The following is a 71,510-nucleotide window of genomic DNA, read 5'->3' as shown; positions in this document are numbered from 1 at the left end:
CTGCAGAACAAACACACCATTTATCATCAAGAACTCAATCCAATGAACCAATGATCAACCAATGATCTGAAATCAGACCTTCAGAAAGCAGACGTCACTGGCTTTCATCATCTCCTCCATGTCTTTGATTGTGTGTGAAAGAGCTGAGATGTGTCTGTTCATCTCCTCCAGCTTCTCCTTCATCATCTGCTTCTTCTGCTCCTCTTCCTCCCTCAGAGCAGTGATTGTAGCTTCTTCTTCATCTCTGAGAAACTGATGAAGCTTCTCAAACTGCTTTTTAATCTGATGCTCTGTGTGCTCAGCTTGAGACTGAAATCAGATCACATTCACTTCAACGGTTAGGGCTAAGTTTCTTGTAACACGGTATGTGTGTGTGAATATATATATTGTGTATCAATAAAGAAATGTAATTATGTCAGTATAAATTTGTGAATATGTCAAAAGAATCAGCTCTCACCTTGATGTGTTGAATTGTATTCTCAAACTCGCCTCTATTGATTTCATTGTGTTGAAGTTTCTCTTGTAAGGACTTCAGTGCTGTATTGAGCTCCTCCTAGAATTTAAAGTGGAAATCTATAATATCTTTCTGTGATATGATCATGTAGATGAATACATAAGTGTAAATCCGTCTTACCTTACATGATGAAACCACTTCACCGATGGGTCTGAATGTGTGATAGGCGTGTGTGTGTGAATCTTTGCACACGACACACACAGGCTGTTTGTCCTCCAGACAGAAGAATTTGAATTTCGTTCTGTGTAAACTGCAGATCTCCTCTGATCCCAATGAACGCCTCTCATTTCTCTCCTTCAGGAATGACTTGCTTAAGTTTTTTAACGCCAGATTAATCGGAGGATCATCTCTTGAAGGATCTTCTCTTGCAGACGGGACACTCCTGAGTTTCCTTGGTTCTCCAGAACTGTTGAAGACACTCTTTACAGACACTGTGACTGCATGATAAAATAACTGGGTCCTTGAAGATTTCATGACACATGGAACAAGATAAATCGTCTTCAGATAGTGAAGCCATTTCTCTGAGCTCCAGCAATCTAAACTTTACTTTCTGAATCAAGGTCTCAAAAATGAATCGCCATGAGAATCACAAATATATGCCATCTTTTCAGAACCAAACATAAAAATCCTCCTTGAAAGCTTTTCCTCTTCGTTCTTCATTGACCACTGATTTTTTTTACTGCTTTTTTCAAGAGAAAGTCAGTAAAACAGAAAGGAGAAATAACCTCTTCCTAACGTCTTCCTGGTAAGTGTTGTAAGAGTGTGGTTTCTCATCATGTGTGTGTGTTTCTGCAGTCTTTACCTCACCCTGTCTGCAGTTCCTTTCAGTTTCAAGTCAGTGTAAAGCAATATTAAATATGTAAGTTTGTCACACCACAGAAAAATGTGTTATTAACCACCCTGCCAAACTTGATAAAAAAGGCAAGTTATTAAAATCTTGAAAAAATAAAGGTTTTTTGCACTCTCGAGTCTGTTTCATGGGAAACTCTTGGGAGTCTACACTCATTGGTGGACATGTACTGCTGATGATGGCACCAGTTGTCGGCGCTCAGAAGGATGGGAGGATGAAGGCCAGGGTGGGAGATAGTCAGTTCGGCCCCATTCACCAGTAACGCCAGATTTTCGGTCAATCACAGTTGTCTCCAATGAATGCGCACTGTGTTAAAAGCTTCGAGTAATGAACCGTTTTTTGGCACAATTTGATGAAAGCCTCAAATGCTTCAGAAAGCCTCGGTTTCAGTTTGGTGTAAGAAGTTCTTGTAGGTAACTGGGGGCTTTGCCATGATGTGTACATGTTATAGCATATAGGACAATTATGTAGTCAGTTATCATATAGCCATTGTGTAATTGATATTTTCCATTTATTTTTCCAGCAAGTAATATTGTTTTCTTGGCGATAGCTAGAGACCTGAGTGAAGGTATTGAATATTTAAAGGATGGGTTAATTTGAGAGGTGTCACCTAAAAGGCACAATAAAGGAAGTGTTGAAGTGATTCTGAAAAATTTGAAAAATTCAGAAGTGCATGAAGGTAAGAGTCTTGTGTGTTTAGGATGCAGTTAGTACATCTGTCCAAAGTTTCTAAGCCCTTTTTGAACATCTTTCGTTGTGAAATGTGTGTACAATCTGTGAAATCTATGTACAATTTGATACTGGATTAATTGAATATTTGTGTTAGTACTAAAGATAAAGCTATTTTTACAAACTGTTTTCCAGAATTCCTCATCTGTGTTAATATTAATGTCTTTCTCCCATTGTTTAACTGGTGCTGCTGTATTGGTATCTATTGAAGATATTCTATATGAGCATCTTTACTGAATTACTGATTGTATTGATATGTTTAATAATTGCGGAAAGTTGTGCAATATCTTTGATTCCAGTTGTGATTTTAATAGAGTTCCTGATTTGTAGTTAGTAATAATGGTGTTCTTTTCCTAAATTAAATTTCTGCATTCATTCTGTAAAAGAAATTAAGGTCTTACCAGGAAACAAGTGATGTATATGTCAAGTCAAGTCAAATGTATTTATATAGCGCTTTTACAATTGGTAATTGTTTCAAAGCAGCTTTACATATTAGAAGCACAGAAAAAAAAGGGAAGTGGTTAAAAATAAGCTGTACAAACAAGCGTGGTAATATGTAACATATACAAGATGGTGCTACATTAAGCCAATGTCGGCTGACTCCCAGGGGTGGAAAAAACCCCCTAGGAGAAAACCCAGCGTGGGAAAAAAGTCCTAGGAGGGAAAAAACCCCTTGGAAGATATATATAATATATGTAAATGGATATGGAGATCAAAATCTGAATTATACATTTTTATTATAGAGATTAAAAATAGATTATATATATATTTGTAAGCGGATACGGGGATTTAAAAATCTATGCAGCCAGAACTGGATCTGTAGGCCCATTGTCTCCTGGGCTGCTGATATGTGTGATGCCTTTCTCTTTTTATTTGGTATGATAGATAGTGAAATCCGAGTTATTCCATATAGGTGAGTTGATGTGTGGTACAAGCTCGTGATTTATCAATGTGTTCATTTTCCACCAAGTTGTTTTAATCATCAAATTCTTTGATTTTTTTTCTGCGAGTGATGGAAGATCTGCTCGTGCCTTCGAGCAGAGATGGGCACTCAAGTCTATGACTCGACTCGAGTCCCATTTCAATAGACGCGACCTGAAATTACTTCAGACTTGACTTGACTCGACACAAAAGAATATTCTATGAATATTTTAAAAACAACTGAAGTCCTTTGACCATTTCACTACTGATATAATAAAGAATTTTTGTTGTGTTTTGATTTATAGCAGTATTTTATAACATTTATAACAATCTGAACTAATATTTCAAAAGATATCAGCATTTATTGGCACATCTCTGCGCACGCTACACAAGTTGTCAATCAGTACAATTACATTGTTACACCAGTAGGTGGCGGCAAGGATCTGTCTATATCAGGGAGTCATCATTAAACCGTTCATAATATGAATAAAACAATGTGTTTAAATTAATTTAACTTTGAGCACCAATTTACAATGCTCATTGACAACCACTCGTCACCTGGGTAACGCTGAAGCTCATGTTTCAGGTGATATTATAAGTAAAATTATCACGACAGGCCTACCTAACATTAAAAAATGAAAACAACATAACACAAATATAAGTCTTCTTACCAATAATGTGTTTTTTTTAGATTAGAGGCTGAATTCTTGTAAGCCGAAATCACCGCAGATGGCATACAAAGTTTGCACTGCATTAGCACGCTGTCTCCTTTCCTCCTTTGAACGTGAACAACTCCTCCAGGTGCGGCGGCCTTGGGCACTCATCCTCAGGGTATTTCTTCATTATTCAATGTATTCAGAGTCTTGAATCTCCATACCCATGAACGACACCAAGCTACTTCACTGTGTCCGCTGGCCGCGATTGTGATCATCAGCTCTCCAGACTTATTGGCCCGCGATCTGATATTTCTAATGGCTACTTGAAATGCCGGTCAAAGGTTGAATTTTAATTAAAATTAATTTAGGCGTAGGCTACTCAGTAACTCAGTAACAGAATTGTGATTTTAAAAGTTGATTACTCAGCTTAATTTGTACTTAAGTACAAGTAAAATTACACACTTAAAAATATACTCATAAAAGTACAAAAAAATGAAAAAACTACTTAATTACAGTAACGTGAGTAGTTGTAATTCGTTACTTCCACCTCTGGTAATTAAACACAAAAATGTGTCATTTTAACACATAAAGTGTTAAGTGCAATAAAAATGTCCAGAAACTACTAGTTAATGTGTTAATATGAAACATTAAATACCAGGAATGTGTAATTCTAAAACATTAAAGCAAAACAGACAAATTTAAGAATATTAGGCATTTAATCAAAAGTACAATAAACAATTGATTATCAACTTTAAATTTTCATCTACCTACATTCAGAAACCAGAATTGTTTCAAGTTAAAACACTTGAACACTTTAAAGTTGCTAGTTGAGAATTCAACCAGCAAAATGACAGTAAAAAAACATCACCGAAACCAATGTTGTCATGAATATACATTTTCATTCTTGATCACTTCTGCATGCTCAGAACAGTTTTCAGAATAACATTTGAGAATGTAATTTGTGGCATTTCCTATTAACTGACAGTGCATGCTGTAGCTAAATACTTAGAATAATGGGTGAACTGACCATTTGATTCTGTTACCTTTAGGTTGTTCTATACCCCTAAGACTTGTGTTCATCCTTCTGAACAGAAATTAAGAAGTTTTAATGAACTTTCAGTTAGAGGGACAAAAATATCTTAGAGTTAAAAAACTAACTATACCTTATAATTGCATTAGTAATTTAAATACAGTACCTTATGATGTGGTAAGGTAAATTTTGATTATTATATAACAAGTGCATTTGTAATGCACTATAGCTACAGCATACAAAGAAAACTGTTAACACCACATATGGTAGACAATTAACTGAAAGAACAATCATATACCCTTGATAGAAATGGACAGCATGTCTCATAACAAAACTCATATACTTCTGGATATGTTTAAATGGTTAGTTCATCCAAAAATGAAAATTCTGTCATTTATTACTCACCCTCATGCTGTTCCACACTCGAAAACCTTCATTTATCTTTAGAACAGAAATTAAGATATTTTTGAAATATATTTAATAAGATATTTTTTCAGCGAGTCCTGCATAGACAGCAATAACACTCCCTTTTTCAATGCTCAAAAAGCTACTAAAAATATAAAAAACAGTTTATGTGACTACAGTGCTTCAATCTCATTATTATAAAGTGATGAGAATACTTTTTGTGTACCAAAATTAATGACTTTATTCAATAATATCTTGTGATGGGAAATTTCAAAACACCGCTTCATGAAACTTAAGAATCATTAGTTTTGAATCAGTGGTTCAAAACTCTTATGAAGTAACGAAGCCTCGTTTACTGAAATCGTGTGATTTTAGTGCTCCGAACTGCTGATTCGAAACAAATTAGTAAAGCTTCTAAAGCTTCATGAAGCAAGTGTTTTAAAAAAAATCGCCCATCACTAGATATTGTTGAAAGTCGCTATTTTGTCATTTTTAGGTGCACAAAAAGTATTCTCGTCGCTTTATAATATTAAGGTTGTAGCATGTGTACAAGTAGCATATGTACTGGGCAGAATGCTTTTAGCCTGCTGAACTGTGTTTGTAAATCTCACATTGGCTCCGGCCTGGTGGACACTAATGGGTCACGAGACCCGTTTTATGGCTATTTCGATAGATTCCTGAACCTTTCCCCTGCGATTTCAAATGGGACCGCGGCCACCTCGGATCGAATTACTACAAGCTCGGCGCGCAGCATACCAAACAGCAATAAAAGTGAAAAAACACGCACGCCAACACAAGCATCCAAACATACAAACATGCATTGAAGAGTGTATGTGCAAAATATAATTATGCCTAAATGTAACCATCATTGTATTGTCGAATTGCATATAGTTATTCCCACTGTAATAAGCTTAGCTAGGATTGTAGTTGTGCTAGTGTCATTTGTAATGACAAATTTGTCTGTAAACCATAACTTCCTTTTTATGTCTTTCTCACCTGACAGGTTTAGACTTTTTGTAAAGCTCTCATTAAGCCTCATTCAACAATATAGTATGTCACGGAACTGTAAAATGCATTGTTCTATTTTTAATGGTACTGTGAAGAAAGTACAATCCAATCTGATACCTCATAAATTATGCAAATCAAGCCACAAGACAAGACAAAGGAAAGTTTGCCCGCCAACTTTGCACCTATGTCATTGGCTATCCCACCCCAAGGAGGTGTGTCGGCTTGTCTGTCATAAAAGAGGAGCACCAGGATTTTCTTCTGTGTTCTCCCGATTGCCCCTGAATCATATATTACCAGCCAATGATATTACTTTGGTATGTTTTTTAAGAGATAAGAAAAATGTATAAAACTCTGCCCCGGCTAAGGGAGCCCCAGATGCGGAGCTGGCATCTCACTTTGTTGCTTGACAGTAAAGTTAAATACTTCTGAGACCTGGAACTTCGACTCTGTGAATTTTTCTTTCAGACCTGAAACTTCGACTCTGTGAGTTTTTCTTTAAGAACAGATCTGAAGGGACAAAGAGACATTAAATAATACAGGCTTTGTCGTGGCAGATTCACTTATTGTAAATGAACTGTGGTTGACTGAGCTCCTGGGATCTGACCGGACCACCAGGGTGAGTGTTTCCTTTCCAACAGTCCCAGAGATAAAATTCAAAAGTACAAATCCTACAATTCTGTTATTTCTGTCTCTTCTAATCATCTCATCAATTCTCACTGTGTGAATCTAAATCATGAGATTTATAGATGAGATTCATCTGTGATTCTGCAGATGGACTAAATCTGCTCAATCTCTCAAAACAACTCTGTGACGAGCAGGGCGGGCGAGAGCCGTGACGGAAAGGCACGAGGCCGGTGACGCGAGAAGATAACTTGGTGGACTTTATTTTATGTTTATTATGTTTGTGTGGCCCTCGTGGACGTCTGCCAGGCATTACTTTCGTTTTGTTCTGTTGTTTATTTTATATTAAAGTTATGTTGAATGTTCGCCGGTTCCCGTCCTCCTTCTTCCCGTACATACGAACTGCATTACAAACTCAATCATATTTTCTGTGTATAAACATTAAAACAGATGAATATGTTCTTTGGTTTTAACTATAAATCAATATACCGGAACCGCAGCTTGAGGTCCCTTGTTGAAAGCCAGACCCGTTGACCTGGTTGGTAGGGAGGATGTGGGCGATGTCGTCGGTTGGCTTGGAGTTTCTGTACCCTCACCACTCTCTGCAGACGGACGTGTGTGCTGTCCCACACCCTCACGCTATGTCGGATCAAGTCGTCCACTGCAGGGACCGAAGAAGGTTCGCCAGAGCACGGGAACAAAGGAGGTTGATATCCAAAGGACGCACTGGAAGGGGGTCAAGCCAGTAGAGGAATGAGTCAGGAAATTTTGAGCATATAACCTGACATGAGGCTGATATTAATGTCCAGGTGTTTACAGAAGGCTCTCCAAACTTGGGACGTGAATTGAGTTCCTCGGTCGCTGAAAATATCGTCGGGTAAACCATAATTCCTGAAGACATGAGCAGTCTCCATAGCTGTGGGGAGACCCTTTAGAGGCACCAGGCGACAGGACTTGGAGAACCGGTCAATTATGACCAGGATAGTAGTGAAGCCATTGCTAGATCGGTTACAAAGTCAATGGAGAGATGGGACCAGGGACGTTGCGGGATGGGAAGTGGTTCGGTGGAGGCCTAAAGGTAATTCTTTGGGGGTCTTGGATTGAGCACAGACTTGGCAGGCTTTGACATACACTGCGTTCCAAATTATTATGCAAGAGACAAATCAGTAAGATTTCTGTACAATAAACATTCAGATTTTAGTTTTTCTAAGAAAATTGTTTGTTTGTTTATTTATCCATGTCTTTTTAGATAACTGGTATCAATCTCAGACAAAATAATTTGCCAGATCTATGGAAACCCTACTTAGAGGTTGTTCCACATTATTAAGCAAGTCACAGTTCTCATGCAATATGGGAGGAAGAAAGATCTTTCTAAAGATGGAAATCATGAAATGGTCCAATGTTGTGCAAAAGGCATGAAAACAACTAATATTGTGTGAAACTGAATGGAGATTATCGAATTATCATAAGATTTGTGAGTGATTTAGAGCACAGCAGAACTCTATCAGATAAAGGCTTATTAATGAAAGTTCCTGTCAAAAAAATTAATTGTATTAAAAGGGCAGCTATAAAAAAGCCAGTGTTGAGCAGCAAACAGGTATTTGAAGCTGCTGGTGTCTCTGGAGTCTCAAGAAGCTCTCCATGCAGGCTGGCAGTTGTGCATAAAGATGCATTTTAGCCACTCCAAACCAAACCTCACAAAGAGAAACATTTACAGTGGGTTTAGAAATACATGAAGACTCATTTTTAAATAGCTTTATTCACTGACTAATGCCGTACTACAATGGATGGTCTAAATGGATGGATTTCTGGATGGTTGGTGAATGGCCACCACGTTGCAACAAGACTGCGACGTCAGCAAGGAGCTGGTGGGTCATGATTTGGGCTGGAATACTTGGGAAGTGAGATGGAGGGTATTAAAATGACTTTTGCAAGATATGTGGAGTTCATAACTGGCCATTTTCAGCTATGGTATAAAAAGGAGGATAGTGCATAGTACAGCGCACTATTGTACAATGCACTATGCACTATCCCATGCTGCAAAAAAACACCACAGCAATAAAACTGTTTGAAAATGTATTTCTACACCCACTGTAAATGTTTCTCTTTGTGAGGTTTGGTTAGTGGTGTCTAAAATGCATCTTTACGCACAACAGCCAGCCTGCATGATGAGGCTCTCAAGACTCCAGAGGCACCAGCAGCTTCAAATACCTGTTTGCTGCTCAACACTGGCTTTTTTTATAGCTGCCCTTTTAATACAATAATTTTTTTTGACAGGAACTTTCCTCAATAAGCCTTTATCTGACCGAGTTCTGCTGTGCTCTAAATCACTCACAAATCTTATGATAATTCGATAATCTCCATTCAGTTTCACACAATATTAGTTGTTTTCATGCCTTTTGCACAACATTGGACCATTTCATGCTTTTCATCTTCAAAAAGATCTTTCTTCCTCCCCATATTGCATGAGAACTGTGACTTGCTTAATAATGTGGAACAACCTCTAAGTAGGGTTTCCATAGATCTGGCAAATTATTTTGTCTGAGATTGATACCAGTTATCTAAAAAGACATGGATAAATAAACAAACAAACATTTTCTTAGAAAAACTAAAATCTGAATGTTTATTGTACTGAAATCTTACTGATATGTCAATTGCATAATAATTTGGAACGCAGTGTAAGTAGTTATATCTCTAGTCATTGAGAGCCACCAGAATGAATTCTGTAAAAAGTGAAGGGTGCGAGTATACCTGGATGACGGGCACTAACAGAGGTGTGGACCCATTGCATTACTCTATGATGTAAATTTTGTGGAACACACTGCTTGTTAGGAGGACAGTTCTCAGGTGCGGGATCTTGCAGTTGCTCTCTCTGAATCTCCTCCATTATGTCCCAGGTGACCGGAGAGATGACAACAGAAGGAGGAAGAATGCATTTGGGTGTGAGGGTTTCAGTGTGGAGATCATACAGAATCAGAATCAGAAAGAGCTTTATTGCCAGGTATGTTGTTTACACATAGTAGGAATTTGTTTTAGTGACAGAAGCTCCACAGTGCAACAGAGTGACAGCGACAAGACAAGACACATAATAAAGAGAATAAAATAATAATATACAAATTTACAAGATAGACAAAGTGCAAAAAAAGCAAAAAAACAATATATAATATAGACAATTGTATGTACATTTATGTGTGCAAATTGAGATATAAATAAGTGTTTTAAGTAAATAATGTGTAATAGTGTTGTGTGTTCGGTGTTTGTCAAGTGTTCATGAGATGGATTGCTTGAGGGAAGAAACTGTTCCTGTGTCTGGTCGTTCTGGTGTTCAGAGCTCTCGACCGGATGGCAACAGTTCAAAGATGTGAGGGGTCCAGAGTGATCTTCTTTGCCCTTTTTCTCACTCTGGCTAAGTACAGTTCTTGGAGAATACCTCCTGGATATTGCATCTGCCTTACCGTTTTTGCTGCCTGGTCAATATGTCACAGTAAACTGGAATGAAAAATAGGGACCAGCAAGCCTGGCGTGGGTTGAGCCGTTTAGCACTCTTAATATATTCTAGATTTTTGTGGTCAGTTACTACTTGAAAGGGGTGGACTGCTCCCTCAAACCAATGTCTCCACTCTTCGATGGCTGCTTTCAGGGACAGAAGTTCTTTATTCCATACATCATAATTCCTCTCTGCTGCAGTTAACTTTCTCGAGAAGAATGCACATGGGTATAGTTTACCAGGTTGGCCGTGACTTTGAGAGAGCACAGCTCCTATACCGCAGTCAGAAGCGTCTACTTCCACCACAAACAGGAGATCCGGATTAGGGTGTTTTAGGATGGGGGCTGTTGTAAACCTTTCTTTCAACAATTTGAATGCCTGGCTGGCCTCTTCCGTACACCTTAGCTTGGTAGGTTTTTCTTGGTTATGTTCATCTTTGGATTTCGAGTAGATCAAAATATCATCAATGTAAGCTATTACATACTGGTTCAGAATGTCCCGGAAGATCTCATTAATGAAAGACTCAAATACGGCGTGAGACTTAGCAAGCCCATACGGCATAACTTGGTACTCATAGTGCCCCCTAGTGGTGAGGAAGGCATTTTTCCATTCATCGCCCTCGATTCTGATCAAATTATAAGCACTCCGTAGGTCGAGTTTAGTGTAAATGGTGGCCTCACGGAGCTGCTCCAGGGCTGAGGGAACCAATGGAAGGGGGTAGCGGAATTTAACAGTAACATTATTGAGTCCTCTATAATTAATGCATGGCCTCAACCCTCCATCCTTCTTTTCGACAAAGAAAAACTCAGCGGCAGCTGAAGAAGTTGAGGGTTGGATGAACCCTGAGCTTAGTGCTTCTTCGATATTATCTTCCATGGCTTGGGTCTCCTTTACAGACAGTTGGTAGACTTTACTTTCCGGGAGCATGGGCAGTAACTCTATAGAAGTCCCAAGGGCGATGAGGTGGTAATTGCGTGGCTTTGGATTTGTTAAAGACTTATGCCAGATCATTATAACAGTTGGGGATGTTAACAGTCTTGTTTGTTTCTGGGCTTTCAATACTCATGGTTAAACATGGTTGGGGGACTTGGGAAAAATAATGACTTCTGCAGAAGTTGGACCAATTAATCAACTCACCCTGATGCCTGGAAATAATGGGGTCATGAATGTATAGCCATGGAAATTTGAGAATTACTTCATGCTTAGGTGAGTCAGTGACGTATAGGGAGATTAATTCTTGATGGAATAAACCCACTTGAATAGTTAATGGCTTGGTCTGGTGGGTGATTCCTTCCCCAATGGTGTTATTATCTATGGCCTTGATCTTGATGGGAGGGTTGCATGGTTGGTTGGCAATGAACAAAACATCAGGGGAATCCAAAAGGCAGAGATGGGTAAACAGGCAAAAGGTCCAAACACAATAATCAGTCCAAATCAGGCTACCAAAGCAAGGGGAAAATCCAACAGACGTAATCAGGTAAAACAGGCAGAATCATACACTAAGCAAACAGGCAGGAGTAGAGAAAAACGCTCGGTAAGGCAGATAAGTGGGAAGAATGAAAGTGGGAAGAATGACAGTAACTTAAATCCCATATTCCATGTTTTTATTTCAGACTTTTCAGATACCAACTCCTGTCCAGATAATCCTGTGATCTGTAATCTTCTAATGGACAGAAATGGTTCTATGAAAAGCTTATCTGGAAACACTATACTGGGAGATACCAGGTTTAAAGAGCACAAGTCTGAAGTGTGTGATGGTAAAACACAGATGGGAGAAAAGCATGTGTTTATTTCTCCAGATCTACTGGATCCAGATCTGAATGAAGAGCAGCTGGAGATGATGAAAGAGCAGCTGGTCCTGAAGTTCAGAAGTACATCATGATTCTGTGGAGGATATGGAACAGATCATTGATGAACATCTAAAACTGAAAAATCATGCTGATCTCTCACAACTGTTGACTGACTGTGGAGGACGATTTTACTGTTTCGATATCAGGAGTAAATCAGATGATCAGGTACAAGAACTACTACAGATGATTGAAGGAATGATGATGGGAAATGGTGGGAGATTTATCATGGAACGAATGAAGAGGACAACAGCGAGTTAATATTGCCAATTACAGGTTATGTTGTAAATGACAATAATAGAAAGAAACATGGCAGTTTGTTCGCCAAGTATAAGTCACTAGTTTGTCACATTGATCTAAAGGGAAGAATCAATACAGTCTTTTTTAACAGTGATTTGATCATTCTGTTGTAGTTTCAGGAGAAGATTCAGATTTTCCAAGCAGACACTAAGCAACCACCAAACTGTCCTGCCGCTTATTGTGGCTGTAAGGACACTACTTTGTTTCTCAGCACATAAAGATGAACTACTTATCGTGATTTCAGACTGTGGTGATGTGGTTTCTCCACTGCATGGATCTTCATGTGTATCTTCAGGTTACTTTTAATAGTGAAACTCTTTCCACACTGATCACACATATGTGGCTTCTCTGTTGTGGATACTCTCATGTCTTTTCAGAGATGATGACTTATTGAATCTCTTGTCACAGTGTAAACACTTGTAAGGTTTTTCTCCAGTGTGGATCCTCTCATGCGTTTTCACATATGATGAGAGACTGAATCTCTTGTCACAGTATGAACACTTGTAAGGTTTTTCTCCAGTGTGGATCATCTCATGTGTTTTCATATCTGATGACACACTGAATCTCTTTTCACAGTATGAACACTTGTGAGGTTTTTCTCCAGTGTGGATCCTCTCATGTGTTTTCAGATGTGTTGACTGACTGAATCTCTTGTCACAGTGTGAACACTTGTAAGGTTTTTCTCCAGTGTGAATTCTCTGGTGCTGTTTTAAACTGTTTGCTGTAGTAAAAGTCTTCTCACATTGAAAGCACATGTACTCTCTCACACCAGTATGAATTCTCTCATGTTCTTGTAAACTATACAGCTGTGAAAAACTCTTTCCACACACAGAACATGAATGTGGCTTCTCCTTTGTATGAACTGTCAGATGTTTCTTCAGGTTTGATGCCCATAGAAATGTTTTGCCGCATTCATTACATGCAAACTGCTTCTCTCCGGTATGAACTGCACTGTGAGTCTCAAGACTTTGTTTGGTTGTGAAACTCTTCCCACATTGATCACATATGTGTGGCTTCTCTCCACTGTGAACTCTCATGTGTTCCTTAAGATGTCCTTTTTGTTTGAAGCTCTTCCCACACTGATGACATGTGAACGGCTTCTCTCCTGTGTGGATCCTCATGTGAACCTCAAGATGTTGTTTGGTTGATAAACTCTTTCCACACTGAGTGCAGGTTGTAGATTTCTTGTCTCTTTTCTTTAAAAATGTATTTTTAGTCATTGAGCGATTCAAAGGTTTTTCTCCAGGTTTGTCATGATGTTCCTCCTCCACTTCACTCTGTTCTTCACACTCCTCCTTCACTTCCGTCAGCTCTGAAATTACAAAAATAGTTAATTTTGAGTATATTCAAGTAATTCAAAATGAGGATTATGAAGTGAAAGGACATACAAGTGAACCTTCATGTACTGAAGTAGACAACTGCTACCCAATATTCTGATAGCTTTGATGCCTTTTATATATTATATGTCCCTGAAACAATTATTATATTTAAAACATTATAGACACATCACCTTGTTTCTGTAGTGAGAACTAATAAATATGTTGATGTTTCACAATTATTGACATATTTTGACACCAACTTATTTATTTATGAATAACTTCTACATTTTATCAATACTTTATCAATAACTATAAATCAGTTTTTGCTTAAGTCAAGCTTAAAACCATGTTAGCCATTCTGGAAAGTAATTTTCCTTGATATAGTTTAGTGTTTTTTTATTTATTTATTTTTTTTTATTACAGTTTTAAGAAATCCTTTGGTTTTGAAAGGAGGAAAATCATGTCAGAAGTAACAGTGTTGAGTGAGTCTACTGTGACTGGCCCTTAATAATTACACAGTTTTAGGAAAATGAATTAAATACTACAGAAATATGCTCTAATGTTTTAAATAAAAACAAAAAAACTGTAAGACTTGATTTTCCTGCTAAAACAAAAGCTGAGATCAAACACCCTGCAATAAAACAGCCCCTGGAGAGAAGATCTCAGAGAAAGAGCACAGGACACGCCTTGACCAAACGTTTCTCCTCGTTTATCTGTGCAATCCCCTTTCCCTCCCACAAGCTGTACACTCACTACATTACATTGTAGTGTAAGTTGTTTGTAACTATTTCTGAGTGCTTTTTGAAGTGCGTTTCAGGTCATTGTCCTGCTGGAATACCCACGACCTCTGGTGGAGACTTTTTTATGCCCGTGTCAGCAGTGGGTAACAATCCTTTGTTGTAATTGTCCATTAATTTTTCCGTCCATGTCCAGGGAGGTTAGCTACAGTGCCATGGGCTGTAAATCTCCTGATGATATTGCGCACAGTGGAAACAGGAACATTAAGGCCCAATCCCAATTCTACCCCTTTCCCCTTCCCCTCTGTTTCGCGCGTTCACGTGAAGGGGTAGGGGTGTCCCAATTCTCATTTGGTTGGAGGGGAAGGGTTAGGGGGAAGGGCCAGGTAGCCCTTCAAATGAAGATTTTTCGGGACCACACTTCAGACGAAGGGGTATGATAAATTTCCAACATGGCCGACTGAGCGAGCAGAGAGACCCATAAATGTAAGTATTTTCTTACGGTAAACAGTATTTTAGTAATAAATAATCACTTGTTTTATGTTGCCTTTAATCTTGTGTTCATGTATACGGTTATGTTCTCCGAAAAAAGATTTGTTAAAATCGCTATGAAAAAAGTTCGCTAATGTTTTTTACTTTATGATAGTTCCACAACATATTTTTTTATATTTTATTGAAACCCACGTTGATTTGACAACATTCAAATCCGGTGGCAGCTAACTTGTCTTTTTGCCGCATGCCTGATTAATGTATTGTTTTGTTGTGGTTACGTCCATAAATACGTGTACGTTACATGATATAAGCAAAAAGTGGATTCAGTTTGCGTGCTTATTCATCAGCATTGTATGTAGGGACTCCTGAGGAAACACGCAGGCTCATACGTTTTCGTGCAGAAAACGAGAAGCGTTTCTTGAAATCGAAATACACAGCAAAACAACTTTGGGAGTGAGTCATCTGTTAAACGTTTATGTTGCTTGTGCCTGATTACTGTGAGATATGTGCACTAATAGTAAAAATAGCTGTCGCCCAAGCAACAGAGATCACTACTGCTATGGATGGCATCTTTTTAGAACTGTGTGATAAACATCGGCGCATCTATGACGTAGGAGCTAGCGACGACTTATGATGACGTGTAACGGTCTAGTAGTGGTGTCCCATTTCTTAGGGGAATATTTTCAGCCCTACCCCTTGACACTCTGTTTCAAGGGGCAAGGGGAAGGGGTAAGGGGAAGGGGTATAAAATAGAATTGGGATTGGGCCTAAAGTCCCCCTGTAGTAAATTATTTTACCTTAAAACTCATCTTTGATCACTAAAATGACATTTTAAAAAAATTCAAGTGAAAATTTCTTCATACCTTAAAATAGCTTGACTGTAACTCTATACCCTTGCCTCATTTAATATACACAGATCAATGAATATGCAAATTAGCCCCGCCTCCACTCGCTCACGGCACCTCGGTGAGTATAGGCTACTGTTGCTGTAGTGACGACTGACGAGCAATTTGTTGTTTGTGCCTTCTCCGTACATGAAACAAATGCACATCCTTGAATGAGCACGGATTTCCAGCGTGTTTACTTGAACTCATCAGGTAGGCTAATATCTATGGTTTGATCCATTCCAGAGGCGGCCAAAATCAGAATTTATAATGGACTGAATAAAGCTCTCTCAGAACTTGGCATGCGAGTCCACACTGACTGACATATGCACATGAATCACGGTCACATGCTCAGAGCAATATTGTTTTAGCTATGTTTTATATTAAACTATTTTGAAGGACAAAAACATTAACTTTATTGGCTTTACTTCAGCTGTACTTTACTTTGGCGCGAGCCGCTATGTGCTCGCACACTTGGCACAGCCCTTGCGACGGTTCTGTCATTAATTAATATGATTAGCCTTTTGCTTGACTATGTTATCAAACAGCTAATAATGTGTTGCTAATGTTACACAAACCATGTTCCTGTTCGAGAGTCAGACAGCTGCCTTCTAACAATCAGTATCCTTACAAACGCTTTGAACAGCTCAGAACGTCAGTGGAGAAAGGCTTATAGTTCATCATAACATTGTAATAGACTCATTATATTGATAAATCTACACAATTTTAACTTTGATAACCTGGCTTCTCTCGAGACTTTCCTGCTTCAGAGCGGTCATAGTTAATGATATGCTAAACCCTGCAGGCACGTTGTTGTGTTTGGTTTCAAGGTAGTCTGTGACATCACAAACACCAGCGATTTCAAACCGCGGGCTTTTGGTTTACTGCAGTTTCAAACATAAAATACTCAGCAATGGTGCTGACTTATGAATTTACACATGGTTTGACTTAAAGCATATTAAAAAAAACACTACATAGACATATAAACAACATTAAAAACTTGATTTTCACCACAGGGGGTCTTTAAGATCTCTGGAGATGGACTTGTAGCCTTGAGATTGTCCATGTTTTTCCACAATTTTTTTCTTTTTTTTTTTCTTCACTTCATCCTCAGTGAGAGAAACAACACAAAAGGTTTAGTCAACTTTTCTCCATTTTAACTGGTTGCACGTGTGATTACTATATTGCCACAGGTGTCTAAATACAAATTACAGGAGCATCACACACTTGAAAATTATTTCTTACAATTTTGTCAAGGTGCCAATAATTTTTTTTCAGTCCATTTTTGAGTTCTGTGAAATTCTCAAGTTTGAGAATTGGTGCTACAGTCACTGTCCCTCTGCCCTCATCGGCTGAGATACCCGTGCCCCTCTTGACCTCCTCCTCTCCCTTTGATGGGATTTCCATAAAAATGTTCCGTTATCGCTCCGCTAAAGATCCACTAATTCCTCCTAACCACTAATACCTCCATACTGCACAAGAACTATGACATGCTTAATAACGCAGAACAACTTTTTCAAGTAGGCTAGGTTTTCCATTTACCAAAGAAGACCTGGCAAACTATTGAACAAAGCTGTCTGAGACTGGAAATAATTTTTATTTTACTGAAATCCAACTGATATGTCATTTGGGTTATAATTTGGAACACATTGTATAGATTTATGCTTTATAATATGAAATTAAATGTATTGTACTTCACTTCAAGATGAAACTGAGGCAGACTCAGAGAGTGAAGGAGATTCACTGAGCATCAGACTGAGAGTAAAAGAATATGCTAGAAATATCATAAACACAGACAATAAATTATGCGGATAGAAGAATAACTAGAATGTACATTTCCTGAAGAAAATGTGAATGGTGCTTGCAGTGGCAAAACTCGGCACTCGGTTGCTAGGGTGCTGTAATTGGTTGCTAGGGCGTGGCCATGAAGTCACTACTAATTACAACAAATTAAATTCAATTAAACACAAATGTAAATTGAATTAACACTAATCTTAATTAAGGTTACAATACGTGATTGTAAATATTTTGTTATTCATTCTCTTTTTTAAGATGATATTGCCTATAGCCCGGGACTCACTGCATGATTCTTGGCTGTCCCAGACAAAAGATTGCCATCGTGAAACAATCGTGGCGATTTCTGTGATCGTGGCTCTGAATCGGTGGTCTTATGTCGTTGATTTGCTCCTGTCTCCCTCGCTGCCTCTGCCTCGCGGCTGGTGTTTGCGTCTCCGTATAGCTTTGTTTTCTCTTACTTTTATTGAATCTCTTACTTTTATTCATTGTTGCTTATATTATTATTATTGCCTACCACATTAATCTGACGTCGCTAGCCTGTAATCTTTGAATCTAAATCGCTATTACAACGCGTTTGCATCTTGCTTGTTAACTTGTCATCAGTCTTGCGCGCTCCTTTTCAACACGTTCATCAAACAGCTGTGGTAACTCAGATCAGTCTACAAACACGGTGAGTCATGTCATCCTTTCCCACTGTCATCTCGTGTTCAGTTTGTCACATGTTCAGTGTAGCTCTCTCTGTCAGCGACGAGGGATTTACATGTCATAAATGTAGGGAAATAGTCAGGCTGACAGAGAGAATCTCAGAATTAGAGACACGCATCCAAACATTAATCGAGGATAGTAAGAATGCAGGGGCTTCAGATACTGCTTTGGATGCGACTAGCTTAGTGAACTCTGTACATTGTTCGGTTCCGGCTGTAGAGCCCGTGCAGCAGGGCACTTGGGTAACGGTGAGGCGGCCTAGTTGCAGAAAACACCACTCTTCCGTTCCATTAAGAACATCAAACAGGTTCTCCCCACTCAGTGACGCACCCACTGAGAATCCTGTTGAAAGTGCCCTAGTCATTGGCGATTCTATTACACGGAACGTGAAAATAGAGACACCAGCCACCATAGTCACATGTTTGCCGGGGGCCAGAGCACCTGACATCAAAGCAAATTTAAAAGTGCTGGCTAATGCTAATCGTAAATATTCTAAAATCATTATCCACGTCGGCACAAATGATGTTCGACTTCGCCAGTCGGAGATCACTAAAATTAACATTAAAGAGGTGTGTGAACTCGCAAATACAATGTCAGGAGAAGTAATTTGCTCTGGTCCCCTTCCTGTTCGTCGGAGTGATGAGATAGTTAGCAGATTATCATCACTCAATGGCTGGCTGTCTAAGTGGTGTCCGCAGAATAATATAGGTTTCATAGACAATTGGAAAAGTTTTTGGGGCAGACCTGACCTGTTGAAAAGAGATGGTATTCATCCGTCTCGGGATGGTGCTGCTCTTCTGTCTAGTAATATGGCACATAGTCTTAGAGCTGAAACATGACAAACTGGGGCCCAGGACAGGAAGCAGACAGACTGGCTAAACCGACCGTCTGCTAGCTGCCTCACGTTACAGAAGTCAGATAAATCCCAACACATAGAAACTCTTGCACCTAGATATTATCAAATAGAGACTGTGTCTGTACCCCGAATTAATAAAAACAAAAAACTTCCAAACCCATTTAATAGTAAAAATTGAATTGATGTTCAACAAATAAAAAATAGAGATAATAATGATAAACAAATGATAAAGCTTGGGTTGTTAAATATTAGATCACTTTCCTCTTATTGTACTTATTGTAAACGATATTATCGCATACAATAATCTAGATGTGCTGTGTTTGACAGAAACCTGGCTAAAACCGGACGATTACACTACTTTAAATGAGTCTAGCCCTCAAGGTTATGATTATCGACACAATCCTCGACAGAAAGGAAAAGGGGGAGGTGTTGCCATAATTTATAGTAATATTTACAGTATCAGCCAGAAGTCTTTCAAATATAATTCCTTCGAAGTGATGGTGCTTTACGTAACATTATGTAAGTTGACATTTGTGCTGGCTACTGTATACAGGCCACCAGGGCACAATACAGACTTTATTAAAGAATTTGCCGATTTTCTATCAGAATTAGTACTAGCTGCAGATAAAGTCCTTGTTGTTGGTGATTTTAATATCCATGTAGATAATAAAAAAGACTCATTGGGATTGGCATTTACAGACATTCTAAACTCTATTGGTGTTAGACAACATGTGTCAGGACCCACTCATTGTCGTAATCATACTTTAGATTTAATATTGTCACATGGAATCGATATTGATGCTGTTGAAATTCTGCAGCAGAGTGACGACATCTCAGATCATTATCTAGTCTCGTGTATATTACATTTAGTGAAAGCGGCTAAACTGCCTCCCTGCCATAAATATGGTAGAACCATCACTTCTACCACTAAATATCGCTTTATAAATAATCTTCCTGATCAGTTTCATCGCCTTAGCATACCAGACAGCTTAGAAGAGCTCGATATTGCAACAGAAACTATTGACTCTCTCTTTTCCAGCACATTAGACTCAGTTGCTCCTTTGCGTTTAAAAAAGATTAAGGAAATTAATCCAACACCATGGTACAATGAGCAGACTCGGGCCCTAAAAACAGCAGTTAGAAAAATGGAGCGTAGCTGGAAGACAACAAAACTAGAAGTATTTCGCATTTTGTGGAGAGAGAAAGTGACTGAGTACAGAAAGGCCTTAAAAACTGCTAGATCTGCCTATTTTTCAAAACTTTTAGAAGAAAATAAACACAACCCTAGGTATTTATTTGATACAGTGGCTAAACTGACAAGAAATAAAGCTTCAACTTCTGATGTTTCCAAAGAGCACAGCAGTATGGACTTTATGAACTTCTTTACTTGCAAGATTGATAATATTAGGGAAAAAATTATAACCATGCAACCGTCTACTACAGTCTTGTGTCAGACAGTGCATTGTAATGTCCCTGAAGAAAAATTCAATTCATTTACTCCTTTAGGAGAGGAAGAATTGTCTAAACTTGTTAAATCATCAAAATCATCCACATGTATGTTAGACTCTATACCGACTAAGCTATTGAAAGAGATGCTTCCAGAGGTCATAGATCCTCTTCTTAATATTGTTAATTCATCTTTATCACTAGGATACGTACCAAAAACCTTTAAGCTGGCTGTTATTAAACCTCTTATTAAAAAACCACAACTTGATCCTAGAGAATTAGTCAATTACAGGCCGATCTCAAATCTCACTTTTCTGTCAAAAATACTAGAAAAGGTAGTTTCATCACAACTATGTTCCTTTTTAGAAAGAAATAGTATCAGTGAGGATTTCCAGTCAGGATTTAGACCGTACCATAGTACTGAGACTGCTCTCATTAGAATTACTAATGATTTGCTCTTATCATCAGATCGTGGTTGTATCTCTCTATTAGTGTTACTGGATCTTAGTGCTGCATTTGACACTATTGATCACAATATTCTTCTAAACGGACTCGAAAATTATGTTGGCATTAGTGGAATTGCATTGGCATGGTTCAAATCATACTTATCTGACCGTTATCAGTTTGTAGTAGTAAACGATGAGATGTCATATCAATCACAAGTTAAATATGGAGTACCGCAAGGCTCAGTACTAGGACCGTTGCTTTTCACTCTGTACATGCTACCCTTGGGAGATATCATTAGGAAGCATGGCGTTAGTTTTCACTGTTACACTGATGATACTCAGCTCTATATTTCTTCACGCCCTGACGAAACTCACCAATTTGCTAAATTAACAGAATGTATAGCTGATATAAAAAACTGGATGACCAGTCATTTCCTACTACTAAATTCAGAAAAAACAGAGATTCTAATTTTTGGACCGAAAACTTCTTCACTCAATAATCTAGAATACTGTCTAACACTTGATGGCTGCTCTGTTAAGTCTTCGTCGTCAGTTAGGAACCTGGGTGTGCTCTTTGATACCAATCTTTCATTTGAAGGTCATGTTACTAGCATCTGTAAAACTGCATTCTTCCATCTTAAAAATATATCTAAACTACGACATATGCTCTCAAAGAAAAATGCAGAACAGTTAGTTCATGCGTTTATGACCTCAAGGCTAGACTACTGTAACGCTCTACTGGGTGGTTGTTCCTCCCGCTTAATAAATAAACTACAGCTCGTACAAAATGCAGCAGCTAGAATTCTTACTAGAACTAGGAAGTATGACCATATTAGCCCAGTTCTGTTATCACTGCATTGGCTTCCTGTTAAACATCGTATAGATTTTAAAATCTTGCTAATTACTTACAAAGCACTAAATGGTTAAGCTCCCCAGTACCTGAGCGAGCTCTTAATACATTATAGTCCTTCACGTTTATTGCGATCTCAGAATTCAGGCCAGCTGATAATACCTAGAATATCAAAATCAACCGCAGGTGGTAGATCCTTCTCCTATTCGGCACCTAAACTCTGGAACAATCTTCCTAGCATTGTTCGGGATGCAGACACACTCTGTCAGTTTAAATCTAGACTAAAAACGCATCTCTTTAACCTGGCATCAGAAAAAGAATGGCATCTACGCTAATATTAGTCTTTCTGTTTATCCCGAGGTTTACCGTATTTAACCGGATCTGGGCCGTATCCAGCTGAGACCAAGGACCAGTGCCATGACACGACCACAACGCAGCCCTGAAGTATCAGCAGAGATCGAGTCAACTAGATCATCCATAGTGAAGGCCTCATCGACACGACAGCCAGTGCCACAGTTCCTCAACAGACCGTCCATACCGGCGTGATGAATACGATCCTCAACTGGATGGAACTGAAATATATACTTTGATTGTTGCGATCCTATCAGACTTATGATAGCAACCTGATTGTAACAAAGCACTGTTAGCCAGAGGAGAACTGGCCCCCCGACTAAGCCTGGTTTCTCCCAAGGTTTTTTTTTTCTCCATCTTAACAACTATCTGCCTCTTGTTTGCCACCTGATGTCACCTGATGGAGTTTGGGTTCCTTGCCGCTGTCGCCTTTGGCTTGCTTAGTTGGGGACACTTGACATTTGATATTCAACAGTATTCTTGACATTTATTCAACAGTGCTTTGATCTACCTGCATTGACACTATTATTTAAGAGCTGCTGTGCAGCCAAATTATGTACCAGTTATCAATGTAAAGCTGCTTTGACACAATCTGCATTGTAAAAAGCGCTATATAAATAAAGGTGACTTGACTTGACTACAGTGAGAGAGGTTCAAAGACGGCCGTTTTCCCGGTCTTGTGACCAAAGATAGCCTACGATCATTTTCTGACAGTGTCTTAAATTCACCATGATCATCTCACAGTGTGTTTGCTGCTACGACCTACATCTACTGACCAGCCAATGAAAATGTGACATGGAATCAACGCGACATGATTTTCAAAATAAATTACAGAGGATTAGAGGAGCAGTAATTTATCAATTTGCAACAAGCATATTTTCATACTCATAAGGCATGTTCAGACCTTTATTTTGAAATGGCAATGAACATGAAAAATCATTAAAGATTGGTTGAGACATGTTTGTTTTCATGCCAGGAGTTCAAAAAAATAACATCCATTCAATTTTTTGAGAAAAAAAAAGATCTGAAAATGTTTTCAATTATAAAATAAAAAAAAAATACATTTATGATTCTGGTGGCGATCTATAACCCACATACATGTTGTTTTTATGTTTTATTAAAGGCTGAATTCATATCAAATTCTGCCAAACTTCCCATACTACTTCTATATAGGATGTCTACTTCATATATTTTATGAAAATTATGGAAATGTATGCTTCAGATCACTCAAACCATATTTGGAAATGGTGGTGCTCAGTAATGGAGCTTGGGTGTCATCTAGTGAAAAAGTGTGGTACTGCGCCCAAACTAAATCTTACTGAAAGCTCATTTTGAGATATCAACCTGAAATTTGGAACACAACTTTTCAAGATTTTTGGCTTTGATTTCCTTGCAGTTTTAGAGTAAATCTTGTTTAAAATATATATTTTACATTTTCATAAACGTCTATAACTTTTATTCTGTTTCACTTACATAAGTTATTTCACTTCTGCAATAATTGGCCAAATTTCATCTGAATGCTCTCCCCCTGAGCTAATTAGTTTAATTATCTGAACCCGTTCCTCACGAACTTTGTTATAAAACATATATGGTAGGGGGTCTATTACTCATCTGAATCAGTACAAAACCTCTGAATCAAGATCAGACGAAGGAGAAGCAGAAACAAACGATAAAAGCTTTGATCAAGTACATGCAACTAACGCAATCATCAAATATTAATCAACATAATCTTTTATGAAGCTTTTTAATGTTACTGAATGAAATGCTGAACCCATGAAGAGGTGTAAGATAATATATCAGGTATCAAAGTATAACGTAAGATTTGAAGCGTGATCTATGAATCTGATCCAGACATGGCCTTTAAAAAAAGCTTGATTTTCTCAGCTTAATGTTCAAAATGTTGCTATTTTTAAATGAAATTCAGCCACATTAAAGTGTTAATAAAAAGATCACATGAAGGTATAATAAAATGTTTAGTTTTTATTATTAAAAGCAGATGCTGTGTTTTTTATTTTGACATACTGTATGTTCAGCTATTCATACTGTAGGGGAATTTAACAGTTAAAGTCCAGATATGTTGAATAAAGTGTCAGAGTTAAAAAAAAAAAATAATAAATTGAAGAAAATTTTACTGAAGAATAGTTTGCAGTTTCATCAGCAGAAGCCAGCTTTTCCCCAAAAAAATAAATGAATAAATAAAATCACATGAAATGTGTTTCAACACAAATCTGTTTTGAACTACATCCATATGTGGTTTGAAATCCTGTTCAAAAATCTCATTACTGGTTAAATGGTTATTGATATAGGGATTATGTACAAAATATTTTAAATAGGACTTATTTATTGCTCGATTTAATGTTCAATTACTGCTATTCATGTTCAGGTATGTTAAAATGTTAGTGCAGCACTTTTGAGCATGAAAAGAAAATAATCTTTTCCATTATTCTCTATTCAGAAGTAGATGTTGGGTTTAATGTTGCAGAAAATAATTGTTTTGTTTTGGCTACTTCTGTAATATTATCTGTAAGATTATACTTCTGTATATTCTCTATTTCTGTAGAGCTGGACGTTTTAATAATGATCAAATGACTGAGTTCAGCTGTGAGAATAAAACCAACCTGTTTGTTCCTCAGTATCTTCATGTTTCACACTGAATGTTTCTTCGATCCTCAGGTCTTCAGTTTCCTCTTTAATAAACACTATCTTTATATCTTCAGTCTCCTCTTTAATAAAATCAATCTTCATGTCTTCAGTCTCCTCTTTAATAAATGCCATCTTTAAGAAGAATCATTAACAGAGTTAACCGTTTCTGTCGATTTTTACTTTCTTCGGCAGAATCACAACAGATGCAGCAGCGCGGCGCAGTCTTATGACGTCATGCAGCCACTCCAAAATAAAAGTCCTGTTCACACGCAGCATTGTCTGTTTCTCAATTCCGAGAACGTGAAGACCGGTCTCGCCAGGCGACCTTTATTGTAATTTTTTTATTGTATTTTGTCATTTTTTTAATTGTATATTTTGTCAACATATCAACTTGGTTACCTATAATATGACATAATGCAAGTAAACAAAACATTTAATATTTTTAGTAGGCTAAGAGTTTAATATTTTTATTGTAAATATTACTCATTCAATTATTAAATTATAATGATAGAAAACAATTTATTAAAAGTGTAAAATGAAATTTCAACATAATAAAGTGTGGTCATACATTAAACATGATGATTGTATTTACAGTAAAAACACACATTCTTATGTACACTTATGCTGAACAGTCCAGTGGCAGTCTTACGAGTGTGTTTTTCTGAAGAAGACGCAGTGCCCTCTCCGTCGCTGCCCTCTCTCTTTCCTCATCTCTCTCTGCCTGCTCGCGCAGAAGGTCAATGAGCTCAGTAGAGCTTTGCCTCTTTCTGCATGGAGGAAGCAGCAACTATTTAATCGGATTAATCGAATGCTGCCGCTGGAGCACGGCATCTATTTCTGAATACCACTGCCAGGTGGCAGCTGTTCCTCCTCCTGCCTCTTTCCTCGATAGAGGATTTTTAGATTAAAAATCTAAAAGATTTTTAAAAATCTAAAAATCTAAAAATCCTTAGATTAGACATAGATTTTTTTAAATAAATTTTTTTAACTGCCTATTTTGGGGCATCATTAACAATGCACTGATTTACACTCGGCGCCCCCCCTTAAATCGCGTGCTCCCTGCCACACGAGCTGTCGACTATATTACAGCGCATTTACAAAGTTCACACAGCTAATATAACCCTCAAATGGATCTTTACAAGATGTTCGTCATGTATGCTGTATGCATGCGTCGATCATGTGAGCAAATTATGTATTTGGATGTTACATTTGATTCTGATGAATTTGAGGCTGTGCTCCGTGGCTAACGGCTAATGCTACACTGTTGGAGAGATTTATAAAGAATGAAGTTGTGTTTATGAATTATACAGACTGCAAGTGTTTAAAAATGAAAATAACGACGGCTCTTGTCTCTGTGAATACAGTAAGAAACGATGGTAACTTTAACCACATTTAACAGTACATTAGCAACATGCTAACGAAACATTTAGAAAGACAAATATCACTAAAAATATCATGCTATCATGGATCATGTCAGTTATTATTGCTCCATCTGCCATTTTTCACTATTGTTCTTGCTTGCTTACCTAGTCTGATGATTCAGCTGTGCACAGATCCAGACGTTAATACTGGCTGCCCTTGTGTAATGCCTTTTATAATGTTGGGAACATGGGCTGGCATTATGCAAATATTGGGGGCGTACATATTAATGATCCCGACTGTTACGTAACAGTCGGTGTTATGTTGAGATTCGCCTGTTCTTTGGAGGTCTTTTAAACAAATGAGATTTATATAAGAAAGAGGAAGCAATGGAGTTTGAGACTCACTGTATGTCATTTCCATGTACTGAACTCTTGTTATTCAACTATGCCAAGATAAATTCAATTTTTGAATCTAGGGCACCTTTAACAAAAACCCTGAACAGAGAAGACATTCCCAGAACGTTCTCAGAACGTCTCCACTGGTGTTAAGGATGTTGCCTAGTAACGTTCCCAGTACGTTCAGAGACGGTCATGATGTGGAGTTCTTTTAAGGTTTCGGGACGTTATTTGGTGGACCTCCAGGCAGTGCCGTATTAAGCCTTCACAGGGCCCTTGGGCTAACGAACGCTGCGCCTCTGACTCTTGATTGGGGTGTGTGACGACGATGCGTTTTAAAACACAAAAGAGGATTGTCTCGGGGGCCCCCCAGTGTTCGGGGCCCTGGGCTGCAGCCCATGTTGCCCATTAGGATTACGTGGCCCTGCCTCCAGGGAACTTTCAGGACGTTCTGGTAATGTTTAGGGGACTATTACTATAGGACGTTCTGTTAACTTCCCAAATGCCCTCTTTGTAACGTTCTCACACAACCATAAAATAACAAAAATAGAATGTCCCCGTAAAGTCATATCGGGAATGTTATTAAATGACCAACAGAGGACCGTGTGGGAACGTTCTGTTACCTTTCCAAATGTTCTTAACGTTCTTATGTGACCATAAAATAACCAAAATGGAACGATTCATATAAGGAACCTTGAACTGCAGCGCTTTTATTACCAGAAGAGGACGTTTTAGGAGCGTCCCTAATGCTCTGTAAAGGTTCGGAATTTTTGTCACCTTTAGAGAACTTTTAGGGAACATTGCACAAGGTCATGAGAACGTCGCTTTCTACGTGGGAAAAAATGCATACAAAATAAACTTAGTGTTACTTTCTCCCACCCAGACTTGGATGAGTTTCTTTTTCCAGTGAGGAGGGCTTCATTCGCTCCTCTCCACTGGATAAGTGCCCTCGTCTCTTCACTGCTCCCTAACGGATACAGCTTCATAGTAAAATGGATTTTATTGTTAAAAAACAGATTAACCAAAAGTTAGATAAGCATGGTTTTGTTACAGTAGTTCTCCAAGGAAGACGAGGAAGGCAGGTTCAAAGACGAGAATGTAGTTTAATCTCACAGAGTAGTCAGGATACATGGAACACGCATAACATACAACAATACCAGACGCTAGACTGAAGACAGAGAGGAACTTAAATACACAAACTAATGACAAACAGCTGAGGGTGTAATCAGTGTCCATGGTGAGTAATGAGTGGCGGGAACAGAACACAAAGGGTCACATGACAGTCAATGACAACCTGGAAGAGACTGTGACTGTAACAGGTTTAAGGTAAGCTAATTTAATTAAAGTTAATGATAGCTAGCGTAGTTTAATTAAAATGCTTAATGTTATATTCTGAGGAATAAATAAACTTGTGAATTAACTTGCCAACAACCAAATTTCCTAATCTAAATTATATATGTAAATGTATATTTGGGATTTTGTTGTTAAGACAATGTTAAAAACTTACAGTTATTTGTAGCGCTTCCTTCCTCCGCCATTGTTTTGTTGCAATTATTTCTGGGGCTTCAAGCGGATTCGGCGCGCAAGTGTGCACTCGATGCATCCTCGATATCAAGAACACCCCTGTACTTGCATTCAACGGTTGATGATTGACGTAGAGCAAGAACACAGGGATGCAAGATCGTTGAAGAACGCATATGGAGAAACAGCCATTGGCTACAATCATAGAATGCATAGAAATCAAACTATTTTTTACCAGATAATCTTTGTATTAGAATTAAAACAGTATATAATATTAAAATAGTGGACTTCAATGGGCACCAAACAGTTGAAGGTCAGAATTAGTTTCACTCCAGCTTCAAATTGTTCAACATGATCCCAGATGAGAAATAAAGGTCTTATCTAGTGAAACCATCGCTCATTTTCTGAAAAAAAAATTGAAAATTTAAGTTCTAACCAGAAATGCTCAACTTGAACTAACTCTCTTCTTCTTCTCCTCTATTTGAACTCCAGCAATGTAGACACTGCTAAGCGTATTACTGCCCTCCACAGGTCAAAGTTTGAACAAATTGTTATATACTATTGAACTAGCATATTGCATATAAAAATTAGTTCAAACTTTGACCTGTGGAGGGCAAACAGCATAACGCAAAATAATGGAAAGAAAACACTTATTTTAAGAAACTGTGCATGATGTGTAGTCAGCTTCATTAACAAATGACTCGAACCGGTTGAGAGTCAATGCACAGCCCAGCCAAGTTCACTTCAAGAGTTCACGATTTTTCCCCTATTTATGTGTGAATCGGAAAATTACTGCTTCTCGGCTAACTCAGAAGTCATCTGAGAAATGTAATCCCATCCGAATATGCCTGAGATTCATTTTCATAATTTTTGGCGAGCTGATTCACCGACCGTTCCACTTTCATCATGGATAAAGGTCTTTTTGTCATCCGACGAAACAATAACATGAAATCGATACGGAGATCCTGATCACAGAAAATAGTAAGAATCTATGTATTTTAGCTTTTCTTGATTGCTAAGTGATTCAGTTGACCCAGTTTCCCAAATGATTCGTTCTCGAAAACAAAGACACGTTTCTCAAAATGTTTAACAATGACAACATTTGGTAGCAAAACTGATGACACACCAGTCAAAATCTGAGAGAGAGCTGAATGAATAATTTACAGGGGTTTTAAACTTACACAGTACCAGTACTTTAGATTAAGAAAATTTCACTATTCTATGTACAATAAACTAGAGCACATTGTACAAACTCAATGTTGTAATTGTCAACTCTCTTTGTATCAATTTGTTATGTGTATTCTACTGTATTTTTACAGAACTGAGAAATGACTGCCTAAGGATATAGTCTTGTGTCAGAAGACCAATACACTGCTATAGTACTGTATATCCTGTATTGAAATTGATTTGCAAAATAATTCCTGAATCCCAGTAAGAGGTATTTTTGTTACAGTGATATATGAATTGATCTCACTAGTGTTCACTGGGCAGTGCAGTAGTCTGTGTATTTGTTACATTTGTGTGTCATCTGATGCCAAAGTTTGATTTTGTCAGACAAGAATAAGTTTTTGACTAGAACATTTTATTTTGACCTGGAAGTTTGAGGTTTGTAGTAAAGTTGGTGTATTTTGAGATTGTGTTTATAGTTGTGAGAACATGTTGAATTGTTTCATGAATTGTGCGTTAGCAATCAAGAAAAACAATAACTATACTGAAAAGTTTGAAAGACAAATTTATGTTGGCTTGTCATAAAGGCAAGTTAAAGTCTTGTTTAAAAAACGTAAAAACTTTGGTCAGTTAGGCCAGAATATAGATGTTCTGGGTGATTGCTAAAGTGTTGCTAGGTGGTTGCTAGGAGATTCTGGGTGGTTGCTATGCTCTTGCTATGCAGTTGCTGGGGTGTTGCTAGAGTATGTAGTTGATAGGGTGTTCTGGGTGAACTCACACAGACATTCCCACCTCTGTTAAGAACAGAAACTCAAAAATAGTTTTGTTGCTCTTTAACTTGCTCTAAAACCAGGGTTTCTGCAGGTTTCACCAAGTCAAATTTAAGACTTTTTAAGACCTTTTTAAGACCATTAAGAATGAAATGGTCAAGAATAAATCAGAAGCTTCTGGCAAAAATCAAAAAGCTCTTGGTAGTTTCTAAGGAAATTGCTCAAGAAGACATCAAGCCTCTTTTGCATCTGTGGGAAGGAGAGAAACTCCTCACTTCTGCACCCAACAGACAGGCAAGGCATCAAATTGTTGGAGAATGACATCACCTAAGACAAAATAAGTGAAAAAGACAAAAACAGTGAATTTTTAATTGATAAATCATTACAATACATCATGACAATATATCAACAATCTGTAACGGTTATAATGAGCAAAGTCACTATTGTATCTACATTTGTTGATAATGGTGGATAAAGCCTATTTCAATACCAAGTCAGCTATTGCACACAGAACAGGTGCTTAACCATGAATATGACAAAAGTAACAGATCTGCACTCAAAAATATGATCCTGACTAGAAAAATAGAAAAGAAAAAAGTGCACACAACAAATAATAAGTGTACTCAAAAGGACAAACTGAAAAAATTGTGACAGCTTTAAAAGGTAAAGTAAAAAAAGGTCTGGCCATAACACAGGTGTTATACAAATTAAGATTAATTAAATAAAATTTAATTATTTCTTGCAAAATAGCCATCTAGCACAGTTATAGCTAAGGATGGACACCATACTGTTCAACAGGTAGTATAAATAGGAAAAATTGATAACAATCCACTTAATACAAAAGAAAAAGTAAGCTAATGATAATAGTAACAATTAACATTTAAACAATAAAACATTTACTTACTTTCACGTGCTTCATTAAGTCCTTGGCTGTAGCATGCCCCATGAACTGGGATCCCAGGTATCTTGACTGTACCTGCCCGCCTTCCCAAAAACGTACGTGAAGGTCTAACTGTTAGCTGTTTCTTTTTGGAGGTGCGATTCAGACTTTCGTCAAACATCAGCACGAACGGTCCCGTCACTTTCGAAATTAGGTCTCTCTTGATAAAATCTGCTAGTCCAAAGCGTGCAATGTAGGCAGTTTTATCTTTCCCGCACCTGAATGTTTTAGCGATGTTAGAGTCCGGAAACATTGTCTGAAACAATTCACCAATTTCCTCATTCGCATTATAGGACTGGTGTCTAGTCACGGTGTGGAGGACCCAGAGCACCTCCGCTCTTAGTGTTGGCTCTGATCCAAAAGCGACACGGCCGTCGCTCACAGGGGTTGCGGAGCTGCAGTGTGGTTCTCGCCTAGGCAGTGTGGAGCCACCAGATACTTGGCAGAACTGGCTGATGACTGTCGTTTGCTGGAGGCCTTTCACAACAGTTAGATGTTTCTCACTTTTTGCATGAGACTCCAGCGCCTGTACACCCAACGTTCCCAGTTTAATTGCCTTCTTGCATACTAAGCAGTAGGCTTCAAATACGTTGTTAGCAACTGGCCTTAACCAAGACCTGAATTCAGTTTTTTCAAGCCAAGTATCGCTAAACTTGCACTTCCCCATAGCTGAAAAGTAAAATCTGTTTTACGTCTTTGGTGAAATCCGAGAAAAACTCGCGCCAATAACAGATAGCTGATTGGCTGTTGCAAGTTGGTCTGATTTGTAGTTGTGATACAGCGAATTATATTTGGACTAGCGGAAGAAAAAACTACACCACAGAGAGAGAGAAAAAAAAAAAACATTCTAAAGTGCTGCAAGAGCATTAGATGTCGTGCTACATGGCCATCAAAATTAAGACCTGTTTAAAATTATTTAAGACCTAGAACAGTGACTTTTTAAGGCGTAAAATTTTGATTTTTAAATTTTAGACTTTTTAAGACCCCGCGGAAACCCTGTAAAACATGTGATTTAAACCATCGAAGTAGCCTGTGTAATATTAATAAAACTGCTCATCTCCTTTAGTGATACAAGCTGAGATTCGTTTAGAAAATGTTGATGTTTTTCATATAGTGTCTTTACTTGGTGCCATGATGGATATTGAGTTTTTTTGTTTTTTTAAACAGTATATAGATGACTACTTTGTGGTAATGCAATGTTCGTTATCAGTTTGTAGTAGTAAACGAAGAGAGGTCATATCAATCACAAGTTCAATATGGAGTACAGCAAGGCTCAGTACTAGGACCGTTGCTTTTCACTCTGTACATGCTACCCTTGGGAGATATCATTAGGAAGCCGCTATTTTGTAGGATTTATGGTATTTTGTGTTATTTATTTGCCTCAATTTGTAATAATTTAAGTATATACATTTATATAAAATAGCAAAAATTTTATGTTAAATCCACTTTAATAAAGATCTACATTTCTAAATTTCATTCATAGTGATAGACATGTGCCTGGGTTTAGTGGACGATTACTGCCATCTACTGGAAAGCAAACACTTAACCCTCTATGGTACACTATATGATATCAATGAGGAAAAAATTATTTGTGTTGTTTTTTCTGCTTAAAATTGGACACTTTAACAATATCAGTAAACATTTTCATAAATTATTTTTTTATAAGTTTGTTTGCTCGAGGCAACATTGTACCACAATGGAAAAGTTTAAACATTTGGCATTTTCATGCAGAAAAAAGAAATATATTTATTGAAAACATTAATTTCTTTAATTAGACACTTGAACAAACAAATTTATCCAGTTTCTAATGTATTAAAAGTTTTATATTTAATAAAAAGTAACATTTTATATCCAGCTGTTGCCCTCAGGCAACATTGTACCATAGTGGAACACAAATATTACCAAACCATCATATATTTATGTTATTATATCAAGTTATCATATCCATCTTCATCCTTATCTCCATCTTTTCTCTCTCCCTGACAGATTGTCACTATGATTTAATCTTCCTCATCACAGTATGACCCCTCATTAACTCCTCATCATCACCCTCATTAACTGCCAGTGCTACCTTTGTTTTACACCTCTTTAAAGTGCTATAGAAAATGTGCAGATCATAATATATGCAGATATAGTATGTGAAATAGTATTCTTATAAGTACGTTACAAAATCATGTGAAAATGCAAATATATTTAGATAATTCTAACTCTTTTCCTTAAAAATGGACCCCTGTTGGTCATGTTTTGGTCTTTTTTGCACTCTTATTGATTAGTATTTGAGTTATTCTGTCCTGAGATACTTTTGATCAATCAACTGGTGCCTTATTTTATTAAAAACAAACTAAAATAGACCATGTTGCCTGGAGGCAACACCGTACCATAGAGGGTTAATTAAATTAAAATGAAAATAACATGAATTTTTAACTACAGCCACTAGATGGCTAGAGAATGAATCAATGGTTCACATTATAAAATCATTATTATAACTATAAAAATAACTCTATATCACATTTTAGCATTTTTTGTGCTATCATTTGTACTATCATGGGTATTTGAAGATATTTTTGAAAAAATACAATTATTTACAAGGCTGTAGAGAACAGTGCACTATTGCAGACGTATATACTGAGGTTTTAATTACATTATTTTATTACATTATTTTAATATAGTCAGTCGTGAATTAAAGTGGGCCGGTCTAAGGCATGAAACTCCAGGGCTGAAAATGAGTCCCAATCCGGCCCTGGATGGTTTCAATAATTAAGTTACCCAGGAGCTCTGTTGACATAGACTTAGCTAACGTTAGCTACAGCTTGATGAATTGAGTCATTGAACACAGCAGGAGAGAACGCAACGTTAGCCAGCTAGCTAAAGCTCCGGTGGAAAATTATTAGCTAACGCTACCGTTTTTGAGGAGGTAGATTTTGAGGTGAGAGGACTGACAAGGCAGAAGGTAAAGTGGTCCACCGTTCTATCAATAAGCAGACCTGCCAACCTGTACGCAATTTGCGTAGCGGATACGCATTTTGACTTCAAAGTATGCCGGTACGATTTGTCACTCTAAACTACGCAAAAACCTGGTGACGCCTCTGTGCACGCGCAGTCCTCAAATCAAGCAACAGCAAAAGAAGAAGAGTTCAACCAATCATAGCGCTAGGTTCTTCCCCCAAATAGCAAGTGGGGATGATTGACAGATGTGTAAAGCCTATCAATATCGACACCAATAAAGATTCCCACTTGATCCCCCTTCATAATACTTAGTAAGGAGGCCATAATAATTTTTGACTCATGGCTGAAGTTAAGTTTCTCCAGCTCTCCCCAGGTTGGCAAAAAAAGCATCTCAAAATGCATCAGATTGATGCTTTAAAATATGGAATATTAAAATTTTTCTCCCTAGAGGGGAGCATAGTGCATGCCAAAAGCCCACTCAACAACACACCTGGCCTTGGAGTGATGCCTGTTGTAGCGAGCTTCAACAGAGGTAGCAACAGGCTCTCGATAGGGGCTCATGATGCATATGGGTGAAGTCAGGCAGGGATACCCCCCATCTCCTAGGATGCATCGACCCTCAGGTGGGTACAGTTGTTTGCAATAGATTGCACTGTGTTTCAGGACCATTGTGTCGTGCACAGAACCAGGAAAGCCTATGCAGATATCCAAGAATTTTCCTTGGTGGTCACACACAGCCTGGAACTGTACTGAAAAGAACAGTTTCCTGTTGAAGTAACAGCCAGCGTTGACTGATGGGGGCTTTATACATATATGGCAGCCATCAATGGCTCCAACTGCTCCACACTGAAAACTATGAGGGTTGCATCGTGCCATTGATTACCAACCAAAGGAAACAGTCGTGTACTTTTTACGTGTGAGAAGGGGCACGTCGCAACACAGATGCGTGAGACCAACGCCGGAGAAGGGGCACGTCACCACCACAATAAATTAATATCTTACCCTGATGTTTTTTCCTATGTGTTTGTATTTTCTTTATCAATCACTTTTTTTCTTTTACTTTCCTGTGTTCTGATGACACTGGATATATCCTTGATACAAGTGTAATGGAGATATTTTTCACTGAGGGACTTTTATTTTGATGGGTTGCTCTGTTTCCGGTATGTCCGCGGGAGATGCAAAGACATCTGGGAAGAAGGAGAGTAAAAAATACGTAATGACCAGACACGCCATGTTCACTGTGTGAGGAGATGTCAATTTTTCCGCCTGTGTTTTAACGTAAGACAGTGGTATACATTCAGTTTAAGTTTTGTGCACACTGACATAACCATTTGAAGCCGGAAACGTTGTTGTAGCAGAAGTTCGGTTGAATGCATCATCGGATGGAGAGCGGTGTTGGAGACTGGCCGAGAGCACGAGAGAGAGCTGCTGGAGCCGCGAGTTTCATCAAGAACACTTGTTTTTTCCTGCATCGTTCGACTGGGCATTTTGAGATTTCTGCTGTTTTTTTTCGAGTCATCAGAGATTGATTTCTTCCTGCAAGTCACTTGAGTGTTGTTAGTGTGCGAGATTGTGTTTTTGAACTGCACTCATTTTCTACGGAGTGATTTCTTTTTGAGTATTTTTGCCCTTTTCTAGAGACTGAATGTACAAGTCACCCATGAACTGTCTTATACCCCCTTTCCACCAGCACGAACCGGGTGCTAGTTCAGAGCTAGTGCTAGTGCCAGTTCGGAGTTGGTTCAACTGACGAGCCTTCTAAGAACCAGTTTGCCTTTCCACAGGCTAGAGAGCCACCACAGAGCCAGGTCTTAGGTCACAGTAAACGTCTCATATTTCACAGCAAAGCTAGCACCGCAGCACCAAACACAAATACACCAAACTCGTTTGAGATGCATCTGCTTTACGCAAAGCGATCGGCGCATGACATCAAAGCTCTGCCAGAACGATCCAAAAGTACAAGGAGTCGTATGCTCTACAAACGCTCCCGCAGATCCGCAGCACCCGCCAAATCGTTCCACGCTGCTCCGATGCGTCTCGAACAAGCCTTCTATCAACAATTGCGGATGTTTCACTACTGTTGATGCTCATGGCTTTGCGAACCTACATCGGCATCCAAACACGGCTCGCCGTAATTTGTAAGTTATATAGACGTAGATTACGATCGAGCTGCTATTAGCACTGCTATTTCAAAAATGGCGGTCACAAGGTTCTTGTTGGTCACGGTAACCCTGCCCCCAGCCCCTGATGCAAGCGGTTCTTACTTCTAGCCCAGCAACGTTTTGGTGCTACTTACGAACCACTTTTCCTGGTTCGGAGCTGGTGCTTTGTGTGTCGAAAGACAAAGAACTGATTTGAAACTAGGCTCTGGCTCCGAACCAGCATTCAAACTGCCTTGGTGGAAAAGGGGTATTACAGAACGAGAGACATTCATTTCCTCCTGCGAGTTGTTTAAGTGCACTTGTTAGTGCGCAAGAATATGTTTTGAACTGCTCTAATTTTCTACAAAGTTATTTCTTTTTGAGTATTTTTGCCCTTTTCTAGATACTGACTCTACAAGTCACCCATGAACTATCTTACAGAGTGAGAGGCATTGATATCTTCCTGCGAGTTACTTAAGTGCACTTGTTAGTGCGCAAGTGTTTCTGAACTGTACTACAGTTTTCCTGCGGAGTGAGTTATTTTTTTCCCTTTTATTTTTTTGAGTATTTTTGCACTTTTGGAGAGACTAAGTTCGTTACCATCAAGTTTTACTTATGAAACCCCAGAGAAGCACTATAAGCCAGACGCTATTTAGTCGCGTGTGCCCTGTGGCTAGTGATGTCCGGTTCGCGAACGAATCGTTCTTTTGAACCGGTTCACCAAATCGGTCTGAAACGGTTCGCATCTCCAGTAAGCAAACACTAAGCCACAATTACTAAAGTTACTCACTTTTTGACGTGCCTGACACTCCCTCGGACTCGAATTAAACCAACATCCCGGAGTTATTCTGTTAGTCCAACAGTTCACAGTTCACTGCTGTAAAGAGAGAACTGATCAGTGTTGCCAGATTGGAAATGTTCAATTATCGTACCAGAAGCTCAAAATTATCGTATTTTGAACAAAATTATCGTACACGCCTTTTTTTTTATAGGTAAATGAACAAAATTAATAACTATTGATTTTTACAATGGAAAGAATCAATACTGAACTAACTTAAAGGTGCCCTCGAATCAAAAATTGAATTTTCCTTAGCATAGTTGAATAACAAGAGTTCAGTACATGGAAAAGACATGCACTGAGTTTCAAACCCCATTGTTTCCTCCTTCTTATATAAACCTCATTTGTTTAAAATACATCCGGAGAACAGGCGAATCTCAACATAACACCGACTGTTACGTAACAGTCGGGGACTCCGCCCCCAATATTTGCATATGCTCATGATCCAGGCCAGGCGGAACCGCCCAGCGGAATCATCGGAAGTTCTGCAAGCAGAGTGAAGAAACAAGCCAAGCGAGGATAACAGCGAAAATGGCAGATCATGGAAATAAATGTTATGTTCCAGGCTGTGAAGGGGATGTGAAAACTTTTCATAGTCTTCCTCCAGAAAAAAACTGTCAAAAGGCATGGCTGATGTTTATCTATAACCGGATACCGGAACAATTTAACTCAAAGTTGTTAGTTTGCTCTGCCCATTTCACCACGGACAGCTTTTCTAACCTGGGACAATATCAAGCAGGCTTCGCTCAGCGTTTGACACTGAAGAAAGGGGTAATTCCAACTATATTCCCGCAAGCAGTAAGTAGTGCTTTTATCCACATCTTGGCTGTAGAAACTATTTCTGATTAAATGTAAAGTTTCTTAGTGAGCTAACAACATTAACGACCATGTACCCAGTGTTGTCTAGATCTAATGCAAGATGCTAGTACAGTAACAAATAGCAAAGTTTACGTAACTACTATTAACGGTGAGGTTAAAATTTATTACTGTCTTTGTTATATAAATCTATAACATAACCGTAGATACATATGCCAATTCTCTTTTGTCGGATATAATTATAATTTGACCTATATTTAACCAACAACACATTACACCGAAGCTAACTATGTTAGTTTATTTGCTTACAGATAGCTACAGATACTCGATCCTTCTAGCTAACTTTCTACACCGTTCAAACTGAAACGATAGTCATTTGACAAGACATTTAGTCACTTTTTTTCAAATATTTTTATTTTTGAGAACTTGTATGACTTGTATGCGTACACCTGTGGAAAAAGATATTTNTGAAGAGGTGGTCTCGGTACGCTTTCAAACGAACTCTGGAGCGGTTCGTTTGAGATGTGAAAGCAATCTGACACAGTTTTCATGACATTCAAGGCATCCTTTGTTATGTGACAAAACATCTTATCTGAAATGTGTGTCGTTTTGGAGTAACATAACAGCAACATGTCCAATAATCTACCTACAACTACTTAGGCTGGATGACAGGATAACTTTTAAGTCATTTTTCTCAGTTCTGCACTCTGCGTAGTTACTGCCTTTTTGCTTTGTAGGGCAGAGTTGTACTCGCATGTAACTTGCCTAAACGCATTTTGGTACGCTTTTAAATGTTGCTGTGTGAAAGCGAACCGAACCAAGAAGAAAATGCAACATTGTAACAAATTTAGTCCCTGTTTCGGAACAAAACAAACGATCCATAGGTGTGAAAACACCCTTAAATTAAAGTGTCTATATTGGGCTGTTTGTTTGATGACGTACACGAAAAGTGCCGTTCATTTTATTCTACACCACCTTAAAATAACATGAAAACTGAACATGTATTTCTAGCTGGTAAAATGTCGTATATACATGACATTCAATCAAATTACCTAATTTTTCGCGGTCAAAACTGACTGCATCCACACAAGCCAGCATCGCTACATTAGTGCTGTTCTCGACAATATAACGTTACCTTTGTAAAAGTGGGGATTTAGCATTTACTAGCATGAAAAACAACTATGTAGATTTAAGATTAAAACTCTCTTCCATACAAGAACATACCCTTCTGCGAGTTACTGTTTTTAATGTTGATCATATTATACCAGCAAGAATATTGCCCGAATATATTATATTATATTATCCCGAATATTGATTTTATACAACAGTTCAACAAACAAAAGGGTAATATTAAGTGATGTACATTTTAAACAGTATTGTCAGTATTTTTCAACGAAAGCCACAGCAGAACTGCAGCACACAAGCTGTTTCGTGAATGAATCTGCAGCTTTGAACGAATCGTCAATGATTCAATGATTAATTCATAAATACAGCCGCTTGCTTTGATACTGAAAGAATGAATGACTCGATGATTCATTCATAAAAACAATGACTTACCGCCACCTTTTGGCGGTTTTAATGTTATATTTAAAAGTATCACTTTGTTTTTTATCATCATTATATTTATTGCATTTTTTTTAAAATTTAAGGCATTATTTATTTTACAAAGGTATTTATAAAGGTAAAAAAATGCACTGGAAAAATTGTTTTAAGAAGGCAAATATTGTCCCTTAATGGAAATGTGTAACTGCAGTCTAAGTGGAAAAGAGAAGGTACACAGAAGGATGTTAAATCCCTCAGGGGGTATGACACTCTAGAAAGTTTGAGAACCACTGAAAGAGGATATATACAATTGCACCAGCTGCTGCTAAGAGTGTAATGTCAATACAGCCTGTTACCTTGATTCAGATTTTTCATAAGCTTAAATGAATTGGTTGAAAGAGAAAAATTACGACTATTTTTAAAGACTACATATAAAATAGCTATCAAAATTAATGTTGGTAACTGTAGTTTGACTAAAAGTAATGACTAAGACTTGACAAAAATGTGATGACTTTTCATTAGCTAAAACTAGACTAAAATATGAAAGACTAAAATGAGACTAAGACTAAGGTGCATTTTCATTTGAAGATAAAGACTAAGACTAAATCAAAAATGGCTGCCAAAATTAATACTGCAGATCTGTCTCTACTGCACAATCAATCTCTTATTGTTGGTTACAGAGAAACCATTGGAGAGTGCAGAGCTCATGCTGAACAAACTCTGGAGGACTGAGCTGATTCTGACTAAACGCCTCTGATTGGCCGTTGTGATCACATGATCAACAAACATGTCTGTGATTGGCTGCAGTGATCAACACTGCAGAAACACACAGTAAATAGAAAGCGCCGAGGCTCTTCACACACACAAACACACACAGGATCGTCTGTCAGCAGGAATGAACCGAGCCGCTACTGCAGAAGCTGCTATCATTACGCTTCACATTTAAGTGTCGCTTTAGTACTTTTGACAACACTAGTCTGCTCTGTTTCAGGCCTGACAGCTTTTCCACACAGTTGTGTTTAGGGCTCCAGAAGTCTAGGACTGGCACTGCTAGTGAGGTCTGAATCTCTAGTCTCTTTCACTGGATTAGTGAGGACATTTGTGAATCTGGAAGACATTTTGTCAAAGCTGTAAACACACACACACACACACACATCTTCACTGTTGTTGTTCTTGATGTTTCTCTCTTCTTGTGTTCAGATGCCTGTGATCTCACACTGGATCCAAACACAGCAAACACTGAACTCGTTCTGTCTGATGGGAACAGGAAGGTGACGCGTGTGGAAGAGGATCAGCCGTATCCTGATCATCCAGAGAGGTTTGATCAGCGTCCTCAGGTTCTGTGTAGAGAGAGACTGACTGGACGCTGTTCCTGGGAGGCTGAATGGAGCGGAGATTATGCTGGAATATCAGTGACATGTAAAGGAATCAGCAGGAAAGGAATGATTGATGACTGTATGTTTGGAAGGAATGACAAATCCTGGATTCTAGACTGCTCTGCTGGAGGATTCTCTGTCTGTCACAATAAGAACTACACTAAAATACCTGCTGTCCATTCATCCTCTAAGAGAGTAGGAGTGTATGTGGATGTGTCGGCCGGCACTCTGTCCTTCTACAGCGTCTCTGACACACACACACTCACAGGCTTACACACATTCAACACCACATTCACTGAACCCCTCTATGCTGGATTTACCGTTTATTTCTCCTCAGTGTCTCTGTGTGATATTAAAGGATAGAGAGACACTCTGTAAATCCTCTTTCTGATCTTCACACACTCAAATCTCACTTCATCACATTTGTATTAATTAATTTTTAATGCATGTTTTTCATTGTCATCTAGAAGTTACACATCTAGATCAGACACACACACTGTTCTGAATCTGTAATAAACAGAGTAATAAAGTTGCTTTAATATTCATGTTGTAAATTGTTCATCAGATTGAATAAAAGCACATTTGAGACTCATTTAATCCTGAGCTGGTTTGTGAATGACTGATGTGAACTGATGACAGTATGAATGATCATGAATGTGATTCAGATCAGCAGAATGAAGAAATCCCGTCGTCTCCTGTCTCCTGTGTTGATCCACTGCGTCCGTTGGGATTTGACACAAATGATAGTTAATGGCTGATCTATTTCAGCATCAGCAACATCACTAACAGTGGTTTAGTACAATAGCAGAGCTGCTCTATTTCTCCTCAATAATAATAGCTCTTAACTCTTTAACCCTTTAAGCCCTGAAGGCATTTCTAGAGTTGTTTTTCAGTGACACACAAAAGTAAACACTCATAACTCCAAAACTATAGCAAGAAGTCAAGAGTCAAAAGATCAATATCGTTTGATAGAAATATTTCCTCTAAAAAACTGTTATATTACATTTGGACATTCTCATGCTGAGAAACTGCTGATAAAAACAAGCAACTATATATAATTTTATTATAATTGTACATATCTTTGTTATTTGACATGTAATAACTCAGGAAGGAAGTTCCTCTACATCTGGATCAAATCTGATTATAAATCAATCAAAAGTTACAGCATTTGGAACAAGGAAACATCAATATAGTACACCGGGGAGCCGGGGAGGCTCCAGGAATGAGTTTGGGAACCCCTGCTGTAGACTGAACATGTGATGCGCTCATCCCTATGCCCTAATCCCTTCAAAGGGTTTACCCTCCGGAGTGAGCGCTTCGACGGGATGAAAGGTGTAGTGGTCAAAAAACTCTTTTTGGAACGCACTTCTGCATCATCTTAATGAGATAATCAAGTAGATTGTGTTTCTGTTTACAATGTCATTTTGGCCACAATAATGTATCAAATCTAACTCATAAATATTACAGTAGTATAGAAAAATACTATACATACATTTATAGGTAAAAAATCAAACTCTGAGCAAAGGATCATGGGGGCCTGAAGTGTCCATCAGTTGTAAATCCTTTATTCTGAAGGTCCTTTTGAAGTGTCCGGTTTTGAGCACTTCGGGTTGAACGACCCTTCAATATGGCGGCCATGATAGTTTCACTCTGAAGTGCCATTCACAGGGTGATATATCCCGTTTGTAACGCACCGTTGTTGTTTAGGCAAGGCCATTTTATTTATATAGCACATTTCACACACAATGGTAATTCAAAGCGATTTACCTAAATAAGAAACAAATACATAAGAATAAAAATAACAGTAAAATCAGAGGATAATCTATCTGGATGGACAAGTCAGGGAGTTTCAGTCAGAGAATTTTGCGTTTAACACTAGAAGCGCCAGAATTCCAAAACTACTAGAACAGCCATGAGCGGTCATTTTGACCGCTATATTATAAACTCTATAATCTCTAAATAAATTGCCCAATTGAGAGATTAATGTATTAATTTTGTTAGGATATCTTTTAAAAAACAAATAACACCAACATGTACATTTTTTATTTAGTTAAAAATGATAATTATAAATTTAGAAATATTCACACCATTTCATAGTAAAATGTAATTATTGCATATTCAGTATTTCTCTGTATTTATTTTACATAACTCAGAACAACAAAATAACATTTAAAATGATCTATGTGATTATGATTTTTTTTTTTTTTACAACATTTATGATACATTATAACACAGAACATAAGCTGGAAACAAGCAGCTCTAAAGTTAAAAAGAGTCACGAACGAAGTTTGGAACCATAAAACAATTACGCTACAAATTTTATATTAAATAGATATATCTATATCGTGCTCGGCTATTTAAGATTCACAGTCAACACAAGTTACTTCTGTTCTTCTCGCACAATTTCCACACACAGGTTTGTGGCATTTGTAGCAGGTGTCGTGCGTTTTATTTTGTTTGCGGATTCTCCACACCTGGCACTGTCTCCGTTTTGGTGTCAGTTGTGGGGGTTGATTTTTCTTTTGGTTGGGACCTTGTGTCAACTGCGATGCTGCCCTTTTTCCCTCCATGAACTCCGCTCTCAGCTCCTCTGCCAGTCGCAGCAGGAACTTCCTCCGGGCAATATTGCTGCTGGTGCACTCCTTGAAGAGGATGTGGGCATTGATTCCAGCGAGGTCGAGGATGTTGTAAAACACAGCCACTGGCCATCTACGCGTACCGCCTTTCACAGAGTATGCCCGTGCCATCTGATCTAGGACATCCACCCCATACTTGGTGTTGTTGTAATAGGTCACAGATTCCGGCTTTGCTTTCGGCCCATCAGTGATGCCCACGCTTGTGTGCACGGAGCTCAAAATGCACACATTCTTCCTCGGCTTTCCCTGGTATATATCGTGAGCATCACATCTGCACATTTTAGCACTTTTATGTTACACAACAGCGCTTGCTCTTTTGCGGAGGGGGGCAACTCGCGCTTACTTTTTCCCATAGTGCCAACCAGGCTGGTCTTCTTGGCCTGTAAGGCGGTGGCCAGTTTCAGTGAAGTGAAGAAATTATCCGTTGTAATATTTCTTCCCTTACCCAAGAATGGCTCCGCCAGTTTCAGCACCACACTCTCTCCCACGAGCTGACCTCTGCTCCGTGCCTCTTCTTTACCCAGAAACGGAGCCCCATTCAGCATGTATTTCGAACGGACATCAGCAGCCAGCCAAAATTTGATGCCAAATTTATCAGGCTTATTCCCCATGTACTGAAGAAATCTGCACCGGGCCTTGGTGGGGAACAGCTGCTCATCTATGGTTATGTCGGCACCGGGCTTGTAACAGGCTATGCTGTTCTGAATAAACTTGTTCCAAGTGGCCGATACCAGGGCAAACCTGTCATCCTGCAGACGCACACATCGGGTTTCTTTTTTATCGAACCGCAGGAATCTCATTATCTCCCTGAAGCGATTTCTGGCTATGGTTTCTTTGAAAAACGGGAAGCCCCATTTCTCCGACCAAAGGCTCCCCAAATCCATGTTCTTCGCACCCTGTGCTCCACGGATATATAACAGAGCTATGAAGGCTTTCAGTTCAGCCACTGTCAGGTCCCATGAGCTGTCACCACGGTGCTGATTTGCCTCAGCCACAGTGCAGTCCCTGATGTGTTTCAACATGCCATCGTCAAACAAACACAGAAAGGCAGTGAGCGCATCTTCGACGTTGTGCTTCGCGTGTGTAGCAGATCTGATTCTGCACATAATGAATTTTACTCTGGAGACAACAGGCCAGCTCCGAAACAGTATTTATTGATCTGGAAAACATGGGACACTTGATCAGAGAAACATCAGTTGCGCTAAATTCTTCCGTTAACACAACTATGACTGGAAGAAGGGAGAGAGAAAAAATGCGTCCTGCCTCGTCAGCGTCCACTCGCGCTCTGAGGCTGACGCAACTCACGTACTCCCAATAGGAATAGTGCGCAACACAGACAAGCGTCCCATACGAACAAACACTACAATGCATGGTTCCCACTCACAACAATACATGACCCGTGCAGGAATCCAACACTCAGTGAAATTAATTGACTTAAAATAATTAGAAAAATAGTTTTGGGAAGTTCACTGCATAAAAATAAAATATGATCAAATAAAATAAAATAATCTTTTCTCAACAGGCTACACGTGTGCAGTGGGACCGGCAGCTTCAGTCAGAACATTTTGGTTCTGCCTTCTCCCTGGACGTTCAGTTGACTGAAGGATGGTCCACACCGTCCCATCCTTTCCCTTTTCCACAGCCACCTCCGGCCGAGATGACTCTAAGGGCGGGCTGAGCACTCCAGCTGGCACAAGTGCAGGTACTGGTTCGGGAAAGCCTAGGACAACAATATAACACTAATAAGAATAATAATAACAAAAATATAATAATAATAATAATAATAATATCATCACAATAATAATAATATTCTAATAATAATAACAATAACAATTACTTAGCCCAAGAATGATAGTAATATTCTAATAATAATAATAATAATAATTTTATAATATTATAATATAATAAAATAATAATAACATGAACAGCAGAACTAGTAAATATGGGTTTTTCCAAGTTTACCTGGAACGTCAGCTATGAACGGAACATCTGGTTCCCTAATCTCCGAGGAAGATAGCCGCCTCTTTTTCCTTTTTACGGACTCTGACTCACTCTCTGATGAGGATGAACTGTTGTCTTGCACCCAGGAAAGGTCGCTGTCACTTTCCACCTCAGACAGCGCCCCTGCATCAGAGTCATCACTGTCCAGATTGTGAAGCATTTCCAAGGCCATGGCAAAAGTCATATTTCTCTTCATTCTATTATTTGTATTAGACATTTTCTAAACGCTCGCTATAAACTCTTTATAAATCTATTTTATAATAATAATAATTTGGCAATAATAATTTGTAGTCCAAGAATTAATATTTATAATCAAATGAGCATATGCTAATAGTACTGGAGACGCTGACAGAGACGATAAACCGCGGGAAAGAACAATAGAATCGTACGAGATTTAGAGCGGTCAATATGACCGTTATGGCTTTAATAGGTAGAAATGCTCATATTTGTTTTGCCTTTTATGTAATTTAAATAAAATCTATTGTAAGTAAAAATAGAAACACTTTTAGGAAAAGTCACAAACCAGCAAGATCGTATTTTTTTATTCAACAAAGTTATTGTACATATACATTTCAAAACAGTCATTTTGACCGTCATGGCAGTTCTAGTATTAAAGGGTTAGTTCACTTTTAAATAAACTTTTCCTGATAATTTACTCACCCTCATGTCATCCAAGATGTCCATGTCTTTCTTTCTTCAGTCGAAAAGAAATGAAAGTTTTTGATGAAAACATTCCTGGATTTTTCTCCATATAGTAGACTTGAATGGGCACCAAACGATTAAAGGTCAAAATTAGTTTCACTGGAGCTTCAAATTGTTCTACACGATCTCAGATGAGAAATAAGGGTCTTATCTAGTGAAACCATCAATCATTTTCTGAAAAAAATTGAAAATTATATAAGTTTTAATCTTAAATGCTCATTTTGAACTAGCTCTCTTCCTCTCCTCTATTAGAATTCCAGCAGTGTAGACACTGCTAAGCGTATTACTGCCCTCCACAGGTCAAAGTTTGAACACATTTTTATATGCAATATGCTAGTTCAATAGTATATAACAATTATCCCCGTTTCGACTGACAGGCACGCGATTGGTCCAGACATCCTCCGGTCAGACTAGCGCGCGCTCTGTGTAAACAGGCTAGCAGATCTCCTCAGAAAGATTCAAGTTCAGTACTGTAGAGTGTAGTGTAGTATACTGTGTGTAAGTTAGTTCTGTTTATTAATAATATTTGAGAAATGTCGCTGTCAAATTTGTCACGCACGCCTGTGGAAAAGGACGACGAGGATGAAAACGTTGAACAGCCTGTGACTGATGTTGGGGAAGTTAATAGAGTAATGTCTAGTTGTGAAGCAGTTAGCGGTGATCGAGATGTCGAGTTAGCCAAAATACGTGCCTTTTGCTGTAAAGGGTGTAAACTCAACAATGGAGAGCTGTGTTTTCTGTCATTTGATGAAGATTTCGTTTACGAGATACGTCTGTCTATGGCCTCTCTCACCGAATACGAGAAAGACCTGGTCCTGTTGGGGAAACTAAGTTGCCACTTTCACAATTCCAAGATGACAAGATGCTCAAAGAAGAAAGTGCAGCAAGAGCGTCAGCACCAAAGGACAGATAATTACGTTAATGGCAGGAGAGTCTGTCGTGAGACATTCAAGTTTTTACATTGGTAAGTAAATTTAAAATTTAAGCAGCTCTTAATTCAGAACTAGCTATGTATTAGGGCGAAATGCATTGTTCTACATTTTAGTGACAGTGTGCTGTTCTTGTTTTTATTTTAGCATAAGCCAAAACAAGTTGACAGCTCTCCTGAAGCATTACAAAAAACATGGGTTGACCCCCCCCCCTGTAAAAACATCTGGTGGCCGTCAGAAATCAGATAAGCGCCTGCTCACGGATGATGACATCTGTCCAGGGGTGAATCTAACGGGGTGGCAACTGCCAGTGGCGCCTGCAGCTGTACGGCTGTACCCACTGTGTGTACCATTTTTTTTTAAATAGGCTCATTTTCCAACTCTCCTAGACTTAAACAGTTGAGTTTTACCGTTTTCTAATCCATTCAGCCGATCTCTGGTTCTGGCGGTACCACTTTTAGCATAGCTTAGCATAGTTCATTGAATCTGATTAGACCGTTAGCATGACGCTTAAAAATGAGCAAAGAGTTTCAATATTTTTCCTATTTAAAACTTGACTCTTCTGTAGTTAAATCGTGTACTAAGACCGATGGAAAATGTAAAGTTGGGATTTTCTAGGCCGATATGGCTAGGAACTATAGTCTCATTCAGGCGTAATAATCAAGGAGCTTTGCTGCCGTACCATGAGTGCAGCAGGCGCAGATATATATTACGCAGATATGATGATATTATCTCCTTTAGTGATACAAGCTCAGACTCATTTTGAATCTCTTGATGTTTTTCATATAGTGCCTTTACTTGGTGCCTTGATGGATATTAAAATCTTATTTATTTATCAATTTTAAACAGTATATAGATGACTATTTTGTGGTAATGCATTGTTTGTGAACACAATTGTGTAAGTCAGGCCATAAATCTCCAAAAACTAAGCACGGGCGCTTGCTTTGGTGTTGCCACCCCTCATAGACCTCATGCCACCCCTTTGCCACCCTATAAATAATTTCCTAGATCCGCCCCTGCACCAGGTAATACTAATCCTGTGCGAATAGGGCTATAGAATGTATTGACAGTATCGTCAGTTGAGGCTCGTGCAGCCTGTCTAACTCGCTGAGAAATCAACACTATATGCGCAACAGCACACACAAAGAAACATGAGCAAACATACTGCGGTAGAAAAAAAGATAAATATTCTAGATAATATATGCAACAGTGAGCCATTCATTATTGAATGTGTCATGATCACCGTCTGTTCCCATCACGTTCCTGTTCACTCCGGACTCCATTTCCCATAATCCTCCCTTGCTCATCACCTGCACTCACTCCACAATCACTCCACACTAATCACCACACCCAGCTGCCACGCATTACCAGGACTATAAAGGACTTTCACACACACCACCTCACCGCGAAGTCTTGTTAACTATTGTTGCAATTCTAAGCGTTACCCTGTGTTTATCCTGTCTGTTCCTGCTTTTGACCCTCGCTTTGTTATCCTGTTCTGTGATTGATATCTGCCTGCCTCTGACCATTGCCTGTATTTTGACCACGATTCTGCCTAGCCCTTGCTGTTCCTGTTTGCCCCTGCTTTGACCCTGCCTGTACGACCACTCTTACTTTAATAAAGCTTGCAAATGGATCTCTGCATGAGTCCCGCCTCGTTACAGAAGACTTCGCCGCCACCACGATCCAGCAGCTTGCCCGGAGAGCATTTGAACGGTATGGACATTGCTCAATTGTTGTTGTGGAGTACGCAGGGTACACGTTCTCTGGAGGAATATATTGGTGAATATCTGGACATTGCTTACTATTCTGATCTGCCTGACTGTGCATTAATAGACTTTTTCTGTGATGGCGTTAACCAGCCACTCCAGAACAAACTACGTTCATCACTCAGTAACTTTATGGATTATGCTTTATTGACTGTTGGCTCTCCGTTTACTGTGGGTGTTGCGGAGAAATGCGACACCACGGTGAATTATGTAATGGCTGCCACACCAATGGACACTCACAAAATGGCGGCTACCATCACAAAAACACAAAGTCAAAACACCGCTGATCGCCCAGAGCCACGTCACGTCTCCGCTGATCGCCCAGAGCCACGTCACGTCTCCGCTGATCGCCCAGAGCCACGTCACGTCCCCGCTGTTGTTCCAGAGCAGCCCTCTCTCCTTGTTAGTTCTGTCATGGCCAAGAGGGCTGTTTTCACTTTTTATGTCTTGGCTGTCATGCGTGCGTGGAGGATGTACTCGAGCTCTATGGACTTGGGAGCAGTCTGCCAGCCCGAGCCCGCTGTCGTCCCCGAGCAGCCCGCTGTCGTCCCTGAGCAGCCCGCTGTCGTACCAGAATGGCCTGCTGCCGTCTCAGAGCAGCCGTTTGCCCCGCTGGCCGCTTCACTCTCAAGCCCACCGGTCGCAACGCTCTCAAGCCCGCCGGTCGCAGCGCTCTCAAGCCCGCCGGCCGCAGCGCTCTCAAGCCCGCCGGTCGCAGCGCTCTCAAGCCCGCCGGTTGCAACACTCTCAAGCCCGCCGGTCGCAACGCTCTCAAGTTCGCCGGTCGCAACGCACCTCAGCTGTCTGGATGCGATGAACAAGATGGCTGTTTCGCCAGTGCCCACGGGCAAGATGGCCACCCCTTCGGTGTCAAGGAACATAGGGGGTGTTCCAGCCATCGAGTCCGCTCCAGAACCTGTGCTACTTGACCTGTCGGCGCCCCACGAGCTCCTTGTCCACGAATCGACCATGGCCACCATTGATTTCCCCAAGAACTTTTTGGGGGAGGGCAGTATACCTGAGGGTGGGGAGCTTGTGGGTGGGTATCCTGCCCGGCCACTGCCGTCATCTGCCTTTGAACTGTCACGGTCGCCCATGGACTATAATCCACTAGGGCCATTAATGGACTTTGACCCACCGTGGTCATCTTTGGACTCTGTCCCGCAGTGGCCGCCCAAACCACCTGACCTGCCATGGCTGCCCAAGCCACCTGACCTGCCGTGGTTGCCTGAACCACCTGACTTGCCGTGGCTATCCGTGGCACCTGACCCGCCATGGCTACCTGTGGCACCTGACCCTCCATGGTGGCCGAGTTCCTGGAACCTGCATTGGGGACCCTGTTCATGTCTGCATACCAGTCCCCAATGCACCCACCCCCCCTCCCTAGCTGTTCTGTTTACGTCGCGAGGACGCGCCTTCCGGGAGGGGGGCATTATGTCATGATCACCGTCTGTTCCCGTCACGTTCCTGTTCACTCCGGACTCCATTTCCCATAATCCTCCCTTGCTCATCACCTGCATTCACTCCACAATCACTCCACACTAATCACCACACCCAGCTGCCACGCATTACCAGGACTATAAAGGACTTTCACACACACCACCTCACCGCGAAGTCTTGTTAACTATTGTTGCAATTCTAAGCGTTACCCTGTGTTTATCCTGTCTGTTCCTGCTTTTGACCCTCGCTTTGTTATCCTGTTCTGTGATTGATATCTGCCTGCCTCTGACCATTGCCTGTATTCTGACCACGATTCTGCCTAGCCCTTGCTGTTCCTGTTTGCCCCTGCTTTGACCCTGCCTGTACGACCACTCTTACTTTAATAAAGCTTGCAAATGGATCTCTGCATGAGTCCCGCCTCGTTACAGAATGAATCAGCTGTTTGAACGAATTGGTTGAATCAATGATTCACTCAATAAGACAGTGACTTGCCACCATCTACTGGTGGTTTAATTTCATATTTAAAAGTATCATTGCATTTTTCCAACATTTCATATTCGTATGTCAACAAAAGTAAAACGTTAATCTAATAAGATTATTTATGCATTTGTAATTTTGAGTAAATTAATTTATGGAACCTCATATCTTCATTAAACAGTCTGAATAAATGCATCTAAATGGCACTTTCGATGCAGCTTCTGTGTTTTCTCTGCAGTGGAAAGATGGAGTTGATACTGATTTCATTTGAATAGTAACAACCATATAGTGTCTTATAGTGTTGTAGTCAAGACCACCTAAACCGAGACCAAGACAAGACCAAGACTTTGAAGGGTCGAGACCGAGTCAAGACCAAGACCAGTGCAAGTCCCCACACTGCATGACACACTTATGATAAAATGAGGAATATGCATACGATTGGCACTTCTCTCGTGTGTGTGGGTGTGTAAGAGAGAAGTTTTGATAAAACAAACACTTAAGAGCTGAAATTAACTTAACCATTTATTCAGAACTCCTTTTCCATGGTTTGCCATCCACCTAACACAATGTAGGTGTTTCAGCCATAAAATTACAAAAATTGTAATTGGGAGAACCTTAAACATTGATGACATTATATGCCAAACCTGAATGAACTGCAGTGGCAAAACACTCCTAACAAGCTCACCACCAAGGATAAACATAAAGCTGTAGGTAACAATAAAAAAAAAAAAAAAAAATCAAATATGATCAATGGGAAATTTGTTTAACGTAGCGTTTGGTTACATTTAAGAAAAATGAGAGATTGCAACATTTTGTGACCCAAACGTGCACGATGGGGTCTCATTATAATACCCCCTCTACTAAAAACCCTCTCCACTGGTGCAGAGGAGTCAGGGACCGACAGCACCTTCGTTCTTGGTCACCCCCCTGACTAAGGTCCTTCTCCCCCGATCGCACAGTTGGCCTGCTTTAGGAAGAGTCCTGGTGTTTCCAAACTTCTTCCATTTACGGATGAAAGAGGCCACTGTACTCATTGGGACCTTCAATGCTGCAGACAGTAGCTCAAGGTCCTTTCTGATGCCGTCCCCTCCACTCTCTTCACTTGTCCACTGTCATTACTGCGGTGTATATTAAAAACAAACAAACATCAAAATATATTATCATTTAATACTTACACTTTATATTGTTTCCCCTGGGGGCTCGATATATTACTAATTATATGGAGAAACATTACACAACAGAATCCTATCTATACTTTGTAAATAAATTAAAATCAACCTAAGTGCATTTATATTCAATTAAGTAATCGAAAATCACAAAATGTTAATAAATCAACTCGAAAAAGAAGTGACAGTGATATAGACAACAATTTCTTACCAAATTGCCAGTAATCAGCCAGATGTATGGTGAATCTACAAAAAGGAAAGAAATGGTTCACTGAAAAGTCCTTAAAATGAGGAATTTAATTTTTACTACAGACCTATTCGTATTTTTGGGGTATTTATGGCGGTGAATGAGAGAATAAATTAAATATATTTTTTGTATTCCCATTTTCTCAAATAGCAAAAGAAAAACTAAACAACAGTGTTTTCACAACTTTCAAAAAGATGAAAAAAATAGAGAGAGATTGATAACCGATTTACCGTCACTCCCATAGCTGCTACAGGAAATCATATTCACTGAAAAAAATTATTTTGGCCATGCTTAAATTAAGCATAATTACATTTTGCTTGTTTATATCATTTAAATTTAGTTTTTGATTTTAATAAAAAAAAAATTAATTGGTTTTATGGGAATTACAAGTGTTTTGAACCAAGCTGTGTAAATTCATTAAAGTCAGTTAAAAAAAATTAAGTTGGTTCCTTGCGCATGCGCAGTTGCGCACACAGTTGCTTTGGCGCCTTTCCAGTCAGCTTACTCAGAGACGACGAGTTGAACTTGAAGGGTTTCGTCTATGGGGGTAAATTGATGCCAAAACCATTGAAAATGGACAGACTAAAAGTCACAAACAGATATTACAACTTGTAAACACAAAACACAATCTACAAATAGATAAAAAATCCGCAAACAAAGTCCTCATGATACGCAAATGTAAAACAAGATCTACAAATAGATACAAAGTCCTCAAACAAACTCTTTGTGATCCACAAATATAAAGCATGATCTACAAAAATATTAAAAATCCACAAATAAACAAATCCTGATTCACAAATAGAAATCAGCGACTTGTACTTGAAAACCAGAATTTGAATGAATGTAAATTGACTTGTTTGCAGGTGAAGATCATGTTCTGTTTGTAGATTGTGTCACATTTGTTTTCATAATTCTGACATTATTGTTTCGCTGTTTTGACAAAATAATGCCATAATCATTGAAAATGAAGAGACTATGAGTCAAAAATGCATATTACAATTTGTAAACACAAAACAAGATCTACAAATAAATTTAAAATCTGCAAATGTAAAACACAATCTGTGAATAGATTCCAAATCTGCAAACAAACTCCTCATGATCCGCAAATGTAAAACTAAATCTACAAATAGATAAAAAATCCACAAACAGACTCTTCATGATTCACAAATAGAAATCAGTGACTTGTACTTGACAACCAGAATTTGAATGAATGCAGAGTGATTTGTCTGCGCATGAGGGTCATTATTTGCTTGTAGATTGTGTTGCATTTGTTTTCAGAATTTTGGCACAGATATTTCGCTGTTTTTTCCATAAAAAAATCTACAAATGCCCTCCTCACAATTTGCAAACAAACACGGTCTAACTTGTATTGTCAAACCGCTGTAAAAAGACATTCTTACACATTCTGTGCAAAGCTCAGCATGCAAGTGTTGAATCTGTGTTTGCAGATCACAGGGCATTCACAGATCCCTCTGCACACGTCTACAGATCTTTTTGGCACTATCTTTCCGCAGAGTGTGTGACTACGATCCACACGTGTAGTCAGCCAATCAGGGGTATTGCTTCAATGTGATGTCACGCCCCCTCAATAAGCCCTTTTCAAAATAAGAGCGGAAACTTCTCTGATGGGTGGGCTGGGCTCACTGCCATTTACCGTTGCCGGTGTCACAGCGCACAGCTCACAAGATGGGTTGTCAGGTAGGCAGTCGCTCGACTAAGTAGCTGTGTGACATTTAAAGAATAACTTTATCGCACCCAGTACGTTAACGTTATGCACTGTCGTTAAAACTGCCCAGAAACCGGCTCACCAACAGCCTGGCGTTAGCCAGTTAACCCCATAACTTGTCCAACTAACGTTAGCCTAATAATATCATTTAGCTTTAGCTATAGCTGGCTATAACCAAACATGTGTTTACAGCATAGAACAACAGCACATACAGTTAACGTTAGCAGTTCTTGCACATTTTGTGCCAACAGCAACAAAATAAACGTTCGCTGGGGACGTATCGGCACTGTGTCCCCGTAGCATTTATGGCAAATATGTAAGTTAATGACACACTGAACATAGCATTAGGGTTAACTAGAACAACTCCTCATAGTCATGCTGTCAGTTAAGTTATTATCAGTGCCTGACAATTCAGCTGGTTGACTGTATGTGAAGCTGATGGTATATGGGGGAACATTTTAAGCATTGTTGCTGGGCAATCTTGCCGAGTGATTGTTGCTTGGGCACTTTCCCATTGAAAAAATACAATACATTGCTATCTGGATAATTTAGATCGGTCGTGGGCCCTGTGTCTCATCTGGTTGACCGTTTATGACAACATTGCCCAGAAACATTGCTAAACATTGCAAAAAGTGTGTGTGTTTGTTTTTTTGTTTGTTTCTCTGTGCTGGAGTTCTTTTAAAGGTGCCATCGAACATTTTTTTACAAGATGTAATATAAGTCTAAGGTGTCTCCTGAATGTGTCTGTGAAGTTTCAGCTCAAAATACCCCATAGATTTTTTTTTAATTAATTTTTTTAACTGCCTATTTTGGGGCATAATTAGAAATGCGCCGATTCAGGCTGCGGCCCCTTTAATTGCTCGTGCTCTCCGCCCCCTCCCCAGCTCTCAACTCTATCATTGCATAAACAAAGTTCACACAGCTAATATAACCCTCAAAATGGATCTTTACAAAGTGTTCGTCATGCATTCTGCATGCATACATCGGATTATTTGAGTATTCTATTTATTTTTGGATGTTTACATTGATTCTGAGTGAATTTGAGGCTGTTCTCTGTGGCTAACGGCTAATGCTACACTGTTGGAGAGATTTATAAAGAATGAAGTTGTGTTTATGAATTATACAGTCTGCAAGTGTTTAATAATGAAAATAGCGACGGCTCTTGTCTCCGTGAATACAGTAAGAAACGATGGTAACTTTAACCACATTTAACAGTACATTAGCAACATGCTAACGAAACATTTAGAAAGACAATTTACAAATATCACTAAAAATATCATGTAATCATGGATCATGTCAGGTATTATTGCTCCATCTGCCATTTTTCTCTGTTGTTCTTGCTTGCTTACCTAGTCTGATGATTCAGCTGTGCAGATCCAGACGTTAATACTGCCTGCCCTTGTCTAATGCCTTTCATAATGTTGGGAACATGGGCTGGCATATGCAAATATTGGGGGCGTACATATTAATGATCCTGACTGTTACGTAACAGTCGGTGTTATGTTGAGATTCGCCAGTGCAGATAATGGGCCACTCCCTGTGACTCCTGCTGTCTGAACATCCCCAGAGCCCTACTGACCCCTTCTGGCAAAGGCTGGAATGACTCATTCTGTATAATCTATTAGATCTATAGACATTGGGTGCGTCTCAGTCAATTCCTAGCTCCCTAGGTCGTGAATCAGTATATCATATGCACAAATACAGGCACTTGTAAGGACACTGGCTCACTACACACTGGGACACTGATGACTGTATTTCCAGTGACTTGACAGCGTTCTCGTTGTACAACATCACTACTGGCATTTACAAACAACAGCAGAACTGTACCCAGTTGGATAAAGCACCTTAAAGGGATAGTTCACCCAAAAATGAAAATTTGATGTTTATCTGCTTACCCCCAGGGCATCCAAGATGTAGGTGACTTTGTTTCTTCAGTAGAACACAAATGATGATTTTTAACTCCAACCGTTGCCGTCTGTCAGACGTATAATGGGTGTCAATGGGAACACGAAACGATCGGTTTGTGTGAGAAACCAAACAGTATTTTTATAATTTTTTACCTCTAATACACCACTATGTCCAACTGCGTTCAACATCCGGTTAGTGAGGTCTGAACACACTGTGACAACGGAAGTGATGTCTCACACTCACTGAAGTATAAGTGCGAGAGATCACTTCCATCATCAGAGCGCATTTTCAGACCTCACACACCGGATGCTGAACGCAGTTGGACATAGTGGTGTATTAGAGGTAAAAAAATTATATAAATGCTGTTCAGTTTCTCGCACAAACCGTTCGTTTCGTGTCTTAGGACATCAATGTGTCGTCACGAGCCGCAGGGTTTAATTTGGATTTGTCTTTGCATGTTTTTTTTACTCTTATAGATTGTGTTCCCATTGACATGCATTATTTGACTTGACAGACCGCAACGGTTGTAGTTAAAAATCATCATTTGTGTTCTACTGAAGAAACAAAGTCACCTACATCTTGAATACCCTGGGGGTAAGCAGATAAACATCAAATTTTCATTTTTGGGTGAACTATCTCTTTAAAGGTGTTTCAGAAATTAACCCTTTTGTGTGATTAGTTCACACAAAAATGAAATTGTCATTAATCCTCATCCTCATGTCGTTCCAAACCTATAAGACTTTTGTTCATCTTTGAAACACAAATTAAGATATTTTTAAATGAAATCTGAGAGATGTTACTGCAAGGGGGAAGTTACTTTGATTAAAGTGAGGACACATAAATTAAAAATAATATATATATATATAAAAAAAATCTTCCATTAAAAAATAAGAAATGTCCATTTTGATTTCATGGTGATTTTAATGTTTAGATCTGTGTGATTCTGCTAAATGACTCATTTTGTGTTCCACAGAAGAAAGTCATATGAGTTTGAAATAGCATGAGGTTGAGTAAATGATATCCATTTTTGTGTGAAGTTTAGAGTCATTGTTAAAACTGCTTATGGAAAACTATCCAGGTGTGCTGTTTTATAACAAACTCCTTATTTTAAGAACCAAACCTGATGAGGACAGTTAACCAGGACAGATATCAAAAGATATTTGCTGTCCTCGTGTGGCTATACACAGAAACACAACTGAAGGTAAAAAGGCAGGAGTATTCGAGTATTCATACCCTCTCACTATGTCTGGAGCACGGTATCCGGATTCATTCTCGTGGTGCAAGACGTGGCTCCTATATCATTCATTCATTCATTAAGTTTTCAAGTAACAACAATTAACATTAAATTAATTAAATTTTTACAAGGGACGTGGCTTCTATAATCACACGTAAAGTTAATGCGATGACGTCAGTTCTAAGATACGGAGCCCTACGGAGCCCCTCACATATGCAAGAAAAATCCCTATGCCCTAATCCCTTCAAAGGGTTTACGCTCCGGAGTGAGTGCTTCGAAGGGATGAAGGGTGTAGGGGTCAAAAAAAAAAAAAAAAAAAAAAAAAGCACTTCTGCATCATTTTAACGAGACAATCAAGGAGGCTCATTCGTCTTTTTCCCCTGGTTTACTCTTAATACGCATTCATTATAAGCTACTGTCGGTCTTATACTTTAAATATAATATAGTACATTGTGTCTAGTATGTGAAACATTTGAATGGACTCATAAAGGGAGCTGTAAAGTATTTTGTTGAAGTACACTTTTATTTTGACCATAATAATGTACCAAATCTAATTCGTATAATTATTACAGTAGTAGCCTATAGAAAAATACTACAGTACATGCATTTCTAGGTAAAGTCGAACTTCTAACCTCCTGTACCCATTCAGTGACGTCAAACATCTTCCCTGTGCAAAGGATCATGGGGGCCGAAGTGTCCATCAGTTGTACCCTTCGAAATCATTCTGAGGGACCCTTTGAAGTGGACAGTTTTGAGCACTTCGGTTTGGAACGACCCTTCAATATGGCGGCCATGATTGTTTTCACTCCAAAGTGCTTCACTCCTTCACTCCTTCAGAGGGCGATATATCCCATTTGAACGCACCGGGAGTTTGTGTGAAACAGGTGTTACGCAGCATGTTTAAGCTTCCGGAAGAGGTTTGTTCTCGCACGTCATTCAGGTTCGGTTGATCTTCTGTTCATGTTCGCTGATCAACTTTATATGTGAGTAAAAGCCTAAATTAAATCTGTTCATCATAAAAAGTGATCGAGTCTCTTCAGGAAGTTTGAACTAAACGGTTCGATTAATACAAATGGATTAGTTTTACGATCCCTTTATGAACTTTTTGAAGCGCAAATGTTGCAGTTGCGTAGGCTGTCTATGGAGGGACAGAAAGCTCTCAGATTTCATCAATAAGATCTTCATTTGTGTTCAGAAGATGAACGAAAATCTTACAGGTGGGGAACAACATGAGGGTGAGTAATTAATGACAGAATTTTACTTTTTGGGTGAACTAACTCTTAACTTGTGCCTCACGCTCACAAGCTGGTATCACATGTGCGACCAGGCACGTGCACAGGTAGGGCTCAACCCAGGGCCAGCGCTACCTATAGGCAGAGCAGGCAGTTGCCTAGGGCCTCGGGCATGGAGGAGGGGCCTCCTGCCTCCACTACCGTGACATCCCACTAGCAAAATACTAGACTCTTTTTCCATTGGATATAAATGAATTCACAGTGACTCTCACCTGTAATGAAACCAACTATTGTCACCGTATCAAAGTGGGTCCCACCTTCTAAATACATGAAAAAAAGTTACAAAAATGCAACTTTTCTGCAGCTGACTGGCTTTAAGTCATTGAATTATGATTGCGCCGAAATGAACATCCTTCATGGGGTGCGAAACGCCTAAACAGGGACGCAAAGAAGTGCATTTCGTAATGTAGGTGTGCGAGTTGTCATCATCTCTTTTGGACTGATTGTAATGTATTCTACAAATAAACGTGTTCTGTCGATCGGCGTTATTTCTGGATAGATGATTTGCCGGTTTATGAGTTTAAAAGAGCGCGAGCGCCGTCGACGCGTCCAGACTGATATACACTTTAAATTTGTGCGTAATGAATGACATCGCGTCATTTTACTGAAGTAAATGCAAAGTTTGTATTCAAAGTCAAAGAGCTAGAGTAGCCTATGCTATTACAGCACTGCAGTACTTTTTTTATGTTTCAAAAACAGTATCTCAACTGATCTGTATCTTTTAAATTCTGCTGTTTACATTATTTTCAAACGCAATACTTTCGGTTTTCAAAACATAAATATTGTTGTTATATTTATTGAAAAATCAGCGTACAATTTTATAAAGTAGTTAAGTATTTATGGTTAAAAAAATTATTTATCTCTTTCACTTTTCATATAGTAGTTGATTTGTGTAGCCTACACTCTTCTGTGGTTACATGAACATTTAAAATCCACGGAACCTTTACATAACACAAAAGGTTCTTTACTGTGGGAAAAAAATGGTTCCACACTCTAAAAAATGCTGGGTTGAAAATGGACAAACCCAGCGGTTGGGTTAAATGTTTGCCCAACGTGCTGGGCTGTTTTTTTAACCCACCTGTTTAAAAATGACTATATGGCTGGATTAAAATGAACCAAAAATAGGTTTGAAATTAAAAATCACACTAATTACTGGAGGCAACAATAATAATCAAAAGGTGAACATTTATTAATAAGCAACTGAACTGTGAACGTTTTCACAGATCAGAATAGCGATGTTAGTGACCCAGGGAAGGGTCAGCTGACCCGTACTGAACTGTGAAAGTTTTCACAGATCAGAATAGCGATGTACATGACCCTGGGAAGGGTCAGCTGACCCGTACTGAACTGTGAAAGTTTTCACATATCAGAATAGCGATGTTAGTGACCCAGGGAAGGGTCAGCTGACCCGTACTGAACTGTGAAAGTTTTCACAGATCAGAATAGTGATGTACATGACCCTGGGATGGGTCAGCTGACCCGTACTGAACTGTGAACGTTTTCACAGATCAGAATAGCGATGTTAGTGACCCAGGGAAGGGTCAGCTGACCCGTACTGAACTGTGAAAGTTTTCACAGATCAGAATAGGGATGTACATGACCCTGGGATGGGTCAGCTGACCCGTACTGAACTGTGAAAGTTTTCACAGATCAGAAAAGTGATGTTAGTGACCCAGGGAAGGGTCAGCTGACCCGTACTGAACTGTGAAAGTTTTCACAGATCAGAAAAGTGATGTTAGTGACCCTGGGATGTGTCAGCTGACCCGTACTGAACTGTGAAAGTTTCCACAGATGAGAATAGTGATGTACATTATCTGTACAAGGTCATTTATATAATATATCATATTTAATATATATATATATCATATTATATATATATATATATATATATATATATATATATATATATATATCATATTATATATATATATATATATATATATATATCATATTATATATATATATATATATATATATATCATATTATACAAAAAACGGGGGCAGAGCAAAGAGAAACACGACCACGAGATAAAATGCTATTGTGAAAGTTTTCACAAATCGAGCTCGACCTAAAACAATGTTATTATATTCCAGCAGTCTGCGTGTTCATTGGCAATAGACGTTAAACATGAAGAACGCCTTTATTTCACATTCCTTACTGGCGGACTTACCAAGGGGTTTACGGACAAGAGCTTTGCTGTGAAAAAATTCACAGATCAAGCTGGTGAAGATGACACCAGTTTCATTCCTCTAAGTGTCCAACATTTGGAGATATAGCCATTATAAAAATAAGAGTCGCTACGAAAAAAAAAAAAATGATTTCGGCCCAAAGGACAGCGTCACCTTAATTCACAAATCATGGAGAACGATATTTGGTATTATTTGCATGTCTATGACAGCGCACTGCGTATTTATAGCCAAAAGAAATCTGAATATCAAACCGCAAACTATCTTTACTGCGGTTAGGCACAATGCTTTTTTCCTCAGTTGGTCAGAACAAAAGTGGAAGACATGTTACTTACTTGTTCAGATGACATTTTCCAGTGAAAATTCTTATATTGATCATACTTTCGAGACATAGGGCCCTATAATACACCCGGCGCAATGCGACGCAAAGCGCAGCGCAAGTGTGTTTGCTAGTTTGCGTCCGGCGCCGTTCGCGTTTTCCCGTTCAGCGCCACGTCCTTAAATTAGTAAATGCATTTGCGCCAGTTAGTGCGCCCATGGGCGTGCTGGTCTAAAAAAGAGGTGTGTTCAGGCGCATTGCCGGCGCATTGCTATTTTAAGGAGCTGAAAATAGACTGCGCCATAGACCAACTCAAACCTAGTCTAAAGTCAGTGACGCAATATTTTTTTGTTAGAGCGTTGGTAGAAACTGCGCCTCTGGGCGCGTCCACAGTGCGCGTTGACTTTGCTTATTACACACAGGGATGCATCACACAGACATGCCAAATATTAAAAACAAAAGGATTACAGTGTAAAAGAATATTATTGTGTAGGCTACATAAATATAAAAATGTAATGATGAATAGTCATTGCGTGTATTAGAATTAGGCTACCTATTTTCAATTCAGCCTATTACTACTTATAATGATGAACGAAATTGGCTAATTAATTGAACAATCGTGCCAATACACATATATATTAACTGACTCATCGCCAACAAATTCCGCCATGTAAATAGCAAATCGCCATGGCGCGAGCGCATCTCGCTCTCAAAGGGAATGGGAGATGACACTCTGATTGGTTTATTGAACGTTACGCCCATTACTCATTAAGAGAATAGGGACAACCCATTTCAAAAATGCGCCCAGGCGCACGGACCGTTTTTCCGTTGTTAAAATAGCAAAAGTGGATTTGGACACGCCCTGAGTGCACCTGCGCCGTGCGCTTTACACTTTGCGTTTAGATCGTTAAAATAGGGCCCATAGAATCTGTGATTCTGAAGTTCAGTATCCACACCGGTGCGGTGACTGACAGCAAACATTAGATTCATCCGCGCTGACGAGCTGTGCCGATGCACAACGCACGTACAGATAACTGTTCCGCATATGACTGCAATTGCAGGTTTCAAACAAGAGATGGCGACAAAGAGGAAAAATCGCGGACTGCAGCTTTAAGCTTGTTAATAAATATTAATTTATTAAATATATTAATGAATGTTAATTTTCAGCATACTTTGGATTCATTTTAAGCAAGCAATACAGTCATTTTTAAACAATAGTTGAGTTAAAAAAACATTTAACCCAAACGCTGGTTTAAAACACCCCAATTGCTGGGTTTGTCTCTTTTCAACCTAAATTGGGTTTTTTACAACTCAGCATTTTTTAGAGTGCACTACCATTTACTGAAAGGTTCTTTGGGGAACCAAAAGTGGTTCTTTTATGGTATCACTGTGGAAAAACTCCCTTTTGGAACCTTTATTTTTAAGAGTGTGTAGTGCATATTTGAAGTACTGCATTGCAATACATATGATAATATAGTTTAAATTGGCTCAACAGGAGGGGAAAATCCTGTCCAAAAAATGATTAAGGCATGGTTTTCATTTACTTAAGTGATTTTCCTTTTCTTTCATTTTACTGTAGGCCTAAACAGTTTGTTATCCCAAATAGTGGGTAGGTCTGTTAGGCTACTGTAAATAAATTACTGAACAAATTACTACCAAAAAAAAAAAAAAAGATAGCATCCTCAACAAACAAATAAGAGATTACCTTAGTTAAAGTTTGATTAATGTGGACATATAAAAATAAAACAAATATATATAAATGTGTAGCTATATAAAAATTTTAATAACAAATGTTAAATAAAAAGGTAAGGAATAAAGTGCTTTTTATTAGGAGCGGGGGCCTCCAACATAAAGTTGCCTAGGGCCTCCAAATGTCTAGAACCGGCCCTGGCTCAACCTGTGCAGATCACATGCCCTTTTTGTCCTTACACTCCGAAGTGCCCTTTTTTTGGAGGTGTTTTATTTTATTTATTCATTTTCTTCAATAAATCAATGCTATTGGTCACCCTTTAAGCATGTCTGACTGATTTACAAATATATTTAGCCTAATAAAAGGTATTAAAAAGAGCTTGTGACAAAATCGTTTTGGTTCCGCTCAAACTGTCAGTCAAACCTCTTAACTCCGCCCCCTGAGTGCGCGAACTGAAGTTCCACAGCAGAGCAGCTGAACGTCTTGCAACGGTAAATAAATATCTTGTTGTTTGAATAATTAGGCTACAAGTCGTTGTCTTTACGAAAGAAACACTAGTATGTCTATAAAGTTTCATATTTTATGCATTTGAAGCCTGAGACCGGCGGCGGAGAGAGAGAGAGAGGGGGCTAGCATTTGCCATCTAAGTTAGTCATAGCCAATAGCATACAAATAGCCTTAAATAGCCTGTGCATACAGTAGTATTACATCTTTTATAAATTGAGATTTTGGCCAAACGTATTTTACAACAGGAAAAACTGAGCGCTCATAACCTATTGATGATGACGTAGCCTAATGTGATGATGTTTTTGCACATTGCACATTTCCACACATATAACTGCATTTGACTTTGACACAAAGCGAGTGATCCTCGTCAGCTAGGTAAAATATATTTCTAAGAAATTTCTTATTTGATTTATGATGGCTATCTGCTGATACACTTAATTCATTAACATTTAATCATATTATATATGGTCACACAGTATGGTTAATGTTTACGATGTTAAGTATTTGCTCGCTAGATATTTTTTTTTAATCTTGTATACTACTCGCCGCTTGTCTTCACATGTATAAACAGAGAAAAACATGGTTTTACTACAGTAATGTTGTAGTAACTAAAAAATATTACAGAATCATCAGGTCACTGTGCTTTATATTTTATCATGCAGAATGTAGTCTGTGTATTAATGTGTGTTGAGAGGGACATCCCAGTGGATCACATTGAAGTCATAAACGTCTTCAAGCACATGGCTCACAGAAGATTGCTGTTGTAATTAGTTTTAAAGAAGCCCTGCAACCCTGTGTGTGTGTATATATATATATATATATATATATATACACACACACATATACACATACATACATACATATATATATATATATATATATATATATAAAACTGTCATTAATAGTGAATAAATATAAAGCTTTTGATACTATTATTTTGTGTTATTTATTGGGGTTGGGGGGGGGGGGTGCCCTTTTTTAGTTTCGGCACATGCCCCTCAAAAGGTCTGTGCACATGCAAGTGTGCGACACTTGCAAGACATTTTCATTTTATAAAATAAATAAACATGTTGCGCCCTCAAATATCACAGCACCCAGTCTTTCGATGAAGATGTTTATTCGGTGTTCCCAAGTTTAATGGATTTAGAGTATTTATCCATTTAAAGTTTTAAAATTTCTCATTAACGGAGTTTTGCGCTATGAAATAGATATTTTTTATTAATAAGCTGTGTGCAATGCAAAGGATTTAGGCTCGAGAATAATTTACCGCAGTCAGGGACGGATTTACCTCATACCTCATATTTACCTCATATTCCAAACACTGTCAGTCGGGAACCTTGACCAAAACTACTACCCACTGTATTTTTAAAAAACAGTGTTGTCAAAGTTGGTATTTTGGCTTTATGATCATATACTTGCATGTGTCATTATTTTATTAACAAAATCAAATTCACATGAAGTTACAAAGTTTTCATAAGAACTGTTCGGCACGATGGTGGAAAAGCGGCTAATGTCTGTTTTTATCCGTCATTAGAGCGTAGGGTGCGTTTACACAACAACTATATGTTTAAAACACTTAAAAAGTTTTTCCTTTGTCTTTTCCGCGTACAGATGACACCAATGTCAAAACAATCCCCATTCATACAAATCTGTGAAAATGACTAAAAACGCTGTATTCTGCTGGCAGGCCATTAGATGGCAATAAAATGTAATGTGTACCAGGCCAAGCTCACTGTTTGAAGAAGGAAGAAAAATATAAATATTGAATTGGGTTTTATATGAGGGTCAATGACGTGACGCTCATTTTTTTGTGTCCTCATAGTTTTAGTTAAATTTAAAAGGGTAAAAATTGCAAAATAAATTAACAACTTACTTACATACATTCTCTTTTTTGAGGACCAAGTCTAAAATTTCTGGTTTTAATCAATTTTGAGAGAATATTTGGGGATTGATTGCAAAAATGTCAATGTGGTGTAACCGTAAAAACTTGGTATCAAATAATTGATCTTATTTAAAAAAGGTGAAATTCTCAATAAAACACCATATAAGGTAGTTTGGCATAATCTTACATTAGAACAATTTAATAGTAAATAAAAATACATTTAACACCATTGTTCTGAATATTATAAATAATTTGGGGAATCATTGGAGTCAAGTCAAATTCCTGAAGTGTCAAGGTGGTGTAACCACCATTCAAGGAGCCATTTTGTTAATATTGTGCAAGAAAAACCATGTGACAGGAAATTATATCACAAAGAGGGACCCCTGGTGACACTTAATGCTGCATGCAAAGGTTAGTAACTGTCTTTAAAATATGAGATATTTTGACATTTTTAGGGTATGGTTAGGTATTCTTAGGTATACATGTCAAATGGTATGACCCCATGAATACATTGATAATTCATCATTATTATAAAAATGTGTATTGACTTTAAAAATTACATTTGAAATATTTCCACCAAGGCCATGTGCTTACATAGGTGTCCATGATAATACCTGTCAAATTTGATTTTAAATTGAAATGTCAAATGGTGTAACCGGTTACACCATTTGACTTCTATTACAAGCCTTTCTGTTAGGGGCAAATTTAGTCAAAATCACTAGTTTATATTGCTGATTAAAGATGTAATGTAAACTAAACTACTATTTGGAACTATTTTCAAATGTTCAATGTTTTATTTTTTTGAGAAAGTGGTGCTTTATCCACAACTTTATTATTAAAGCTCTGTAATTCAGTAAAATAATATATAATTATGTTGCACAACATTAATGTTTAGAACATTAATGTTTAACATTGAAATGTTTAGCTTCAATATTTCTATTCCATTCACTTAAGCAATATAAAATCATGGAGTGATTGCTAATGAAAGACAAGTGCGTCAAACGTATCAAGAGCAGCTTTTATTATGCCGCAGTCGCTGCTGCTTCTTCAGGTCAAGCGTATGTGATGTAAAGCAGCTCTGTTTTAAAATATTACACACATTTGTGTGTTCAAATTTGTTATAATGCTACTCTGTGCGTTCGCTCGGCAGCTGCCATGAGACACTTGTTGCACACTGCAGTCAACTAGATCCATATTAGGCATGGTAAAACATGGTACTCACAGTAAATCAAGAAAACAAGATTTAAACAATAAGACTAAACGTGTTTAGCTATATAATATGATTAGATTTCTGTCGACAAATGTATCCAAACAGTTGCTCATCTGTCTAATAAAACACATAATATATTAAAGCGTCTTTGGTGTTTCTGTGGTTTCGAAAAAATAAAACCGGAAACCGAGATTAACGCGGGTATCATGTCATTGATAGGCGACTCATGGACACGGCTCGTGTCCTGGTTATTATTTCTCTAGGTTTAAACACTCTTGGAAACATCTGGCATAATATAAGTACACAAGTCAACAAAATATATAAAATTGTCCAAGTGGTTTTTTGATATTTGAATCCAAAAGTCTTACATATTGTGCATTTAACCAAAGACTACAATTTACATCTATAAAATAAAATTCATTAAATTTCTAAGATTTTATAATTAAAACGACATAACAGAGCCCCTCTTGCCCCAATAGATAAATTGATATAGTTTCAAGCAAGGAAACAGTGGCTCATCACAGAGCACCAGTGAATTCTGATCCTGCTATCAGATATTTTTTTCTTAAGAAATCATCACTTTGATGATTTCTTGTTATCAGATATTGTTCCTTAAAGGGTTAGTTCACCCAAAAATGAAATTTCTGTCATTTATTACTCAATCTCATGTCGTTCCACACATGTAAGACCTTTGTTCATCTTCAGAACACAAATTAAGATATTTTTGATGAAATCTGAGTTTTTTTTTAATCGCCCATAGAAAGCAACGAAATGCCCACATTCAAGGTCCAGAAAGGTTGTAGAGCCATTGTTAAAACAGTCAACGTGACTACAGTGGTTCAACCTTAATGTTATGAAGAGATGAGAATACTTTTTGTGCGCAAAAACAAAATGAAAATTATGACTATAAACAATCTCTTCTCTTCCTGTCATTATCCTCACGCGGGTGACGCAGTAACACAGTGAAGCCTTCCTTCTTTATGTCTGAATACCAGCTCAGTATTGGCCAAAGCTGATCACGTGATCAGCACAGCGCATGCGTGTGAGACTGACGCAGGACCCGGCCAATAATGAGCCGGTGTTCTGACGTAAAACCTGGAGTTTCTGCACTGTGTTTACCATGTCAACAGCATAGGAGAATGACAGGGAAGAGACAAAATAGTTTAATAAAGATGCTATTTTTGTTTTGTTTTTGCACAAAAAATGTATTGTTGTCTCTTCATAATAAGGTTGAACCATTAAGATTAAGGTTGATCCTTTGCAGTCACGTCGACTGTTTTAACGATGTCTTTAGTACCTTTCTGGACCTTGAAAGGGGTAATTTCGTTGCTTTCTATGGGAGATAAAATGATCTTAATTTGTGTTCTGAAGATGAACGAAGGTCTTGTGGGTGTGAAATGACAAGAGGGTGAGTAATTAATAACAGAAATTTCATTTTTGGGTGAACTAACCTTTTAACTGTAAAATATACGAGACATGATTTCACTGTTCAGTACTATGATTATTTCTTGTTTCCAGATGTTGTTTTTCATCACTGAAATCACTTAACTTAACTTGCTGACTGTCATGCTTGATTTTCAGTGTCAATTTGTTCAACAAACAATGGCCTTTGGCTGTAGAAGCAACATGGTCAGGTGGTGTAACTGGTTTGTGTCAATTGGCGTAACCATTATTTTTCATAAAAAATATAATTATTTACAGAAAATTAATGTGGAATAAAATGTAATCATCTAGTTTAGTGTAATAACATGATTTTAAACAATTTTAACATAATTTGTCAAAGATTATTTAGAAAACAGATGTGTTTTCAGCATGTGTCCCACCAAATATTGCAAAAACACATTAAAATTTACATTAAGAGATAACTCTAATAAAATTATTTTTCATTTGATATTTTAAATTGAAGTATGTATTTCTATAAGTGAGCTTACATGCCATCTAGGTGGATAAAATATTTAATATTTCTCATTCTTTGGCGGTTACACCATTTGACATTTTTAGGTACATTCATTCTTAACTTTAGTAAAAAATTATGCAAATGTAATTTTTATCAACATAAAATCAACTTAGACACACTATATACATTTTAACGTACCTGATGCATGCTTTTAAAACAGGTTTTTAAAAGATTTTTTAATTTCTCATCTTGCCGCACCATATTTGTCACTGACCCATGAATGTAACTTAGAAGGGAACTGTCTTCAGAAAAGTTTCGTTCTCTGTATAATTTTATAAGCGCAGCGCTGCTTTGTGTACAGCGGTAACCAAGGAAACGCTATATATATCACCGCTGTTCCACAAGTGCCATCTACTGTTAGAGAGTGAATTTGCATTTTCATTCAGTCCGTCTGCTATTTTGTTTTGTGCAGGTGTCTTATGGCATAATTTCACAAAGCTATAAATTCAGACCATGCTGTTGTAACCCCTTTGAATTGTACATTCATATTTTTTTTATTTTACTTGTTTTTGTTCTACAGTAAATGTCAGAAAGCCTGTCCTCGGAACTAATGTTTTAGTTGTTGTTTCCTGTACGTCCCGTTATTAGCGACGCACACTGGTAGAAGATGCCTGTTAATCCATGTTTATGCTGCTATTATGCTCTGTGTAATGCGTTCATGCAATAACTGTAAGTACTGTTATGCCTTTATCTCTAATTAGTATATGTTGTGCATGTGATTGGTAATTGCTGATGTTTATATTGTTCGAGTTTACCGTTTATTTCGGACGTAATTTGCCGATCTAAATCTGCTGAGTCATCAACATCCGCTCTAGTGTTACGAGCCGATACAGCGAATGTTTGTTTATATAATTGCTTACAGCATAATATTCAGTCTAGTACTGTATTTTTGTTATCTTTATTGTGATTATTAATATAGACATATGTTTAATATATTTTTGGTACTATGTTACTGAGTAATTGGTGTAATGAGACATGCAAGTTATATGAATATTATTTTTTATGATTAATTTATTTCTCTTTATTTCCTTTGTAGACCATATAATATCACAGCTGCATACCTCAGATGCGTATTCAAGACTGTAAATAAATGCCTCATTATCAAGAATCTCTTCTCCACTCCTGATTCTCTGACCGGAATCTGATCCATATTTGGCCGCCTCAATCAGCTAAAAAACTTAATTGTAGTGGGGCTTCGCTACATTATTATGGTCCTTCGAGCCGGATTGAGTGCAAGCTCAAACCAGTATGGATCCAGAAGCAAGTGACACATTAGAGACAATGGACAGACCTCGCCGCAGGACTAATCTGCCTTCTCACCTGGACGATTATGAGGTTGGCTACCGACCCGCTGATGACCCTCCTCCTAAAGCTTCTTCCCACTGTCCCAGTCAACCAAGAAGCAGCTCGAGGAAAACGTCTCGAAGTGGTGCTAGCTCTCATTCCAGGACAAGTAGGCGCTCTGTTACGTCCACTGGCGTTTATCTTCCACCTGAACTCTCTAGTGTCCAGACTGCTATTTTGGAGGAGAAGATTAAACAGAGGCAGTTAGACAGTCTCCGCCAGCAGGTCCAGGAGGACTCACTGGCTGATGTGGAATACCAGCGGCTACAAGCACAAGCTAAAGAAGCCCAGCGTATTCAAGAGGAAGCTCTTACAGCAAAGCAGGCCTTATCCAAGCATCTAGAAAGACAGCGAAAGCTGCAACAAGCAGAGACTGAGCTTGAGGTAGCAAAGCTTGTATCCTCCATGCTTATTAAAGACTCTGGTTCAACGACTCCTGTGCCTCCTGGCTCACCCGACAGCCTTTCGCCTCCGCCTCAGCTCATACATAGTAGTCCAGCCATGAGCCCACCTCAACCATCATGCGCTATCCAGCGGCCCTCTACTCAGTCACCAGCTGTGACCTCAACCATACAGATTTGTCAAGCTGAACAGATTATTCCTGATGACTCTTGGGTGTCTCAGCCATCACTTAGACCACTGCAGTTAACAGCTGAATCTGGGAGTGCACCACCTGCAGCACTCCACCTGTTACCACAAGCAGCAACACCAGTCTCTAATGCATCTCAGACTACCCATATAACTGCACCAGCTCACACTGTGTTATCAACATCTACTGTGGTACCCCAATCTCACTCAGGAGCCACAGTCATGTCCACTGCTGCACATCCCTTGAGTACAAGCACGCCGTCTGTGCCACAGCAACCTACCACAGCAACATTGCCGCCACATACAAGGCTACATGCAGTACTGCAGACAGCACTTCCACCTGTGACAACACACTCACGTCTTCTGCAGCCTCCATTTACCAGCTATCAGGCTTCAGCCATTCCATCTACTGTCCCTAGCCATGCTCAACCACCTTCATTCTTGCCCTTTCCGCAGGATGGTCATCCAGCATACCCTGGTACAGAGCTACTGTTTGCATCAGCCTATGGCATCCCACAACCCAAGTTGCCGGTGTTCGACAGTGGTAAGGAGAGTGACTTTGCCTTGTTAAAGTTGGCACTGGACAATCTGTTGAGCAATCACAACCATCTCAGTGAACAGTACAAATATCATGTCTTGCTAAGCCATTTAAAACTCCCTAGTGCTCAGCAGCTGGCTAAAGCCTATATGTACCATCCGTGTCCTTATTCAGCTGCACTGCAGGCTCTTCAAGACAAGTATGGCCAGCCAAGACAGCTTGTTCAGTCAGAGTTGGGTGCCATCATGAGCACTCCACCAGTCAAAATGGGTGATGCTAATGCTTTTGACTCCTTTGCATTATCCGTTCAATCATTGGTGGGCATGCTAAGGACGCTTGAGGGCCAGAATGGTTATGAGCTCATGTGTGGCTCTCATGTGGATCGTCTGCTAAGTAAGCTACCATCTGCTTATCGTGATGGCTTTGTTGAATACTGCCTAAGCAGGGGTATTCTACAGATGGGTACTGATAAGACCTATACACTTCCTGATCTGGCCACCTGGTTAGAGATCAAGTCTCAAGCGAAACGAATCTCCAGCCGAGCTGCAACCTTGTTCCAGAGTGACTCATCCAAGCTCTATAGTAAAGCTACGACATTCACTCGTCCAAAGGAGAGACCAACACCTGTTCTCATGGCCAATGAGAGCATCACCATGTCCCCTAAATCTGCAGACTCAAAACCCAGCTCAAAGCCAAAGCCATATTGTCCCCATTGTGACAACAGGGACCACTACCTCAACTCCTGTGACCAATTCAAGAAATTAACCACTGCTCAAATCGTCACCTGGATTAAAGAGGGAAAACGCTGTTGGAGATGTGGTCGGACACATGCAGTAGAGACCTGCAACCTCAAACGCCCATGTAAGGTCTGTAAAGAACTGCATCTTACAGTTCTACATGAGTCCATTAATGACACTTCTAGGGCTGTACTCATGGTAAGCTTGCCACCTACCAGGATTTACCTTGACAGACCTAACCGTTCTCCAAAGGTCATGTTGAAAGTGGTCAAAGTCCTCCTTCACAATGGTTGTCACACTATGGAAACCCATGCAG

At 38.8% G+C, this 71,510-nt stretch overlaps 3 protein-coding genes across 3 annotated transcripts; 1 reads left to right on the top strand and 2 right to left on the bottom strand.

Moving 5' to 3' along the window:
* Nucleotides 1-47: 47 nt before the first annotated feature.
* LOC125248128 (E3 ubiquitin-protein ligase TRIM35-like) lies at nucleotides 48-2,344 on the bottom strand. Its single transcript, XM_048159757.1, has 3 exons — nucleotides 635-2,344; nucleotides 458-553; nucleotides 48-309 (listed from the first exon to the last, which is right to left on the bottom strand). The coding sequence occupies exons 1-3, from the start codon at nucleotides 986-988 to the stop codon at nucleotides 73-75; spliced, it is 687 nt and encodes a 228-aa protein (XP_048015714.1). The 5' UTR covers nucleotides 989-2,344; the 3' UTR covers nucleotides 48-72.
* Nucleotides 2,345-12,685: 10,341 nt separating this feature from the next.
* Nucleotides 12,686-25,142, bottom strand: LOC125248126 (gastrula zinc finger protein XlCGF52.1-like). The gene is made up of 2 exons (XM_048159755.1): nucleotides 24,870-25,142; nucleotides 12,686-13,680 (listed from the first exon to the last, which is right to left on the bottom strand). The coding sequence occupies exons 1-2, from the start codon at nucleotides 25,024-25,026 to the stop codon at nucleotides 12,698-12,700; spliced, it is 1,140 nt and encodes a 379-aa protein (XP_048015712.1). The 5' UTR covers nucleotides 25,027-25,142; the 3' UTR covers nucleotides 12,686-12,697.
* A 15,254-nt stretch (nucleotides 25,143-40,396) lies between these two features.
* On the top strand, nucleotides 40,397-41,305 carry LOC125248131 (stonustoxin subunit beta-like; the record flags this gene model as incomplete). The annotated part of the gene is made up of 1 exon (XM_048159759.1): nucleotides 40,397-41,305. A coding segment is annotated over one exon (675 nt), but the record flags the coding sequence as incomplete, so codon positions are not given.
* Between the last annotated feature and the right edge of the window lie 30,205 nt (nucleotides 41,306-71,510).

Source organism: Megalobrama amblycephala, linkage group LG16 (genome assembly GCF_018812025.1).
Source record: "Megalobrama amblycephala isolate DHTTF-2021 linkage group LG16, ASM1881202v1, whole genome shotgun sequence".
Classification (NCBI taxonomy): domain Eukaryota; kingdom Metazoa; phylum Chordata; class Actinopteri; order Cypriniformes; family Xenocyprididae; genus Megalobrama; species Megalobrama amblycephala.
This window is presented reverse-complemented; position numbering and strand designations above follow the sequence as displayed.

What these genes read in the sequence shown, in the direction of transcription:
- LOC125248128 (XM_048159757.1), bottom strand. Translation starts at nt 988, where the DNA reads ATGAAATCTTCAAGGACCCAGTTATTTTATCATGCAGTCACAGTGTCT. An exon ending in AAGTGGTTTCATCATGTAAG is followed by an intron (nt 554 to 634) that starts GTAAGACGGATT and finishes TTTAAATTCTAG; the next exon opens with GAGGAGCTCAATACAGCACT. An exon ending in ATACAATTCAACACATCAAG is followed by an intron (nt 310 to 457) that starts GTGAGAGCTGAT and finishes ATCTGATTTCAG; the next exon opens with TCTCAAGCTGAGCACACAGA.
- LOC125248126 (XM_048159755.1), bottom strand. Translation starts at nt 25,026, where the DNA reads ATGGCATTTATTAAAGAGGAGACTGAAGACATGAAGATTGATTTTATT. An exon ending in AGATACTGAGGAACAAACAG is followed by an intron (nt 13,681 to 24,869) that starts GTTGGTTTTATT and finishes TTGTAATTTCAG; the next exon opens with AGCTGACGGAAGTGAAGGAG.